We start from the raw sequence: 72,089 nt of genomic DNA on the forward strand, positions 1-72,089 counted from the left end.
CCTAAGATTAAAAAAGTAAGAAGTCAAATCCTTGAGTAGACCAAAAACAAGTTCTAAAATTGAGGCAGTAAGTAATAGACTACCAATCAAAAAAAAAGCCCAGGACCACAAAGATTCACATCCAAATTCTACCAGAGGTACAAAGAGGAGCTGGTACAATTCCTTCTAAAACTATTCCAAACAATTGAAATGGAGGGACTCCTCCCTAAATCATTCTATGAAGCCAGCATCATCCTGATACCAAAACCTGGCAGAGAAACCACAAAAAAAGAACACACTTCAGGCCAATATCCCTGATGAACATTGATGCAAAAATTATCAATAAAATATACTAGCAAAATGAATCCAGCGGCACATCAAAAAGCTTATCCACCACGATCGAGTTGGCTTCATCCCTGGGAGGCAAGGCTGGTTCAACATACTCAATAAATGTAATCTATCACATCAACAGAACAAATGACAAAAACCACATAACTATCATAATAGCTGCAGAAAAGGCCTTCGATAAAAATCAACATTTCTTCACGTTAAAAACTCTCAATAAAGTAGGTGCTGATGGAACATATCACAAAGTAATAAGAACTACTTATGACAAACCCATAGGCAATATCATAGTGAATGGGCAAAAGCTGGAAGCATTCCCATTGAAAACAGGCACAAGACAACGTTGCCGTCTCTCACCACTCCTACCCAACATAGTACTGGAAGTTCTGGCCATGGCAATCTGGCAAGATAAAGAAATAAAGGTATTCAAATACGAAGAGAGGAAGTCAAATTGTCTCTGTTTGGAGATGACATGATTCTATATTCAGAAAACCCCATCATCTCAGTCCCAAAACTCCTTTAGCTGATAAGCAACTTCAGCAATCTCTCAGGATACAAAAACAATGTGCAAAAATCACAAGCATTCCTACACACCAACAATAGACAGGCAGACAGCCAAATCATAAATGAACTCCCATTCACAATTAGTACAAAGAGAATAAAATACCTAAGAATAGAGCTAACAAGGGATGTGAAGGACCTCTTCACGGAGAACTACAAACCACTGCTCAAGGAAATAAGGACACAACCAAATGGAAAAACATTCCATGTTCATGGATAGGAAGAATCAATATAGTGAAAATGGCCATACCGCCCAAAGTAATTTATAGATTCAATGCTATTCCCATCAAATTGCCATTGACATTCTTCACAGAATTAGAAAAGAACTACTTTAAACTTCACATGGAACCAAAAAAGAGCCCAGATAGCCAAGACAATCCTAAGCAAAAAGAACAGAGCTGGAGGCATCATGCTGCCTGACTTCAAACTATACTTCAAGTCTACAGTAACCAAAACAGCATGGTACTGACACCAAAACAGACATATAGACCAATGGAACAGAACAGAGACCTCAGAAAAAACACCACACATCTAGAACCATCTGATCTTTGACAAACCTGACAAAAACAAGCAATGGGGAAAGGATTCCCTATTTTACAAATAGCGCTGGGAAAACTGGCTAACCATATGCAGAGAACTCAAACTGGACCTGTTCCTTATCCCTTATACAAAAATTAACTCAAGAGGGATTAAAGGCTTAAATGTAAAACCAAAACTATAAAAACCCTAGAAGAAAACCTAGGCAATACCACTCAGGACATAGGCATGGGCAAAGATTTTATGATGAAAACACTAAAAGCAACTACAACAAAAGCTAAAATTGACAAATGGGATCTAATTAAACTAAAAAGCTTCTGCACAACGAAAGAAACTATCATCAGAGTGAATAGGCAACCTACAGAATGGGAGAAAATTTTTACAATCAACCCATCTGCCAAAGGTCTAATGTCCGGAATCTACAAGAAACTTAAACAAATTTACAAGAATAAAATAACCCCATCAAAAAGTGGGCAAAGGATATGAACAGACACTTCTCAAAAGAAGATATTTATGTGGCCAACAAACATATGAAAAAAAGCGTAAAATCTCTGATTATTAGAGAAATGCAAATCAAAACCAAAATGAGATACCATCTCATGCCAGTCAGAATGGTGATTATTAAAAAATCAAGAAACAATAGATGCTGGCAAGGTTGTGGAGAAATAGGAAGGCTTTTATGCTGTTTGTGGGAATGTAAATTAGTTCAACCATTGTGGAAGACAGTGTGGCAATTCCTCAAGGATCTAGAATCAGAAATACCATTTGACCCAGAATCCCATTACTGAGTATATACCCAAAGGAATATAAATCATTCTATTATGAAGATACATGCGTACATATGTTTATTTCAGCACTATTCACAATAGCAAAGACTTGGAACCAACCCAAATGCCCATTCATGATAGACTGGATAAAGAAAATGTGATACATATACACCATGGAATACTATGTAACCATTAAAAGGAATGAGATCATGTCCTTTGCAGGGACATGGATGAAGCTGGAAGCCATCATCCTCAGCAAACTAACACAGGAACAGAAAATCAAGTACCACATGTTCTCACTAATAAGTGGAAGCTGAACAATGAGAACACATGGACACATGGAAGGGAACAACACATGCCAGGGCCAGACAGCAGGCTGGAGGGATGGAGAGCCTCAGGACAAATAGCTACTGCATGTGGGACTTAATACCTAGGAGATGGGTTGATAGGTGCAGCAAACCACCATGTCACACATTTAGCTATGTAACAAACCTGAATGTTCTGCATATGTATTCTGTAACCTAAAATAAAATAAAATTATAAAAAAATAGCAACTCATGGTGGATCAATGACTTAAATTTAAGACCTGAAACCATAAGGATTATAGTAGATAACATTGGAAAACCCTTTCTAGACATTGGCTTAGGCAAAGGCTTCATGACCAGAACCAAAAAGCAAATGCAACGAAGCAAAGATAAATAGATGGAACTTAATTAAACTAAAAATCATCTGCACAGTGAAAGAAATAATCAACAGAGTAAACAGACAATCCACAAAGGGGAAGAAAATCACCAAAATCTATACATCTGACAAATGACTAATATCCAGAATCTACAGGGAACTCAAACAAATCAGCAAGAAAAAAAAAATCTCATCAAAAAGTGGGCTAAGGAAAGGACATGAATTGACAGTTCTCAAAAGAAGATATACAAATGGCCAACAAACATATTTTTAAAAGCTCTCCATCACTAATTATCAAGGAAATGCAAATCAAAACCACAGTGTGATACCACCTTATTCCTGCAAGAATTGCCATGATAAAAAAAAATAGATGTCGGTGTGGATGTGGTGAAAAGGGAGCACTGTTGGTGGAAATGCAAGCTAGCACAACCACCATGGAAAACAGTTTGGAGATTCCTCAAAGAACTAAAAGTATGAAGGGCTGTTGAATTTTGTTGAAGGCATTTTCTGCATCAATTGAGATAATCATGTGGTTTTTGTCTTTGGTTCTATTTATATGATGGATTACGTTTATTGATTTGCATATACTGAACCAGCCTTTCATCCCAGGGATGAAGCCCACTTGATCGTGGTGGATAAGCTTTTTGATGTGCTGCTGGATTCGGTTTGCCAGTATTTTATTGAGGATTTCTGCATCCATGTTCATCAGGGATATTGGTCTAAAATTCTGTTTTTTTGTTGTGTCTCTGCCAGGCTTTGGTATCAGGATGATGCTGGCCTCATAAAATGAGTTAGGGAGGATTCCCTCTTTTTCTATTGATTGGAATAGTTTCAGAAGGAATGGTACCAGCTCCTCCTTGTACCTCTGGTAGAATTCGGCTGTGAATCCGTCTGGTCCTGGTCCTGGACTTTTTTTGGTTGGTAAGCTATTAATTATTGCCTCAATTTCAGAGCCTGTTATTGGTCTATTTAGGGATTCAACTTCTTCCTGGTTAAGTCTTGGGAGGGTGTATGTATCTAGGAATTTATCCATTTCTTCTAGATTTTCTAGTTTATCTGCATAGAGTTGTTCGTAGTATTCTCTGATGGTAGTTTGTATTTCTGTGGGATTGGTGGTGATATCTCTTTTATCATTTTTTAAAGTGTCTATTTGATTCTTCTCTCTTTTCTTCTTTATTAGTCTTGTTTTCTTCTTTATTAGTCTTGCTAGCGGTCTATCAATTTTGTTGATCTTTTCAAAAAACCAGCTCCTGGATTCATTGATTTTTTGAAGGTTTTTTATGTTTCTATCTCCTTCAGTTCTACTCTGATCTTAGTTATTTCTTGCCTTCTGCTAGCTTTTGAATGTGTTTACTCTTGCTTCTCTAGTTCTTTTTATTGTGATGTTAGGGTGTCCATTTTAGATCTTTCCTGCTTTCTCTTGTGGGCATTTAGTGCTATAAATTTCCGTCTACACACTGCTTTAAATGTGTCCCAGAGATTCTGGTCTTTGTTCTCATTGGTTTCAAAGAACATTTTTATTTCTGCCTTCATTTTGTTATGGACCCAGTAGTCATTCAGGAGTAGGTTGTTTGGTTTCCATGTAGTTGAGTGGTTTTGAGTGTGTTTCTTAATCCTGAGTTGTAGTTTGATCACACTGTGGTCTGAGAGACAGTTTGTTATAATTTCTATTCTTTTTACATTTGCTGAGGAGTGCTTTATTTCCAACTATGTGGTCAATTTTGGAATGAGTGTGATGTGGTTTTGAGAAAAACGTATACTCTGCTGATTTGGGGTGAAGAGTTCTGTAGATGTCTATTAGGCCTGCTTGGTGCAGAGCTGAGTTCAACTCCTGGATATCCTTGTTAACTTTCTGTCTCGTTGATCTGTCTAATATTGACAGTGGGGTGTTAAAGTCTCCCAATATTATTGTGCGGGAGTCTAAGTCTCTTTGTACATCTCTACGGACTTGCTTTATGAATCTGGGTGTTCCTGTGTTGGGTACATATATATTTAGGGTAGTTAGCTCTTCTTGTTGAATTGATCCCTTTACCATTATGTAATGGCCTTCTTTGTCTCTTTTGAACTTTGTTGGTTTAAAGTCTGTTTTATCAGAGGCTAGGATGGCAGCCCTGCTTTTTGTGTTTTCCATTTGCTTGGTAGATCTTCCTCCATCCCTTTATTTTGAGCCTATGTGTGTCTCTGCATGTTAGATGGGTCTCCTGAATACAGCACACTGATAGGACTTGACTGTTTGTCCAATTTGCCAGTCTGTGTCTTTTAATTGGAGCATTTAGCCCATTTACATTTAAGGTTAATATCGTTATGTGTGAATTTCATCCTGTCATTATGATGTTAGCTCGTCATTTTGCTCGTGAATTGATGCAGTTTCTTCCTAGCATCAACAGTCTTTACAATTTGGCATGTTTTTGCAGTGGCTGGTACCGGTTGTTCGTTTCCATGTTTAGTGCTTCCTTCAGGAGTTCCTGTAAGGCAGGCCCGGTGATGACAAAATCTCTCAGCATTTGCTTGTCTGTAAAGGATTTTATTTCTCCTTCACTTATGAAGCATAGTTTGGCTGGATATGAAATTCTGGTTTGAAAATTATTTTCTTTGAGAATGTTGAATATCGGCCTCCACTCTCTTCTGGCTTGTAGAGTTTCTGCCGAGAGATCCAGAAACTCTCTTATTAGTTAGTCTGATGGGCTTTCCTTTGTGGGTAACCTGACCTTTCTCTCTGGCTGCCCTTAACATTATTTCCTTCATTTCAACTTTGGTGAATCTGACAATTATGTATCTTGGTGTTGCTCTTCTCGAGGAGTATCTTTGTGTCGTTCTCTGTATTTCCTGAATTTGAATGTTGGCCTGCCTTGCTAGGTTAGGGAAGTTCTCCTGGATAATACCCTGAAGAGTGTTTTCAAACTTGGTTCCATTCTCCCCATCCCTTTCAGGCAGACCAATCGACATAGACTTGGTCTTTTCACATAGTCCCATATTTCTTGGAGGCTTTGTTCATTTCTTTTTAGTCTTTTTTCTCTAAACTTCTCTTCTCGCTTCATTTCATTCATTTGATCTTCAATCACTGATACCCTTTCTTCCAGTTGATCGAATTGGCTACTGAAGCTTGTGCATGCATCACATAGTTCTCGTGCCATGGTTTTCAGCTCGATCAGGTCATTTAAGGTCTTCTCTATGCTGTTTATTCTAGTTAGCCATTCGTCCAATCCTTTTTCAAGGTTTTTAGCTTCTTTGCGATGGGTTTGAACATCCTCCTTTAGCTCGGAGAAGTTTGTTATTACCAGTCGTCTGAAGCCTTCTTCTCTCAACTCGTCAAAGTCATTCTCCAGCCAGCTTCGTTCCATTGCTGGCGAGGAGCTGCATTCCTTTGGAAGAGAAGAGGCGCTCTGATTTTTAGAATTTTCAGCTTTTCTGCTCTGGTTCCTCCCCATCTTTGTGGTTTTATCTACCTTTGGTCTTTGATGATAGTGACATACAGATGGGGTTTTGGTGTGGATGTCTTTTCTGTTTGTTAGTTTTCCTTCTAACAGGTCCCTCAGCTGCAGGTCTGTTGGAGTTTGCTGGAGGTCCACTCCAGACCCTCTTTGCCTGGGTATCACCAGCAGAGGCTGCAGAATAGCAAATATTGCAGAATGGCAAATGTTGCTGCCTGATCCTTCCTCTGGAAGCTTCATCTCGGGCACCTGGCTGTATGAGGTGTCAGTCGGCCCCTACTGGGAGGTGCCTCTTAGGCTACTCAGGGATCAGGGACCCACTTGAGGAGGCAGTCTGTCTGTTCTCAGATCTCAACCTCCATGCTGGGAGAACAACTACTCTCTTCAAAGTTGTCAGACAGGGACATTTAAGTCTGCAGAAGTTTCTGCTGTCTTTTGTTCAGCTATGCCCTGCTCCCAGAGGTGGATTCTACAGAGGCAGGCAGGCCTCCTTGAGCTGCGGTGGGCTCCACCCAGTTGAGCTTTTCAGCCGCTTTGTTTGCCTACTCAAGTAAAACAGCCCTTCATGCTAAAAACTCTCAATAAACTAGGTATTGATGGGACATATCTCAAAATAATAAGAGCTATTTATGACAAACCCACAGCCAATATCATACTGAATGGGCAAAAACCGGAAGCATTCCCTTTGAAAACTGGCACAAGACAGGGATGCCCTCTCTCAACACTCCTTTTCAACATAGTGTTGGAAGTTCTGGCCAGGGCTATCAGGCAGGAGAAAGAAATAAAGCATATTTAAGTCGGAAGAGAGGAAGTCAAATTGTCCCTGTTCGCAGATGACATGGTTGTATATTTACAAAACCCCATCATCTCCGCCCAAAATCTGCTTAAGCTGATAAGCAACTTCAGCAAAGTCTCAGGATACAAAATCTATGTGCAAAAATCACAAACATTCCTATACACCAATAACAGACAAACAGAAAGTCAAATAATGAGTGAACTCCCATTCACAATTGCTTCAAAGAGAATAAAATACCTAGGAATCCAACTTACAAGGGATGTGAAGGATCTCTTCAAGGAGAACTACAAACCACTGCTCAATGAAATAAAAGAGGACACAAACAAATGGAAGATCATTCCATGTTCATGGATAGGAAGAATCAATATCATAAAAATGGCCATACTGCCCAAGGTAATTTATAGATTCAATGCCATCCCCATCAAGCTACCAATGACTTTCTTCACAGAATTGGAAAAAACTACTTTAAAGTTCATATGGAACCAAAAAAGACATTGCCAAGACAATCCTAAGCAAAAAGAACAAAGCAGGAGGCATCACGCTACCTGACTTCAAACTATACTACAAGGCTACAGTAACCAAAACAGCATGGTACTGGTAGCAAAACAGAGATATAGACCAATGGAACAGAACAGAGCCCTCAGAAATAATATCACACATCTACAGCCATCTGATCTTTGACAAACCTGACAAAAACAAGAAATGGGGAAACAAGTCCCTATTTAATAAGTGGTGCTGGGAAAACTGGCTAGCCATATGTAGAAAGCTGAAACTGGATCCCTTCCTTACACCTTATATGAAAATTAATTCAAGATGGATTAAAGACTTAAATGTTAGACCTAAACCCATAAAAACCCTAGAAGAAAACCTAGGCAATACCATTCAGGACATAGGTATGGGCAAGGACTTCATGATTAAAACACCAAAAGCAATGGCAACAGAAGCCAAAATTGACAAATGGGATCTAATTAAACTAAAGAGCTTCTGCACAGCAAAAGACAGTACCATTGGAGTGAACAGGCAACCAACAGAATGGGAGAAAATTTTTACAATCTACCCATCTGGCAAAGGGCTAATATCCAGAATCTACAAGAACTTAAACAAATTTACAAGAAAAAATCAAACAACCCCATCAAAATTGGGTGAAGGATATGAACAGACACTTGTCAAAAGAAGACATTTATGTAGCCAACAGACACATGAAAAACTGCTAATCTTCACTGGCCATCAGAGAAATACAAATCAAAACCACAATGAGATACCATCTCACACCAGTTAGAATGGCGATCCCTAAAAAGTCAGGAAAAAACAGGTGCTGGAGAGAACGTGGAGAAATAGGAACACTTTTACACTGTTGGTGGGACTGTAAACTAGTTCAACCATTGTGGAAGAGAGTGTGACGATTCCTCAAAGATCTAGAACTAGAAATACCATTTGATCCAGTCATCCTATCACTGGGTATATACCAAAAGGATTATAAATCATACTGCTTTAAAGACATATGCACAGGTATGTTTATTGTGGCACTATTCACAACAGCAAAGACTTGGAACCAACCCAAATGTCCGTCAATGATAGACTGGATTAAGCAAATGTGGCACATATGCACCATGGAATACTACGCAGCCATAAAAAAGGATGAGTTCGTGTCCTTTGTAGGGACATGGATGAAGCTGGAAACCATCATTCTGAGCAAACTATCGCAAGGACAGAAAACCAAACACTGCATGTTCTCACTCCTAGGTGGGAATTGAACAATGAGAACACTTGGACACAGGGTGGGGAACATCACACACTGGGCCCTATCACAGGGTGGGGGGAGGAGGGAGGGATAGCATTAGGAGATATACCTAATGTAAATGATGAGTTAATGGGTGCAGCACACCAACATGTCACATGTATACATATGTAACAAACCTGCACGTTGTGCACATGTACCCTAGAACTTAAAGTATAATAATAATTAAAAAAAAGAACTAAAAGTAAATCTGCTGTTTGATCCAGAAATTCCACTCCTGGGTATCTACCCAGAGGAAAATAATACATTATATGGAAAAGATACTTGCACATGCATGTTTAGAGCAGCACAATTTGCAATTGCAAAAATATGGAACCAGCTCACATGCTTATCAATCAACGAGTAGATAAAGAAAACATGGTATGCATATACCATACTACTCAGCCATAAAAAAGAATCAAATAATAGCATTCACCGCAACCTGGATGGAATTGGGGACCATTATTCTAAGTGAAGTAACTCAGGAATGGAGAACCAAACATTCTATGTTCTCACTCATAAGTGGGAGCTAATCTATGAGGATGCAAAGGCATAAGAGTGATACAATGGACTCTGGGGACTTGGGAGAAGGATGGGAGGAGTGTGATGGATAAAAGACTACACATTGGGTACAGTGTACACTACTCAGGTGATAGGTGGACCAAAATCTCATAAATCACCCCTAAAGAACTTATTCATGTAACCAAACACAACCTCTTTCTCAAAAACCTATGGAATTGAAAAAAAAAAGTGATGAACTAGGATATCTGGCCTAAGAAATATCTAAGCAACAAAGCATTCAGACATGGCATGGCAATTTTAATTGCATACTGTGAAATGTGACAGCAAACAGATGATTTAAAGATGAAATTTATAATTAAAAGGGAAGCAGAATGGCAAGATTTGGAAAATTCATAGCCTGGCCAGATAAAAGAGTAAAAAAGCATGTTCAGGAGAAAGTATTGAGGGTGTAGCAAAGTGACCATTTGCTAAACAGATTTTCATGGATAGAAGGGAGCCAGATGTTATTCATCAAAACAATGGGAGAAAGACCCCAAAGACACTTCAGAGACTTTTAAGGCTGCCCCTTCCATCACAGGCCCAGAGTTTTCGGAGGGCAGAGTGGTTTCAGGTGACAGGCCCAGGGCACTCTCCACAGGCTTGCTGCCGAGATCTCTCATTGGTCTGTAGTCTCTGCATCCCAGCACAGTGCTCTTTGGCCATACTAGCTGTGGCTCAAGCAACCACAACTGTGGCTCAAGCTGCAACTCTGAAAAATGCAAGAGGCAAATCTTAGGGCCATTCATGTGGTATTAAGGTCTGCAGGCAGACAGAATGTAAAAGCTGTAGGGGCATTGCTTTCCCTACCTGAATGTCAAAGGGTATAGAAGGCGACCTGGTAACCCAGGCAGAGACTGATTACAGGGGCAGAGCCACCTCAGAGATTCCCCAATAGTGCAATGCTGAATGAAACTGGGGAAGCAGGACTGCCATCAAGACCCCGGGACTGTAAAGCTACCACTGTAGCTCTACTGAGAGAGGTGAAGCATGGTCTGAGCTTAGCAAAGCCATGGGGGTGGGGCTGCCAGAGCCCGTAGTGGTCCAACCCCTGCACCAGTGAGCTTAGGACAGGGAGCCAAGGAGATTATTCTCCAGCTTTAAGACAATATTATTTTCTCTGTTGAGTTTTAGACTTATTTGGGGTGTGTTAATCCTTTCTTCTTGCCTACGTCTCCCATTTGTAATAGGAATGTCTGTCCAATGCCCGTCCCCTGGTGTATCTTGAAAATAGATAACTTGTTTAATCTGACATGCTTACAGCAAGAAGAAATTTGCCTCAAGGTGAATCATGCCATGAGTCTTACCCGCATCTGATTTAGATGAAACTTTAAACTTTGGACGTTTGAGTTGCTACTGAAATGAGTTAAGACTTTTGAGACTATTGGGATGGAATAACTGTATTTTGTATTGTGAGAAGGACATAAATTTGAGGAGTCAAGGTCAGAATGCTATGGCTTAAATATGGTCCTCAAAAGTTCATATGTCAGTTAATCCTCAATCCAACTTAATCCTCAATCCAACTTAATCCTCAATGCAACAGTGTTGGGAGGTGAAGCCCACCAAGATGGTTGGGTCATGAGAGAACTCTTCAGAATCGATTAATGTCATAATAGTGGAAGTGGATTAGTTATTTTCAGTGTGTGCTATAAAGTGAGTCCAGCCTCTGGTGCTTTACTTTCTGTCTCGTGTGCTTGCCTCTGCTTTTGACCTCTCACCATAGATGACCCCTGCCAGATGCAACAGCCATGCTGTTGAACTTCCCAGCCTCCAGAACTGTGAGAAATAAATTTCTTTTCTTTATAAATTACCCAGTCTCAGGTATTTTATTATAGACAATTAACTAGGACACCAGACATTTTAATTTTTGCAAATTTGACAAGTGAAAAACAAGTTACTTTGTTATTTCTTTATTTAATTATGAATAAAAGTGAACTTTTTTTCATACACTTAAAATAAATGTATTTTTATTTTATTTTTAGAGACAGGGTTTCACCATGTTGCCCAGGCTGGTCTCAAACTTCTGAGCTCAAGAGATTTGCTCACCTTGGCCTCCCAAAGTGCTAGGTGTGAGCCACTATGCCCAGTCAAAATAAATTTTTTTTTCATGTCAATTACCTTTTTGTGCCCCCTGTCAATTTTTAAATAAATTACTGGTTCTTATTCTTATGCTGAAGAAACTAGCATTTTCAATGTCATATGTCATACAAAATTATTATTCCAATTTATCACTCAATTATTTATTTTATTAAAGTTTTTTAGTGCAAAAGTTTTCCGTTTGTTAGGTATTAAAATTTACTAACTTTTCCTTTATGATTTCTAAGTTTTGTGACTTCTACACTCTGATTCAAAAATTACGCCATATGTGTTCTTCTATGGTTAATTTTTATGTTTAAATCTTTACTAGTCTGGAATTTAATTTACTGAAGATAAGAAATAACTTTCAGACTTCATTATTTCATCCAATATGTTTTAAGAACCTGCATTTAAAAAATACCTTTTTCTCAATGATGGGTTGGAGAAATATGACTCCTAAAAAATAGACATTATGCTGGTTATCGACTTGAAAGATACTCTTTTTGTCATATTTTAAAATTATCTAGGTATTTCTGTTTTATTAAGATATTCTTTTTAAATTAAGAAATTTTTATTTTTGACCAATTTTTTGTGTCTATGGAGAGAATCATATATGTTTCTCTTCTTCCCATTAATAAGGTGATTGATTAATATCAGCTACTAGTAGAAGCTTCCACTAGATAGAATATTCAGCCATGGCATCAACCCTATATCACTGAGGAATATTAATGTGCTGCTAAGTTCTATCTGTTTATATTTTACTTACTGTAACATTTTTACCCAAATCTAAGACAAGTTTAGTGTGGAATTCTCTTTAATCTATTTTTTAATTTAATAATAATATTGTATTTTATTAAAAGGCTTTATTTCATAAATAAATGAAGCTTGATTTCTCCCTCAGTGATCCAGAACTAATAGTTTTGGAGTTTTCTGCATATTAAAGGTTTTATAGAATTTACCTGGAAACCATATGAATTAGCTTCCACTAGATCAGCAGTTCTCACACTTTGGTATACCTCAGCATCACTCAAAAGGCTTGGTAAATGGAGTTTCTTTTTCAGGAAGTTGAAGGTAGCACCCAAGAATTTGCAGTTTTAACAAGCTGATGCTACTAGTCTTAGGACCACATATTAAGAACTATTGCCCTAGAATCTGTTGCAGTAACAACACAAAAGTATCAAAAACAGAGTTTTATTTCTTCATCACAATTCATACTGGCTATGTGTCAGCTAACAATCCCTGGAAGTCTTCTATGTGTCTTCTCATCCTTGGATCCAGACTGCCAAATTTTCATATTATGGGAAAAGAAGAAGGGCAATATTACGCTATAGCTCTTAAAGTTTCGACCAAAAAATGGTGTATTTCACTTCTGTTTTGATTTTATGGACTCAAGCAAGTCACATTGTCAACCTTTATGTCAATGGGATTGGAGAAGGAGAGAGAGAATTGATGACAATAATTCAAACTACCATAAAAGCCATATGAGAGGTTAACTCTTTGAGAGTTTTTTTATGTAATGTGATTGATAGGTTTGAGATTTTCATGTCTTCTATTACTGCAAAAATAATCCATTTAATCTTCTATATCAGTTTTGTTTGCACAAAATAGAAATTTTTTTCATTTATTGAATCAGTTAAAATTAAGTTGCGTTTTAGATGCAAAAGAATGCAAGATAGAGCATTGCAGATTAAAAGATTATTAACACACTCAAAGAAGGTGTTTTCTTTTTTTATTATTTTCTTAGTTTAATTTCAAAGGAATGTAGTCTGAAGTTCATGTAGTGACTCTACAATTATTCGATGGACCAGACTTAATTCCAGCACATAATTCTGCCATTCCTTGCTGTGGCTCTTGTCCTCACGGGCTAATATAGTGACTAAAGCTTCAGTTTCTGATCTGCACACCAGGCAGCAAGATGAAAAAAGAACAGTTGTGGAACAGACACCCACCAGCTGCTTTTGAGAATAGCTTTAATAGCAGCAACATGACATTTCTGATGCCAGTTGTAAGGAAGGCTGGACAATAAAACTTTGTGGGTAGCAATGTGTCTAGCTAAAAGTTTGGGATTCTATTACTAAGGAAGGAAATAAAATATACTGGGCATAGCAAATATTGATCTCTCTTACATACTTCCAATTTCCCAAGTATCAGAAGTTATTTTATACTCCCATCAACTTTCATTTACAATTTTTTCTTTCTTTTAAGTTATTAATTCTTGCGAAGCACTAACTTTGGAGCTATTCATTAATTACACTCTTGTTCTATTTTCTTTTCTTTTCTTTTTTTGAGACTGAGTCTCTCTCTGTCGCCCAGGCTGGAGTGCAGTGGCATGATCTCAGCTCATTGCAACCTCTGCCTCCCGGGTTCAAGCGATTCTCCTGCCTCAGCCTCCCGAGTAGCTGGGACTACAGGCGTGCACAGCCACACCCGGCTAATTTTTATGTTTTTAGTAGAGACGAGGTTTTGCCATGTTGGCCAGGCTGGTCTCCAAGTCCTGGGCTCAAGTGATCCACCTGCCTCAGCCTCCCAAAGTGTTGGGATTAGAGGCATGAGCCACTGAGCCTGGCCTTGTTCTATTTTCTAATTTATTTACTTCTGACTTTATTAATATTATTTTCTTCCTATGTTTCTTATTTTTAACTAGTTGAGAGTTTTTTCCTATTTTTGTGTTAAGTACCTAATTCTTTGTCATTCTTTTAAATTTAATAATACAAGAATTTGAGTTTATAAAATTTTTCTGTGATCACTGAATTAACTGTATGCCTGATAAAGATATGTAAAGATTTAATAATCATTATTTCCCAGATAAGAATTCTTAGATGCTTTCCCCCTTTAACCAGAAAAGTTTTTAAATTAATTTAAAAATTTTTATTAATTAAAAACAAATGTGTATGAGTTTTTAAAATGTGATTATTGTTTTATTTATGACCTAATATATCATCTTTTTAAAAAATGTTACACAAGTTGACAAGTTACAAGTTGAATAAATTTATCTCTTGGGGGGGCAATATTATAAGCATATCAATTGGAACCGACTTCTAACTTATGTTATTTGTACCTTATATATCCCTACTTATACATGTATCTTGCATATTCCTACTTATACATGTATCTTGTGTATCCCTACTTATTTATGATGTGATTAGTTGCTTTCAATTACTTTGTGTTTTTATTACTTTATTTATGAATTATACTAGTTCAATATTCTTCTCCATTTTACGTCTCACCATATTTCCTTTTAATCTCTCTGTCATTTATTTGTTCCAGATGGCATGTTTTCTTTTTCTTTTTGCTTCCAGAAGGCATGTTTTCTTTAGTTTGTTTTATTTCATATAGAAGCATTTGTCTTCAGTACTAACCTAGGCAATGACATAATTCTGGCTGTATTCTGCCTTTTGAATCCCATATTTTTGCCCTTCCTTCTCCTGCAATATCTTTGCTGGGAACCCAATCATTTTTTAATGAGGAAAGTTTTTTCTGGTATAGCTATTTTCAACATCAGGGTGTTGAATAGGGCTTGAGTGACTGAGCTGCACAAGAAGCTAACTTGAATAGCAGGCAGATTCAGTTTGTAGCCTTCAAAAATTTTAGGACAACATTGTGCCCAAGGTTACAAATTTATTTCACTGAGGAGAGAGCTATAGAACTCACAATAAGGCTGCTTTTTTTTTTTTTTTTTTTTTTTTTTGAGACGGAGTCTCGCTCTGTCGCCCAGGCTGGAGTGCAGTGGCGCGATCTCGGCTCACTGCAAGCTCCGCCTCCCGGGTTCACGCCATTCTCCTGCCTCAGCCTCCCGAGTAGCTGGGACTACAGGCGCCCGCTACCACGCCCGGCTAATTTTTTGTATTTTTAGTAGAGACGGGGTTTCACTGTGTTAGCCAGGATGGTCTCGATCTCCTGACCTCGTGATCCGCCCGCCTCGGCCTCCCAAAGTGCTGGGATTACAGGCGTGAGCCACCGCGCCCGGCCAAGGCTGCTTTTAATACAAAAGTGTGCATTGAGTTTGCATGTATATACGTTTGGGCATCTTGATTGAGCCATTACTTATCCTGCTAATGGATCAAGATCAGTAGCTTTGGGGCTGCTTTTCATCACTTTCTGTTCCTTCCAGCACCTGTAGTGGTTCTTTGCTCTATGGCACTTGTGTGCTATTTTTCTCAGCCCCAATTTCCTGATCATTCTGTCTTGTCCACCAGGGCTTAGGAAGCCTCCGAATTCTATTCCTTATATCTAAATATTATTATTCTAAGCATAGATTTGTAGGTTTGTCTTCATAGGATGTGTTTCTAAATTTGGAAAACTATTCCTTCTGTGGAAAATCTATAGAGAGAGCTATCCACTCAGTGCTGTCTATATCTAGTTCAATTACTAATGCATTTTCTTCCTATATTGTTGTATGGGGTTATAGGTGATTCCTACTTTCCTTAGAGATTGATTTACATGATCACATTTTGTTTCTCAATATCTTATAATTGAGATTGGCTTCAGAGGGAAGGGTGATTGAATTACAGATAACTTTACCAGTTATCTTAGACTGGAAGCCCTGAATATTCTTTTCCTAACTGGGAACTACTACACTGAGAGTAAAAATGGAGGATTCATGTTTCCCTGACAGTGGGCATATTATTCACATATAGATATATAGATAGATAGATAGATAGATAGATAGATAGATAGATAGATAGACAGATCACATAGTAAATTTTAAAAAGGGATGTGGCATGTTTGAGTTTGAAGACAAATCTTGGTCTAATTTGGCAACAAAATAGCAAATAGTTCAACAAGGAGAATAAACTTTTTCTTCATGCAAGGAATTTCAGTACAATTGAAAATATGGGCTATATTATGTATTATACTTGAATACCTCTAAATATCATTAGCAACTCAGCTATTCATATATAAAATCTCTTGTGGTCAAAATTTCACAGGTACTTAGTGCTTCAAATAAATTCAATTAAGGATAAGCAAATGCCTTAAACTACATATCCATTTCATTTAAATATATCTGATTCCTTAGACAAGTCACCTGATTTTGTTTTTACAGTGATATTATTTTTATGATTTGTGATAGCAGGTCTTGCCAGAGGTGAAAATAAATAACCATTTTTATCTGAGTATAGACAGAAAATATACAAGCTTTGCCCCATTATCATGATTGAGAATTAAAGATTTAAAAGTCATGACTACATTACAGTTTATATCCCTATGTTTCTGAACTTAATATGACCTACATAGATGGATATACATGATAACACATAATTATGATTAACAACATCATTACAAGAAAAGCTAATAGAAGTGCTGGCTATTTTATCTTTAGCAACTGTTTTCCAATTTTACATGAAAAAAGATCTTGCTTTGACTAAATTATTAATGTTGTGATAATCTGTCATTAGAATCAATAACTGCTTTATTATGCGTAGTGCATATAGTGCTAAAATGGACCCTCTCTCAAATAAATTTAGTGCCTTGTCACAATACAGTATGATTTTACAATATTGCTAATGTGCACAAAGCATTCAAATATAAAATATCGGCATGTCAGAGATTTATGACAAATGTGAGGAGAAGATGAATCTAGGTTAAGCTTTCATGTCACTTGACTGAGGTCAAGAAAATCAATACTATTCATAATGTATCTTTCACCCACAGTCATAAATGAAAAACCTTCTGTACCTAGAGGGACTTCTTATTTATCTTTTAGTCTCAGTGGTGGAAATATTCTAAAATGGGTGTTAGAAGAAAAAATAAAATTAATTGGCAATAAGGAGAATGAATCATATTTTTGGAATGTGCAGTGACTCAAGATCAGGTAACTGAATATGTTTCCCTATTTTGATCTTTGCTTTTTCTCTGCAGATGTGTTTAACATTTGTGAATTCTAAGAATTACTATGGTGTAGGTAATAGTCACAATTCTCCACTTTAGCTCTTATGAATTTTATAACATTGTGAAATGGCCAGTAACTACATTTCAATTTATTTCATTAACTTACTATTTCCTATTTCTTTTGATGCAACATGGTTTTTAATCATTAGAATCAATAACTGCTTACAGTGATATTAGTCATATACTGACCACAATATATGTGGTTGATTTCTCTAATCCTTTTCATCTCTAACAATTAATTGTAGACCCAATGCTGGTATCCTATTTCCCTTGCTAGTGAGTGGTTTAGGCATGAACAAGTCACCAGTGCTGACCAATGATATTCAATGGGAATACTTTAAGGGGCTTCTGGAAAAGGACCCTTCCTTCTTAAAAATAAAACTCAGAAGAAATGACATCATTTTATTCAGTGATTTAGGAACTGCTGCGGTCATCTATGCAGGCTTGAGGGAAGTCAGCCTAGTTGAGATGCAGAGCTGAGAAATGAAAAATCTGATTCCTTCAAAAAATTGTCTTCACAGAAGCCTGGAGATTACCTTACCTTTGAATAACTTTTATTTAAGATAGATACCCTTATTTCAAGCCAGCTTAAAATGCAGTTCTATGTTGCAGCCAAAAATTATCCTAACTGATGCTATCCATCATCAGTAGAAATGAATTGAAGATCAATCATTTTTCATATTTTCATATTCTTCTTTGATGTGAAGAGACCACAGTATGCAACTGTCTTATCAATAAAGATTAAAATGGCTAATGAGCCTGATCACAAATAACTGAATCTATTTTAGCTCAGATGAATGACAGTAGTCCTGATGTATGGATTCTACCTATAGTTAACTGTTTCTATTAAGCCTGTTTTTAGTCTCTGAAAGGTTTGCACATATTGAGATAATTTTAAATAATTATTTCTATGAATTGATTTGTTCTTGGCAATAATAGTTCTATTTAAGTATGTGCTTTTAACAAAAATTTACTAAGTGCAGAGTGTGTGAGAAAGGTGTATACATAAAATTGTGGCAAGTACAGTGAGAGAGATTTTGCTCAAAATATTCTGGAAACATGAAAGACATACTACCTAATCTGCCCTGGAGGAATTGGAAATACCAGAGAAGGTTTTCTGGAAGAAGCGATGACTGAGCTGAATGTTGAACAATTATTAGAGCTAGCCAAATACAATAAAAAGATAATGTAAGGATATACACAAAAGGAACAATAAAAATAGCAAGGCATATATGTTAGAATTGAGTCCAGGGAGTGGGACAAGAAGTGACAATAGAAGAGCCTGAAGGTAACAGCACAATATAATAGTGGCTAAGAACAAGGACTTTGGTGTCACAGGGTTCTGAAGGGTTCTAAATTTCAACCACTCATTGAATTAATAATTACCAAGTTCCAATTACGTCTCTGGCTCTGTGTTAGACATTAGTGATATGACAGCAATCTTTGTTTTCATGTTGCATACATTCTAGAGGACAAGAGTGACAAAAAAAAGTAAAACAGATGTGTAAAAAAGTAAGTTGTAATGTGAGTTATGAAGAAACGAAAGGGCTGAGATATAAATGTACCATAAATACCTATTTTAGATAGGGTGGTGAGAGTGGACCTCTCTGAGAAAGTGACAGGCTGAATGTAATTGTTGACAAGGACCAAGCTTTGAAAGGTGAGGAAAAAAGTTTTGCAGCCTCCTCCCCCAAAGAATACCCACCCAGTCATAACCACTTGTCTCACCACAAAACTATTAAATAAAATCATATTCTAATTATTTATAATTGTTTTCTTGCTGTTTAAAATAACTGTATCACCCAATATGCACTCCTAAACACTATAGTTTAATTTTGTCCATTTCTTCTTAATTATGTAACTTTGAACTTTCCTTTAATGTGTAGTCTCACTCTGAATTCATTGGTTTTTTTCTTACAATTTAGCTATTGGAGAATCTTGGCCATTAAATATATAAAGTTATCCACCAAATGAGAAAAAGAAATAATCTTCATCTGTCTCCTTTAAGATAACTCTTTGTACATACCACTCATTTGCTTTTATGTCCTTTTAGAACATTTAAAAATAATATATTTAGAGGGTCTAATCCTAATTTCCATAAGGAGAGACCTGCTCTCAGCACACTCCATTTTTAGGGGTGAAATGACTTATTCATTCATTCATTGGTGAATTGGGGGATAAAAACCTGGCATGGTGGGCTAAGCTTCCCTCTTTTCTCTTGACAATAATTTGTCAGAGCAGGTGTAAATTTTTGCTTTTTCTGGCAATGGGCTGTGGGTGTGGAGTGGGGGTGCCCGGGGTGCCTACCCCATTTTGCACAGCTGATCAATTCTGATGGGCAGTGCTCTTAATCCTAGGTGACTAACTTGAAGACACCTCCTGTATTTGAGCCTCTCCCCTTGATATAAGTATTTTGACTTAGTGTGGTGATCTTTTGCGTCATTCATTTTTTGAATTGTTCAAAGTCTAGAGGTATATAGTGTTACTCTGAGAGCCCAACAAATATGTGTTCACTTTATTTCATGGTTCACTTTATAAACATTGTTTAATAAGCACATTGCTCACAAATTTACTTGAAATACAGACTTTGTAATTTGAGTCATTCAATATTTAAAATATATTGGGGTAGTATATTATTTTTTAAAGTAATCGCCTGGGCGCGGTGGCTCACGCCTGTAATCCCAGCACTTTGGGAGGCCGAGGCGGGTGGATCACGAGGTCAGGAGATCGAGACCATCCTGGCTAACACAGTGAAACCCCGTCTCTACTAAAAATACAAAAAATTATCCGGGCGTGGTGGCGGGCGCCTGTAGTCCCAGCTACTCGGGAGGCTGAGGCAGGAGAATGGCGTGAACCCAGGAGGCAGAGCTTGCAGTGAGCCAAGATGGGGCCACTGCACTCTAGCCTGGGCAACAGAGTAAGACTCCATCTCAAAAAATATATAAATTAAATAAATAAATAAAGTAATCCTTTTGTGAAATTATTTATGTTAACGCATAAGCATATTTCATACCTTTGGTTTCCTTTTATGAGATTTACTTCCTGAAATCTCCACAGAGATTTTTATGAATACAAACTCAGATATTGAGAAATGAACTTTAAATGATGACATTGAATTCAGGAAACCAGCGTTGAATATGTGGTTTGAGTAAGAATTCCACAGGATGATGGAAACTTGAACTATAGAAACACTATGTGGATAGGATACACCATTTGGATCAGGTATCTCCAGTACCCTACCCTTCTAATTATGTGAAGAACTCCTCTATGAGGTAGCTATCACAGTTCAATGTTGCATTGTAGTAAATGGAAACATGTGGTCATTGTTATTTCTATTGTGTTTCCAATGTTACAGTCATACAATGAGACTTTAATCAAAATGTTTCATGCATACCAAAATGTGCTGAACTTTAACCAGAAAAATCTCTATAAATCTTATCAAATGAATTGTATATTTAGCTTCATAAAAGGCTATTTCCTGCATTTTTCTTTACTTATAGAGTTTTTAGAAATTTATGTGGAGTTGTATTTCTACAAACTCTTGTATTTAATTATATGAAAATAAAAAGATAAAAGTTTTTTAAACTGAAGATTATATATAATCTATCATGTCACCCCTTATATAACTGTGATAAAGATTGTTCTTTATCACCTCATAAATTTACAGGTAAGAAAAATTATTTTTGTTTTAACTGCATTTATTGAAAAATCTATGTTTCATAGTTACAATGTAGTCCTCTTGCTGATACTTACAATTTAGAAAGTTCAAGTCTAACTCCATAGATCATTACTTCTGCCAAAAGTGCTTTGGTAAATCTTTGTTCTTTTGACCTGAATATCTACAGTTAATCTTTGGAAGTCTTTAGCAGCCTTATAGGTTAAAATCATAATATCTCATCTTCAGTTATAGATCTTCTATTCAGCAAAACTTGTGTTGGTTTTCTGTTTTTGTTTTCATTTTGAGACAGAGTCTTGCTCTGTCACCCAGGCTGGAGTGCAGTGGCGTGATCTCAGCTCACTGCAACCTCTGCCTCCCAGGTTCAAGCAATTCTCCTGCTTCAGCCTCCCGAGTAGCTGGGATTACAGACACCCACCACAATGCCTGACCAATTTCTGTATTCTTAGTAGAGATGGGGTTTCACTATGTTGGCCAGGCTGATCTCGGACTCCTGACCTCAAGTGATCCACATACCTCCGCCTCCCAAAATGCTGGGGTTACAGGCGTGAGCCACTGTACCTGGCCCAAACTTGTGTTTTCAGTGAAAAAAGGGGGCCTTCTCTTTGTCGGTATCATAGTTAACATCTCAATAATTAGAGAGGTAATAGTATAAATGGTATATCTTAGTCTGTGACAAAAAGTCCCTATGGATTTCTTCTTTGTGGTTATTACTAGACAGAATGAGAAACAGGCAAATGTAAACATACTTGTGATTGTTCAGTGAAAAGAGCATTAGAAAGGTGAGTTTAAGAAGCTGTATTCATTGCAATTCTATTTTTAGATAATATGTCAATACCTAACAGAAATATTATCATGTCAACCAGCTTTAAAACTGTCCCTAGATTAGACAAAACAAATAGTTTGCATGGCAACTAGATTGCCAAGTGTAATTGATTTGGATTCTTAGGCTGCTGGGGGCAATTTTTTAGCCAGTTGAATTAGATGCATTTTTACCTCAGTGCAAAAATAGAAACTGATTAATTCTTTTGAAATATCATCTGGAAAACAATAAAGATAAAAGGTAAATACATATGTATATATTCATATATATAATACATATATGTATGTATAATATATGTGATATATAATATATTATACACATATAATACATATACATATAATGCATATATGTATAATAAATGCATACATATATATGAGATTGGATTTTGAAAGAAATAATTATGGATATTGCTTTTTATGTATTTCTGATGTCAACATGATGTTGCATGTCAATCTTTTCCTTCCACTAATAAGAATAAATTTTTCAATAAACAAATTCATGATTATACTGATATTGTAAATAATCCTCTCTCAATAACTGGGGAACAAGTAAACAGGAAATCAGTAAAAGTAGAGAAGGCACACAATTAATCAACTTGACCTCATTGACATTTACAAAAAACTCTATCCAATGACAACAGAATACACATTCTATTCAAATGCAGCATAACATTTACCAGGATAGATAATACTGTGGAACTGAAAGCAAGTCCTAATAAATTTAAAAGGAATAAAGTAATACAATCTATGTTCTTTAACTTCAATGGAATTAAATTAAAAATCAATAGCATAAAGATCTCTGGAAAATTCCCAAGTATTTGAAAATAAATTATAGGTTGAGCATCCCTAATTTGAAAATTCAATATCTGAATTGCTCAAAAATCTGAAATTTTTTTAATGCCAATGTGACACCACAAGTAGGAAATTTCACACCTGACCTCATGTGACAAGTCACGGTCAACAGTTTGTTTCATGCACAAAGTTATTGAAAATACTGTATAAAATTACACTCAGGTTGTGTGTATAAGGTATATATGAAACATAAATTAATTTTGAGTTTAGACTTGGGTCCTATTCCTAAGATACCTCATTATGTATAAGCAAATACAGTCATGTGCTGCCCAATGGTATGTTGGTCAATGATGGATCACATATACAACAATGGACGGATGAAACTACAATATTGTATTTTTACTGTACCTTAGCTATGGATACACAAATCCCACTGTGTTGCAATTGCCTACGGTACTCAGTATAGTAACATGACATATAGGTTTGTAGCCTAAGAACAATAGGCTACACCATATAGCCTAGGTATGTAGTAGTCTATGCCGTCTCAGTTTGTGTAAGTACATTCTGCGATTTTTGCACAACAATGAAATCACACTTAATGACTCATTCCTCAGACTGTATCTTCATCATTGAGCAACTCATGACTATATTCCAAAATTTTAAAAAATCTGAAATCTGAAACACTTCTGGCCTCAAGCATTTTTGGATAAGAAATACTCAACTGTAACACATTCATTAATAATCCAAGGGTAAAAGAAGAAATCAAAACATAAATTAAAAATTTTTTGGAACTGCATTAATATAAATGAATAATATAAATTAATATAAATAAATAACAAATGAATATAAATGAATAAAAACAGAAAATGTCGGGCTGGGCGTGGTGGCTCACGCCTGTAAGCCCAGCACTTTGGGAGGCCAAGGCAGGTGGATCACGAGGTCAAGAGATGGAGACCATCCTGGCCAACATGGTGAAACCCCATCTCTACTAAAAATACAAAAATTAGCTGGGTGTGGTGGCAGGCGCCTGTAGTCCCAGCTACTCGGGAGGCTGAGGCAGGTATGAATCCGGGAGGCGGAGGTTGCAGTGAGCCGAGATTGTGCCATTGCACTCCAGCCTGGGCAACAAGAGGGAAACTCCCTCTCAAAAAAAAAAAAAAAAAAAAAAAAAGTCAAAATTTGTAGGATGGTACTTTTTTTCTAAGGGAGGAATTTAAGCTGTATAGTTCATCCTGAAGCAGCAGTTAGGGGGAAATTTACAGCCCTAAATGTTCATGTTACCAAAAAAACTTTTCACATCAATAACCCCAATTTTCATCTTAAGAAACAAAAAGACTAAATTAATCCCAACATAAGCAGAATAAAGATTAGGATAGGAATCAATGAAATAGAAAATAGCAAATAATAAAGTCAAACCAGAAGCTGGTTAATTGAGAAAATCAACACAATTGATAAATTACTTGCCAGATTGGTCAAGGGGCAGGAAAAAGGAGAGAAGACACTACTTACCAATATCCAGAAAGAGAGACATGATATATCCTGTAACTATTTAAAAACTATTAATTATTTAATTTAATTTTTCTTACTTTTCTTTCTATTCTCCAAGCCTCTACATCTGTTCTCATATTTTATCTCCTTTGAGCTGTTTGCAAATTATTTTTCATTTCTGACATTTTAATTTTCATGTTAAAAATCTAATTTCAGTGAACTCAGATTTTTTTTCATTGTCTTTCCATTTTTCTCCTTGAGTTCTTGTTTCTGTGCATTGATCGTTTGTTTCATATAGAAAAATGTCTGTTTTTCTATCTCCTCTGCACTTCCTCATTTATAGTTTGCTTCCTGCAAATATAGCTTCGAGGGTGCTTCTTCCCTCAGAACCTCTCCTCTGCTTCTCGAGATTGTGTGACCAATCTAGTTGAAAAAAAAGTTCCACCGTCACCATCAGCCTACAAAAACATTTCCACTGATTTAAATAAATGAAGGTTGTTTTTGCACCATAAAGGGCCAATTACTTTCAACACTGCAGCTTGTGGCTTTGTCTAAATTCTACAGCCAGGGGCATCCTACTTCAACATGACCGCTAACCTGTATTTGACTTTCATTGTATTTAGTAATTTTTTCTCATATCTTATGATTTGAGGTTACTTGGATCTTATAACTTTACTGAAAATGGAGTTCAGGTTTTGTTTTTCCTTCTCCTTGTTACTTTTGGGTAATTTTCAAGAAAACTATTTCAAAATTGGATATTTATTATATTGTAAATTATGATAAAAAAACTTTATAGAGCATACCAATCTTATTAGAAAAGCATAGTTTGTTTATTTTGAAAGAATTAATCTGGTTTAATCACTAAGAATTTAGAGATATAAAAACCTTAAAAGCTAATTGGCATTTCAAAAAATTTTTGGTGACACATTGATATATCACATTAGTAAATACAATTAATATAAATAGTTCTGAGAGATAATTTTATTGTCATATCATTTATTTCAAATGTAATATTAAAGTGACATATTTACCATCCTATCAGAAAATCAACATATGGAAAAATACCTACAATACTGAATCAATTTTATTGTAAAGTTAGACTGTCTTGACTCTAAACAGAACCTAAAGAGAAGAAAAATAGAGTACTAATTAGAGAAATGTGAAATCTCACACATCAAGCTGCAGTCTAGAAAACAAATAAATATTTTATAACTAAAATATTTACCAGTTATAAGTTTGTTTGGCCATTCCCTGCTTGGGAATACTGGGGTAAATCCATGGGTTTCTGGCTTGGTGAAAGAAAGCAGAGAATGAATATCAGCCTTTAGAATTTTCTTTTATTTTTTCACTTCCATCTCAGCTAAAATCATCAAACCAAGCACATACACCTGTGAGCTCCAGGAAATCCATTATCACACTTCTTTTAATCATTTTAATGCACTGTCAGTCTTTTCTGTTTCAGTTCTAATTCAAAAAGTGCTTTAAACTTCAAGTAGTTTCCAAGATTATTTTTGAAATAAAGGAAATCTTTTTTTCATAAAATGTCAAAAGTTTTGTGGTGAAGAATAAGTTTCTAAAGTTTTACAAATATAATTTAGGAATATTAGAAAGTCATGTCAATGTACAATTATTATAATATAGCCCCTCTGGCAGCATGCTCAAGCAGACTTTCTGTATAAATCCTTAAGACTAATTTTTAAAATATTTTAGTTTTGAATAAATAATGCAGGCACAAGACACAAAATTCAAAAGAAAAAAAAGAGAACTAGTTCAACTCAGCCTCCCAGCCATTTTGGTTTCCTACTAGAAGACAACTCGCCATCTCCAAAGTCTCACAGAGCTTCCAGAGGTGAGCTATGTGTAGAAACCACACACACACTGGCATGCACATGCACACACACACACACACACACTCACACACTTCTATTTAAAGACAACAGTATTATTTTGGCTGTATACCCATACCCAGTAAAGAGATTGCTGGGTTGAATGGTAGTTCTAAGTTCTTTGAAAAATCTCCAAACTGCTTTCCACAATGACTGAACTAATTTACACTCCAACCAACAGTCTGTAAGCATTTCTCTGCAGCCTCACCAACATCTGTTTTTTTGTTTTGTTTCATTTTTTGTTTGTTTTTTTATTTTTATTAATAGCCATTCTGACTGGTTTTAACTTTTCTCTGATAATTAGTAATGATTAGCATTTATTTGTATGTTTGTTGGCTACTTGTATGTCTTCTTTTGAGAAGTACCTGTTCATGTATTTTGCCCAATTTTTATGGGGTTATTTGCTTTTTGTTTGTTCTGTTACTTAATTCCTTACAGATGTTGGTTATTAGACCTTTGTCAGGTGCAGAATTTGTGAATATTTTCTTCTCTTGTGAAGATGGTCTGCATTCTCTGTTGATAATTCTTTTTGCTGTATAGAAGTCCTTTAGTTTAATTAGGTCTCACTTGTCGGTTTTTGGTTTTCTTGCAATTGCCAAAAATTTTTTTGCCAAGGCCAATGATTTCCAAGGTTTTCTTCTGGCATTTTTATAGTTTGAGGTCTTACATTCAAATTTTTAATCAATTTTGAATTAATGTCTGTATAGATAAAAGGTAGGTGTCGAGTTTTATTCTTCTGCATATGGTTAACCAGCTATTCCAGCACTCTTTATTGAATAGGGAGTCCTTTCCCTGTTGCTTATTTTGTCAATTTTGTTAGAGATTAGATGGTTGTAGGCATGCAGCTTTATTTTTTGGCTGTTATATTCCATTGTTCTATGTGTCTGTTTTTGTACCAGTACCAAGCTGTTTTGATTATTGTAGCCTTATAGTATAGTTTGAAGTCAGGTAACATAATGCTTATGGCTTTATTCTTTTTGCTCAGAATTGCCTTGGATATTTGGGCTCTTTTTTGGTTCCATATGACTATTAGTATAGTTTTTTTTTCAAATTCTGGGGAAAATATCATTAGTAATTTGATAGGAATAGCGTTAAATCTGTAGATTTCTTCGGACATGATATGGTTTGACTGTGTCCCCACCCAAATCTCATCTTGTATTCCCACATGTTGTGGGAGGGACCTGGTGGGAGGTAATTGACTCATGGGGTCAAGTCTTTCCCATGCTGTGCTCGTGATAGTGAATAAGTCTCATGAGATCTGATGTTTTTAAAAAGAGGAGTTCTGCACAGGTCTCTTTATCTTTGCCTGCTGCCATTCGTGTAAGATGTGGCTTGCTCCTCCTCGCCTTCCACCATGATTGTGAGGCTTCCCCAGCCACGTGGAACTGTAAGTCCATTTAAATCTCTTTCTTTTGTAAATTGCCCAGTCTCATGTATGTCTTTATCAGCAGTGCAAAAATCGAATCATACAGTAAATTGGTACCAGTAGAGTTGGGCACTGTTGAAAAGATACCTGAAAATGTGGAAGTGACTTTGGAAATGGAAAACAGACAGAGGTCGGAACAGTTTGGAGGGCTCAGAAGCAGACAGGAAAATGTGGGAAAGTTTGGAACTTCCTAGAGATTTGTTGAATGGCTTTGACAAAATGCTGATAGTAATATGAACAATAAGTTCCAGATTGAGGTGGTCTCAGATGGAGATGAGAAACTTGTTGGGAACTGGAGTAAAGGTGACTCTTGTTATGTTTTAGCAAAGAGGCTGGAGGCATTATGCCCCTGCCCTAGAGATTTGTGGAACTTTAAACTTGAGAGAGATGATTTTGGGTATCTGGCAGGAGCTATTTCTAGGCAGCAAAGCATTCGAGAGGTGACTTGGGTGCTGTTAAAAGCATTCAGTTTTATAAGGGAAGCAGAGCATTAAAATTTGGGAAATGTGCAGACTGACAATGCGATAGAAAAGAAAATTCCATTTTCTGAGGAGAAATACAAGCTGGCTGCAGAAATTTGCATAAGTAACTAGGAGCCAAAGGTTACTCCACAAGACAATGGGGAAAATGTCTCCAGAGTATGTCAGAGGTCTTCACGGCAGCCCCTCCCATCACAGGCCCAGAGGCCTAGGAAAAAAGTGGTTTCATGGGCCAGGCCCAGGGTCCCTGTGCTGTGTGCAGTCTAGGGACTTGGTGCCCTGTGTCCCAACTGCTCTAGCCATGGCTGAAAGGGGCCAATGTAGAGCTCAGGCTGTGGCACCAGAGGGTGCAAGCCTCAAGCCTTGGCAGCTTCCACATGGTATTGAGCCTGCCAGTGCAGAGAAGTCAAGAACTGGGTTTTATGAACTTCCACCTAGATTCCAGAGGATGTATGGAAATGGCTGAATGTCCAGGCAAATGTTTGCTGCAGGGACAGAGCTCTTATGGAGAACTTCTGCCAGGGCAGTGCAGAAGGGAAATGCGGGGTCAGAGACTCCACACAGAATCCCTACTGAGCCCCACCTAGCTGAGCTGTGAGAAGAGGGCCACCATCCTCCAGACCCCAGAATGGTAGATCCACTGACAGCTTGCATTGTGCACCTGGAAAACTGCAGACACTCAACACCAGCCCATGAAGGCAGCTGGCAGGGAAGCTGTACCCTGCAAAGCCACAGGAGCAGAGTTGCCCAAGACTATGGGAACCTACCTCTTACATCAGTGTGACCTGGATGTGAGACATGGAGTCAAAGGAGATCATTTTAGAGCTTTGAGATTTGACCACCCTGCTGGATTTTGGACTTGCATGGTGCCTGTAGTCTCTTTGTTTTGGCCAATTTCTCCCATTTGGGATGGCTGTATTTACCCTACATCTGTACCCCCACTGTATCTAGGAAGTAACTCACCTGCTTTTGATTTTACAGGCTCATAAGTCGAAAGGATTTGCCTTATCTTGGATAAGACTTTGGACTGTGGACTTCTGAGTTAATGCTGAAATGAGTTAAGACTTTGGGGGACTGCTGGTAAGGCATAACTGATTTTGAAATGTGAGGATGAGGACATGAGATTTGGGAGGGACCAGGGGTGGAATGATATGGTTTGGCTGTGTCCCCACCCAAATCTCATCTTGAATTCCCATGTGTTGTGGGAGGGACCTGCTGGGAGGTAATTGAATGATGCAGGCAAGTCTTCCCGTGCTGTTCTTGTGATAGTGAATAAATATCACGAGAGCTGACGGTTTTAAAAAGAGGAGTTCCTCTGAACATGCTCTCTCTCTTTGCCTGCTGCCATCCATGTAAGCTGTAGCTTGTTCCTCCTTGCCTTCTACCATGATTGTGAAGCTTCCCCAGCCACGTGGAACTGTAAGTCCAATTAAATCTTTCTTTTGTAAATTGCCCAGTCTCTGGTATATCGTAATCATCAGCGTGAAAATGGACTAATACAGGACAGTATGGCCATTTTAACAACCTTGGTTCTTCTAATCCATAAGCACAAGAAAACAGATCATTCTACCAAAAAGACACATGCACTCATAGGTTCATCCCAGCACTATTCATAATGGCAAAGTCATGAAATCAACATAGTTACCCATTAAAAGTGGATTGGATAAAGAAAATGTGGTATACATACACCATGGAATAAAAAGAAATAAAACCATGCCCTCTGCAGCAACATAGATGCAGCTGTAGGCCATTATCCTAAGTGAATTAATGCAGTAACAGAAAACCAAATACCACATATTCTCAAGCATAAGTGTTAGCTAAACATTGAATATTCATGGATGTAAAGATGGCAACAATAGACACTATTAGACAAGGAAAAGAAGGAGTGGGGAAAGGTTTGAAAAAACAAACTATTGAGTACTATGCTGGCACCTGGGTGACAACATTATTTGTACCTCAAACCTAAGCATCATGCAATATAGTCAGGTAACAAACCTGCACATGTGCCCCCTGAATCTAAACCAAAAGTTGAAAATAAAATTAAATTAAATTAAAATAAACACAAACAGTGGCAATCTATACCTTCTGTGTCTTACCATTTTTATTTCTCAATATACTTTGACAATTACTCCAGAACAAATGGAGGTGCCTTATTCTGCCAAACAATTGCAATGTATTGTAGCCAACCGCCAGAGAGAAACTGAGGCTGTTGGTACATGTCATAAGAAATTGAATCTGCCAGAAACCACATGAGCATGGAAATGATTGCCCACCTAGTCAAGCCTCAAATGACACTGCAACATTGCAGAGGAGGCAGCTGAAACTGTGAGGTAATAAATCTTTGTGCTTCAAGCAAGTAAGTTTGTAGGAATATTGTTATGCAGCAAGAGATAACTTATACAATTATTAATTTATAGTTTGATTTCGCTGTGATTAACAGATGCTGCTTGCATTGTCTACTTATGGAAATTTACTAATGTTTTATTTGTGCCTTGGTAAATGCACAGAACAAAATTGCCATCTTTTTAATGTTCTATGAACATTTGAAAAGAATTCTTTTAGGATGCAAAGTTCCAAAGTACCAATTAGATCTACTATGTTTATTATATTATTCAGGTTTTCTTTATATTTACATATCTTTTTGTCATTTTAGTTTATTGGATTGCAGGGGGTAAATTAAATTCTGCTACTTGTTATGGATTTCTATTCCTTGTTGGTTTTGATTTATAAAGTTTCATGAATTTTTATTAGACATACAGATATTTGTAATGGAAAAGCCTTACTTTGTCTTACTTTTATCATTATAAAGTTTCCTTTTTCCACTTTAATGTTATTTGCTCTCACTTTTCAAATTTATTGTCTGTTTTGAATGCTATCCCTGCATTTTTATATTAAATATTTCTAGAATGTCTTTGCATATATTTTTATTTTTGTGTTTCTGAGTTACTTTCTTTGAGATGAGTAACTTATGTGTGTGCATTTGTGTGTATACATATCTGTATATTTTATGTGTGTATATATATGTGTGTGTGTGTGTGTCTGTGTGTGTGTTTCAACCAACATTTCTTTTCATAGAGCCATTTAGGTCATTTATACTGAATTGGTATAAAAAGCAGGCTTGATCTGTCAACATATTGTATTATATTCCTCCCTCTATATTGTATTCAAAACCGGTCTATTGCTATGTGACTTTCATCATATATGGTTTCTTTGAATATGTTCTTTAAAGGTCAAACTTAGAATCAATGTTTTCTAATAATTCTTTGTTTCTGTTATTTTATATTTTTATTTTTATTGACATATACTAGTACATTTTTATGGGGCACACAGTGATTTTTGATACATAAAATGTATAATGATTGAATCAGAGTAATTAGCATATCCATCACCTCAAATATTTATAATTTGTGTTGGGAACATTCACAATGCTGTCTTCTAGCTGTCTTAAAGTATATAATAAATTATTATTAACTATGGTCACTCTACAGTGCTATGAAAACCTAGAACTTATTTCTCCTGTCTTGCTGCAATTTTGTCTCCTTCTACCAATCCCTCCCTCACTACCCTTTCTCCATCCCTTTCTCTCTCTACCCTTTCCAGTCTCTAGTAACCATTATTCTACTCTATCCTTTCATGAGACAAACTTTTTTATGTTCTGCACTTGAGTGAGAACATGCAGATAAGGATATTTATCTTGCTATTCCTGGCTATTTTCACGTAACGTAATGTCCTCCAGGCTCTTTCATTTGTTGTGAATAACAGTAGTTCATTCCTTTTTTATGACTGAAGAATATTCCACTGTGTATATATATCACATGATTTTAATCCATTCATCTGTCAATAAACAGTTAAGTTGATTGAATATCTTGGCTATTGTGAATAGTACTGCAATAAACATGAGAGTACAGATATCTCCTTGATACACAGATCTCCTTTCCTTTGGGTGTATACCCAGTAGAGGGATTGCTAGAACATGTGGTAGTTCTATTTGTATTTTGAGGAACCTCTGTACTGTTCTCTGTATGGCTGTGCTAGTTTACATTCCCACCAACAGTGCATAAGAGTTCACCTTTCTCTGCATCCTCACCAGCATTTATTTCTTTTGTGTTTTAGATAATATTCATTCTAACTAGGGTGAGATGATATCTAACTCTGGTTTTGATGTGCACTTTCCTGCTTATTATTGATGTTAAGTATTTTTTCCATATATTTGTTGGCCATTTGTATGTTTCTTTTGTAAAGTGTCTAGTCAGATCATTTTTCCATTTTAAAAAATTGGGTTGTTTTCTTGCTGTTGAGTTCCTTTTGTATTCTGGCTATTAATCTTCTGTCAGATGAGTAGTTTGAAAACTTTTTCCCCAATTCTGTAGGTTGTCTTTTCCCTCTGTTGTTTACTTTGCTGTACAAAAGCTTTTTAGTTTGATATAATCCCATTTGCCTATTTTTGCTTTTTTTCTTATGCTTTAGAGGTGTTAGTGATAAGGTCTTTTTCTGGACCAATGTTCTTAAGCATATCCGCTCTGTTTTCTTCTAGTAGTTTCATAGTTTCTGGTCTTATGTTAAAATATTTCATCTATTTTGTGTCAATATTTGTATAAAGTGAAAGATAGGAGACTAGTTTCATTCTTCTACATATGGATATCCAGTTTTCCAAGCACAATTTATTGAAGAGACTGTCCTTTACTCAATGAATGTTCTTTGCACCTTTGTTGAAAATCAGTTGGCTATAAATAGGTGGATTTAATTTTGTATTTTCTATACTGTTCCACTGGTCTATGTGTGTGTATCTGTTATTAAGCAAGCACCATGATGTTTTGGTTACCATAGCTTCAGAGTATATTTTGAAATCTGGTAGTGTGATGCTCCACCTTTGTTCTTTTTGCTTAGGATTACTTTGGCTATTTGGGATCTTTTGTGGTTTTATAATAATTTTAGGATTTTTTTTCTATTTCTGTGAAGATGGTCATTGCTAATTTGATAGCGATTGCATAGAATCTGTAGATTGCTTTGGGTACTATGGTCATTTTAGCAACATTGTTTCTTCTAGTCCATAAACATTATATCTTTCCATGTTTTGTATATGTGTCTTTAATTTGTTTCATCAGTGTTTTATAGCTTTCCATGTAAAGATATGTCAGTTCCTTCACTAAATTTATTCTTAGATATTATGTGTAGCTATTGTAAATGAGATTGCTTTCTTGATTTCTTTTGCAGCTACTTTGTTGTTAGTTCTTAGGAATGCTACTGATATTTGTATGTTGATTTTGTGCCCTGCAAATTTACTAAATTCATTTATCTCTTCTAAGAGACTTTTTTTTTGGTGGAATCTTTAGTCTTCTCTACAGAAAGGATCTTGTCATCTGCAAAGAGGGATCAATTGATTTCCTCCTTTCCAATTTGAATGTCCTTTATTTCCTTTTCTTACCTAATTGTTCTGGTTAGGACTTCTAGCACTATGTTAAATAAGGAATGGTCAGAGTTGTTTTCCTTGATTGTTTCCCAGATCTTAGAGGAAAGACTCAGACTTTCAGCTTTTCCTCATTTAATATGACGTCAGCTATGGGTTTGTCATATGTTACCTTTATTGTGTTGAGGTACATCCCTTCTATACCTAATTTGTTGAGAGTTTTCTTTCACAAAGGAATATTAAATTTTATCAAATAATTTTTTGTGTTTCTATTGAGATGATCACATGATTTTTGTCCTTCATAATATTGATGTGATGTATCATGTTTATTGATTTGTGTATTCTACACCATCCTTGCATGCTTGGCATATATCCCACTAGATCATAGTGTATAGTCTTTTGGATGTGCTGTTGGTTTCAATTTGCTAGTGTTTGGTTGAGGAGTTTTGCGTCTATGTTTATCATAAATGTTGGCCTGTAGTTTTCTTTTTTGGTTGTGTCCTTATCTGGTTTTGATATCAGCATTATGCTGGCAATGTAGAATGAGCTGGGAAGATTACCCCGTCTTTCACTTTTTTTTTTTTTTTGAATATTTAGAAGTATTAGTATTAGTTCTTTAAAAGTTTGGTAGAAATCAGCAGTGAAAACATCTGGCCCTAGGCATTTCTTTGTTAGGAGACTTTTTATTACAGATTCCTTACTATTATTCATCTGTTCAGGTTTTCTGTATTGTCTTAGTATAATCTTGGTAGTTTGTATGCATCCAAAAATTTATCCATTTTCTCTAGGTTTTCCAATTTCTATAACTATAGTTCCTCATAATAGTCTCTAACAGTCCTTTGTATTTCTGTGGTTTCGATTGTGATGTCTTAAGTTTCTGATTTTGTTTGAGTCTTCTTTTTTCCTTAATCTAGCTAATATTTTCTTTTTTGATTTTGTTTATCTTTTCAACAAATTAAGGTTTTATTTTGTTGATTCTTTGTATTTCTTAATTTCAATTTTATTTATTTCTGCTCTGATCTTCACTATTTATTTCTACTAATTTTAAGTTTGGTTTGTTCTTGTTTTTCTAGTTCCTTAAATTGTGTTATTATTTTATTTGAAATCTTTCTGCTTTTATGATGTCAGCATTTATTGCTATAAACTTGTTTCAATACTGCTTTTGCTGTTCCCTGTTGGTTTTGGTATGTTGTGTCTCTGTTTTTATTTGTTAAAAGGAATTTTTAACATTTCCTCCTTAATTTCTTTCTTGACCCATAGATTATTCAGGAGAATTTTGTTTAATTTCCATGTATTTGTACAATTTCAAATGTTCCTCTTAGTATTAAATTCCAGTTTTATTCCATTGAGTCATGAAAGATACTTGATATAATTTCAATTTGTTAAAATTTTTGAGACTTGTTTTCTTACTTAAAATATAGTCAATCCTGGAGAATGCTCCATGTGCAAATGATAAGAATGTGTATCTATAGGTTTTGGTTGAAATGTTCTGTAAATGTTAGGTCCATTTGGTCTATGGTACAGTTCTAATTTGATGTCTGTTGATTTTCTGTCTAAGTAATCTGTTCAGTGCTGAGAGTGGGATATCAAAGTCACCAATTATTATTACACTGGAGTCTATGTCTTTCTTTGGATCTAATAATATTTGCTCTATGTATCTGGATGCTCCACAGTTGGGTGCATAAATTTTTATAACTGTTATATTCTCTTGCTTAATTGATCCCTTTATTATTAATTAATAAAATTAATTAATGGTTTTTTTGGTCTCTTTTTACAGTTTTTACTTAAAGTCTATTTTATCTAAGTATACCTAGTCCTGCTTGCTTATGGTTTTGGCTTGTACAACATTTCTTTTTCCTTTTCTTCACTCTCAGTCTATATGTGTATTTACATGTGAATTGAGTTTCTTGTAGGCAGCATATAGTTGAGTTTCTTAAAAATCCATTTGTCCAGTCTGTATTTTTTAACTGGGAAATTTCATCTGTTTACATTCAAAGTTATTATTGATAGGTGAGGACTTACTGTTTTTATTTTATTAATTGTTTTCTGGTTGTTTTGCATGTCATTTGTTCTTTTTTTCTTCTCTTATTTTTTATCTTTGCAGTTTGGTGATTTTTTTGTAGAGATAAGATTTTGTTTTTTTCTGTTCCTGCTTTGTGTATGTGTTCTACTAATGAGTCATAATTTTGTGAGTTTTCAGGATGGTAGTTAACTTTGTTTCCAGATGTAAAACTCCCATAAGCATTTCTTGTAGTGCTGCTGTAATGGTGATGAATTTCCTCAGTTTTTGCTCATCTGGGAAACAATTTATTTCTCCTTTTTTTCTGAAGGGTAGCTTTACCAGGTATAGCATTTTTCATAGAAGTATTTTTCTTTCAGCATTTTGAATATATCATCTCATTCTTTCCTGGCCTGTAAGATTTCTGCTAAGAAATCTGTTAGTCTAATATGGATTTCCTTATATATGACTTGATACACTTTTCATGCTGTTTTTAAAATTCTGTGTTTTTGACTTTTGACAGTTTCACTGTAATGTGCCTTGGAGAGGATCTGTTTGGGTGTTGAGAATCTCTGAAATTCCTAGATCTGGATGTTCATCTCTTTCCAAAGACTTGGGAAGTTTTCAGCTCTTTTTCATTAAATATGCTTTCCACACTTTTGGCCTTCCATTCTTCTTCTGCTACCTTCATAATGTGGATATCTGTTCACTTAATTGTGTCCCATAAGTCCTGTAAACTTTCTTCATACTTTTATCTTCTTTTTGCTGCCTGGGTTATTTCAGAAAAACTTGTCTTCAAGTTCAGAAATTTGTTCCTGTGCTTGGTCTAGTCTGTTGTTGAATCTCTTGGTGGTATTTTTAAAATTTTATTCATTACATTCTTTAGGTCTAAGATTTCTGGGTTTTTTTGTTTTTTAAATGATATCTGTCTCTTTGTTGAATGCCTTATTCAGATCATAAACTTTTTTCCTGATTTCATTGTATTCTCTAGCTGAATTCCATTTTGCTGAGCTTTCATAAGATTATTATTTTGAATTCGTTTTCTGGCCTTTCATATTTTTCTGGGATTTTTTTTTTTTTTTTGGTCTGTTACTGAAGATTTATTGTATTCCTTTGTAAATGTATTTTTTTTTTTTGCTTTTTTATATTTATTGTGTCACTATATTGATATCTGCACATTTGGTGGAACAACTGTCTCTTCCAGTTGCATGGAGTAGGTTTTACAGGAAAAGACTAATTCCTGTTGTTGGGTTCTGTGGTATCAGTTAGATATGATGTGTTGGCTTTGATTCTGGGTGGACACAGTAGTGGATTCTCTGTTTATTTCTTCCATTATAATCAGTGTTAGTGAGGTTAGCAAGTGCCTCAGTGGCCTATGCTGTGGGAGTTAGTGGTAGTAGTGGTGTAGTTTTGCCAGAGTTGGGCTTCCTAGGTTCTGTCTCAGGACAGGGGAAAGTATGTGCCCATAGTGGGTCAGCTAGCTTGGGACTGGCTTGCTGGGATAGGGGCTGCTGGGCTGTTACTCCAGTAGACTCATGGGACATTGCTTCCCAGCCAGCTCAGGAGATGGTCTACCTGGGGTGGGTCTACCAGGCCATTTCTCCAGCTAGGGATACAGGCACACAGTGGTTCAGCTGGTCCAGTGTTGGTTTCTCCACTATGCAGGACCACAGTTATAGTCATACCTCATCCCATGCTCTGAGCAACCAGGGTTTTATCATCGTAGCTAAGCCCACATGAATCCATGTGGGCTTGATGGGCTTGGTGGAATGATGGCAGAGCTCCAGGGCTGGAGAGGTGGTGACTACTGGCCCCCAGGGCAGGTCACACTTCAGTAGTGGCTCTGGTTTCAAGATGGCTTCATACTGCAGCAGATTGGGTCATGGGCAGGATTAGGAGTATATAACTCTTAGTCCAGAGCAATGCAGCCATATGAATTCCAGGCAGCTCCCAAGACTTGGCTCAGGGCTTGTGAGAATTGTAGGATTAGCCTGTAATAAGAACTGCCAGTGTCTGCAGTGGCAATGAGAACTGGTGGGGATCTTTTGCTTACCTTTTCTTTACAAGGGGTAAAGACTTGACTCTCCTGACTGACCAGATCTTGGGTGGGGAAATAGGGCAGCAGAGACAGGGTGCTTAATTCCCCTCTCTATGTTGCTATCTTGGGCTTCTGAGCACCACAGGGACCTAGGTACCTCCTTGCTGCATTCCAGCACTCTCTCTCTAACACTCCACTTGAATTTTCATTGTTTATTCTTTGCCTTGATCTTTTCTTGTCAGGGGAATGAATGCCAGGTGTCTCTAGTCAGCCATCTTTCTGACATCATTCTCTTGCTCTAATTTCTGATATCCATCCCTAGCCTAATCAAATATAATTCCTTTTTTGGTGGGGAAAAAAGGATTACATAGTTCAAGTAGATTCTAAAATTCTTTTTTACAATAGAAACCACTGATGATAATATAAACCCAGGAACATATAAACATAAATATAAGTGCTTTTGATGACATGTAGATATTTCCATCCATGAAACACAGATCATTGCCATTCCAGAAAACAAATCATCTGCTCTAAATAGCTTTTTCTTCAGTGTACGGTGAACATATGTTTTCCTTTTTGACTTTTCTGAATTTAGTCACTTTATTTCCATGCCTTTTCTAATCTTCTATGCAAATTTAAATTGTTCCAAATTTTCAAAGTCAAGGTCATATCTCTTTATCTCTGGAAACTTTTTCATTACTGCTCTAGATAGGGCTCAAAGTAGTCTTGATTTCTTAATCTATATTGGTATATGTAGCATGAGGTTAGAAAAGTTGCATAGTTACTGACTTCGAAGAGTTCATATCAAGTAGACTATCTTAAATAATTTTCATTCCACTGAAAATATTCCATTTTGAAAACCCTCTCAAATTAAAGGCAATTAAAACATCTTAACAATGATCGTTTTCTTAGCACAACTAAAAGCATTGTTTTTGCTACATGTTACATTAGAGAAAAATATTGGGGAAAAACTCTTAAATTCTTTGAAATAAAAAAATCTATATTTCTCGTGCTATTTTGAACAAAGGCAATGATATTCATATTCATTATTCTTATTATGCTGAACATAATTTAAAGTTTTTATGTGTTCACTGAAGCTCTGTTGTGATGGGGTTTTTACCTACTGAATTCAGAATACAGAAGTAGCTGGCCCTTTTCTCACTTCTCTCAAAAGCTGGTTGAGTGGGTAGAAGGTAAGGGAGACAGAGGCAGGACCTATATACATAACAGATGATTGAAAGAAAAGGGGCAATGTCACTGGTGAAATCTTCCTTTTTAAAATTTTCTCCAGGAAGTAGACAGCAAGAAAGCAGTGATGAATATGATAGTTCAATTCTTTCATACACTAGATGACCATATATCTAAGTTTGCCCTAAACATTTTCAGCTTATGTTTGTCGTCCCAGGATAATTATTAGCAATATACTATTTTGTTCTCAAAAGTGTCCTTATTTAGACAGTAAACTATATAGTCATCCCATTGATGTAGGGGTATGTTAAGCTGATTAATAAGACTAGATAGATTTTGACATTTATTCAGTTTACTGCCTAAAGATTTTAAATAGCTTTTCAAAGAAATAATTTCTCAATCAAAATGAGAAATTGTAAAGATTAAATATGTATTCCAAACCCTACCAGTCATTTAATAAAGCAGCAAACAAAAGTCATGAAAATGCCAGCCCAATTATATACAAGTTCCATTTTATCTTAATGGTAAAATGCTAGTCCCACACAATCCACAGTGACATCCCAGATAAGAGGTGGTTGATGACTGAAGGTAAGTGTTACATAGGAAAGTTCAAGTCATAGGATCTATTTATTTACATTAATTCTGGCCATAATCAAAAATATTTGAGAGTGCTCACATTTGATCACTGTTAGAAAAAAAAGGCTCCTGTCAACACTGCTGTCACAATGGAACCAACATTTCATTTTTTTAATTTCAGACTGACAACCAAGTTCATGTTCTACAGATTAAAACTCAAGTCTTGAAATTAAGGTCTTCATTGTTTTATTTAACTTTAGAATCCAGTAGAAACCGTCTTCTCATCAGGATGGCTTATAGGATTTCCTCCAATGCCATTATATTTGTCAGCTTTCACTAGGTTTTGCTGCATAAGGAAGAACCTCAAAATCTTATTGGCTTAAAACAACACATGTTTATTTTTTGCTTAAGTTTCATATAAACTGAAATTTGATGGTGGCTATGCTCCAGGCCAGAGGTCAGGCATGTGATGCACCTGTTCTTTTCACAGAAGAGCCAGAGGTCAAACTAACTACAAAATCACATGTAAAACATTTTCTCAGGCAGGAGATATTATATTTGTGATTTTCCATTAGCCAAAATAAGTCACACAGACAAACCTACCGTCAGTGAGGCAGAAAAATATAACCCTACCTAGCACAAGAGGAAGAAAGAGGAATATTTCCCAGTAATCATAAATATGTCACAGCTATCCTCAATCATTATTTCAGTGCTTTTAAATGACGTCCCAGTTCCCTGGAATGGTTTCCCTCTAATCCTTTTACAGCCAAACTCTCTCACCTTTCAAAGTTAAACTCAAATCAAACGACTCTATAAGGCCTTCTCTAATGGTTCCTCTCCACCATGTTTTCACTTTGTCTGCTCTACTGTGCATTTGTATTTATCACTTGTTTTGACACAAACTATAGCTGGTATCATAATGTATTTGTTTGTTTCATGTCCTTACGCCTTGTTTGAAGGGCAAGGACCATAACCTCTTCTCGTTAATATAGGTACTATGCAAATGTAAAAAACACCATAAATACTTGTTGAATGAATTATTCAATAATGTTTTGCCCACTTTCTTGGGTAAAAGTTCTGAAGAATAAAAGACTATGTATTGAAGATATATTTATGCTACTATTTTAATATTGATGTCCATTATTTATCCAGCAAATTCTTATTTAAACATGTACTTGTAGCATGTACAATGCTCATATGAAGATGCTGCTGCTGACTCAACAGGATTACTCTATGAACACTGAGATATTTACAGTTTGGTTTAATAGAAAAACCATAGGAGTTGAGGCTTGTCTATTAAATACAGGTTTGCCATTGGAAAAGTAACTTCTCTGAGTCTTATATATAAAATATGAGTAATGTCTAATTAGAAAAATGCTATGCTATACATAATGTGTCTAGGAACCTTACCCATAATAGATGCTCAAAACATAGTAGCTATCATTTCCAATACTGATAGTGATTTTTATGAACCATTGTGCATTCTCCATTTGATGATTTGTAAAATACCAATTGAGGTTAGTTTTAGTCTACAGCTCTGAAATAGAATCAGCTCATTTGCCACCAAATAAAACTTGGGGTGACAGCCTCAAATGACAGGGCTCAAACCAACCAAGAAAGTTTCTGTTTACAGAAAAGCCTAGAAAAGTCATTTGTAAAAGTGATCTGGGGAGGTAAGAATCAGGGTGAGTAATAATAGCTTAGATAAGGGCAAGAATTCACAGAATTGTATGTAGAAACATGAAAATTATTATCAAATCTTTTAAAGTAAATATTTCATATACGTACAAAGATGCAACATAAAACATATATCCTCTTGAGGAATTTTAGGCCGCGAAAAGAAGAAATAATTTATTTCCAAACTGAGAGATCAAAAAGCCTAATCTAGAAGTAACTGTGGACAATATAAAGAAAGCAAGTACACACTCATACACTCTTTGAGCTGTGTGCTTCAGTTACGGTTGTCCACTGGGACCAATCTCTTCCTCTGGAAGGTTAAGTGTCCCTGAAACTGACATCAGAACATTTTTAAATTAACAAGTACATTGTTCTCATCTACAAATGGCAATTTGCCATGTTCAACTTATATTTAGATCTGTAAGTCCACATGTAATTTGTCTCACTGTGTGGGTATAAATAATCACGATATAATTGGAGAAGAAATGTAAATCAATTGATTAACGATGTTATCACGATTTTAAAAATTCTTCTTTTCTATCCTTGCCTTATCTCTGCATTTCCTTTGTCTTGCCTTCTCTGGTAATGCTGGAAAAGTTTGAAAGTAGTTTAAAAACGTGCTCTGTGTGTGAGTGTGTGTGTGTGTGTGTGTTTGTGTGTGTGATGGTATTTACAGGCTATCAGAGACTCTTGGACAAAAATTTATTCCCCTCAATAAAGGCTAAGACAGTGTTCCATCTGCAAAACATTTACTTTAAGTCTCTTTTCCTTTATAAATCATGCTCATATGCTTTTTATATTTTATAAAAGACCAGAACTCCCTGTCTCTAAGTTAGTAAAATAGTTTTGATTTAATATCACCATGATCTCACAATTTCTGCCTTCAGCTAAGAAGTCAAAGTAAGATGACTTTTTAAAAAGGTTTCAAAATTTAATTATTGCCTAAATTTTCATCTATAGTAAGTTACTACAACCATCCAGCAACTTTAGAAAAGTACCATGACCCAAAATGCTTATATAAAATATTGAACAGTCTTCAATATGTATGTTCCTCAATGTGTAAGACTTTTGTAGTCATCAAATTCGGAAGACTGTTACCATGACAGAATTGTGGCTGTTCTTCATTTCATTATTAATGAGACATTCACATCAAAACCAATTAATTAAAAGTCATCAATTCTGAGTGTAAGAGAAAAAATAAAAGCAAAAATAACATGATTAAAAGTTTATAACAGGTTTATACAATAACAAGTATAACAGAAGTATTTGCCATCCCTTAGTGAGTAAAACTTTTCCTAGCTTCTTAAAGATATCTGTGTAGGCATAGTGGTGAATATTTCTAAATTATATACACAAAAATAAGATTTAAACAAAGCTACAAGTCATTGTAGAAAAGTTGGAAATAGCCTCATTTCTCCAGCATAATGGTAGGAGCCAATGTGGTTTGTTACCCTGTTGCTCCTAGGAATATACCTAAGAAAAACTATTCCTTTCATGTTGCTTTCATTCCTTATGAAAGCTTCTTTATTATTCAGTCTATATTAATGAGCTTGAAGAAAACAAGAAGAAAGGCTAGGCTAAGTTTTGATGTTGGGTAGGTTAGGTGTATTAAATGCATTTTTGACGTAATAAAAAATTTAACTTACAATGGAGTTATAAGATATAATCCCATTATAAGTCAAGCGGCATCTGTATTCTCTTACAGTTCTGCAGATCAGAAGTCCAAAATGGGTCTTAAAAAGCAAAAATCAGGAAGTCAGCAGCTGGTTTCTGTAGATGGCTTCAAGGGAGAACCTGTTCCTTGCCTTTTCCACTTACAGAGACTAATTTGCATTATTTGGCTCCTGGCTTTATCACTGCCATCTGTGCTTCCTTAGTCACCTTGCCTCCTCCTTTTCCAGAGCATTTCTGCCTCAATCTTGTATGAATAGTTGTGATTACATTTAGAGCTTCTGAAGAGATGGGACAAACTAAAGTGTTTTCTTTTTCTATTCTCACATACTCAACACAGAATATTTCACCTCCGGTCACCAAAATGTGTGGGAATTTCTCCCCAGCAGAAATTAATCGGTTCTCCAGCAGACACCAACTGGGTGTCCTACAATTTAATTCAATTCTGATACTCTACCTGGAGGTAGTATCAGGTCCTATAGGTTAAGGGCTCAATCCCACAAGGCTATTCTTCTCTTGAGATGCCAATTGCAAGCCCTAGGTTGTGACGTGTGCTTCTGACCAATCTGCTATAAACCAGGCTTCCCATGATCCCCCCCTCTTCAGGTTTGATTAATTTGCGAACACAGCTCACAGAACTCAAGGAAACACTTTACTTATGTTTACCCATTTATTATAAGGGAAGTGATGGATAAAAGGGGCATGGAGCATTTATGCTCTCTCTAGGCATGCCACCCTCAAGGAACCTCCACATGTTGAGCTATCCCAAAGCTCCTCAACTGACATCCTTTTGGGTTCCTATGGAGGCTTAATTGCATAGGCATGGTTAATTACATCATTGACAACTGGTGATCAACTCAACCCATCTCCCCTCCCCAGGGGTCAGGAGATAGATAGAGCTGAAAGTCCCAAACTGTAGTCAGCCTTTGGTCATTCTGGTGGCCTGCCTATATCCCGAAGCTATCCAGGGGCTGCCAGACACCAGTCATCTCATTAGCAAACAAAAGACACTCATCACTTCAGAGATTCCAGGAGTTGTAGGAGCTATGTGCCAGGAACTGGAACAGATTCTCTCTCTGTTTCCTATTATATTGCAATATCACAGGGCCTATTCAGATAATCCAGGAAAATCTCCCCATCTCAAGATCCTTAACCACATATATGAAGTCTCTTTGCCATATAAGGTAACATATTCACAGGTTTCACGGATTACAACGTGGGCATATTTAGTGGTCATTGTTCTGCCTACCACACTAAGTATTATTTTAGTTGCTTATAAAGAGCTAAGAGCAAGATGACCCCTGCCCTCAATTAATTTTCATTCTAATATTTTTACTTTTAAACAGTTACCTCTTGAGGTCACTCAGGCAAAAAGAGTGCCAAGAGTGGGTGAGGATGAGCCTGGGAGAAAAAGTAAGGAAGTCAAACAAACCCCAGAAGCGTGCAAAGGAGGCAAAGGCAGATTGGTGTGAGGATCTGCGTCAGTAATCAGGACCCTAAAATAGCAAGGAGCCTAAGGCACGAGCAGGAAAAGGAGACAGAAGTTCAGGCACAAGAGACCAGGAAAAAGGCCGTGAAAGAGAAGGTACTGCTGTATCAGGCAGCCAATCTTCTCATTCCTTTCCCACTGGGACTGACGTAAATCCTAAGGAACAATGGAGGCAACTATTGGGTCAACATAGTTGAAATAGAGATCGCAAAAACTGAGAAATTTAAAACAAAAAAAAAAACCCTACATTGATTCATGCATAGATAACTCCTAGAATACCCAAGGTCTATCAACTTTCCTTTTGAAAATTCTTTAAATTGATTCATATTGATCTCATTCTTCTTGACTCAATGATAACACAAGTCTATTACTTTCCATACACCAGTAGGAAGTACTACTCACTTGATTTAAAAGTCTCTAAATAAGAATCTGTTTATAACTTGATAAAAATGTATAATCCCCTTGGCTCCTCTATCTTTTTGCCTTCTGAGAACTTTTGATCCTTGCATTACATCTCATTGATTCCTCTTTGACATGAATTCTTAGTATTTTACGAATATTCCATCTTGGCTTTCCATATATGAATACACATAGGCCACATTGCTTCTCAGAAGAGATATTTACTCTCTTTATGTGAGCATTTAGCCTCTGTCTAGTAATGAGAGTACAATCTTTATGTATGGGCCATAAAAACTTCAGACTGATGAAAAGTATCTGTCTGTTTAAAACATACATTTTGCTGCCTTCTCCCGAATCCCAAAACATGTACCTAAATAGTTTTGTGGACAACGATATTCTACATCCATATAAGCAAACTTGTAGAATTTGGTACATTATTTTATCCATTCTTTATTGTAATATAATGTCGTGACTCCATCAGAATTAGCCAATATAGAGCCATTCTTCAAGTTAATAGATTATTCTCATTATTCAGCACAGCTATCAATTACCACTGAATACCATAATAAGTGAATTTCTTCTAATCCTGCTCTTGGGAGAGTATGAACATTTGAGGTCACCAGAGAACAAGAGCAAAAGATAAGATTCAGTGGGGAGGAAAACGTGAGCATAGGTGTATGTGAATATACCTCTATGTATGTTTATAAAAGTCAAGTCTGGAGGAATTCACTTCTAGCATAAAAGAAACTGATTTCAAGTTATAAAATATAAAGTATCCCCTAAAGAAAATGATTACTAAATAACCTCAGAAAATACATCCAAAGTACTACCTTCTTGCTTTCCAGTTACACTTTGGTTATTTCACCCTATATCAACACCCTCAAAACACAGGCAAAGTTAAAAAGCTAGGGCACTGGAAAGGAACAATTTCTCTCCCCTCCTTTCCTTTTTTCTCCTGCACCACCATCAGCTGAATAATACATATAACCTTCCTCTTTTATCAAAAGCAACAGCTGGCAAATTGTTAAACTGTTTGGAAAATTCTGACAAAGTAATGTTAGTTTAAGACAATGCTATCTGACATAAACTTGTCGCATTAGACAGATTAAAAAGACTAATGGAACTATAAGAAAAGAAATAAAAAAGGTCATTGTGCCACAGTAAGATCTTGCCCTGGGCTTGGTCTATAGACAATAGATCTGAAATTGCAGCTGACTGATGCCATTTAAAAGGGAAAGAAGAATCCAACTAAAGGGACCTACACTAATGCCTCACCCGACCTGTCATTCTTTGGAACACCAGCATGTATAGTTGTAAAAGACGGAATGTAATTATTCTCTATTTTCTCTAGTCACAATTTGAAATGTCAATCTGCATAGCTTGCAAAGCAAACATAGTTTAAAGCATATTTTTCATTGTATTTTTATTATTTCCCCTTTGAATTTTCCCCATCAGTAATATACCAAACTGCCTTTTTCCCCTTATTTGAGTGTTTGTGTGTATGTAATAGATGATAACCAGAAAACATTAATGAATATCATTGGTGTTTTTATACATATAAGGAAAACAGGTTTGTGAGATTTTCTTCATGCATAATATAAACATACTGACTTTACACTAAAATGTAAACAAATCAGAATTTAATGAATTTATAAATCAATAGTTTTCAGGTAACCAGGAATTTCATAAAAAAATAATTCCTTTGAAAACACAGATAATTTTTTTATTTACCCAGATAAAATGGACATATTCTTTTGAATAAAATCAAGCAGAAACTGCAAAAAAGCACCCAGTAAAATTAATATCAAACTGTAAATATCAAACTCTCAAATCTATGTTTACAGTAAATAAACCTAAATTGCTATTGTTAAGTGGTCATTTGACGAAATGCTCATGCAAAAGTTATTTTTTGCCATCCTCCAGAGCCTCTGTTTGTCTCTCTTTCTCCCTGACCCTCCCTTAAGCTATTTGAGTGCACACACACACACACACACACACACACACACACACTAGTACTTCTTCTCAAACACTTCCTGATTTAAATGTGTTTAATTTTGTATTTAAACTGAGTCAATTCCATTTTATCTGCTTTCCCTGCCCCTTTATCCTTCCTACTTGGAGTTGATCTAAGATTTTAAGGGCTTGGCATTATTATTATTTTAAGAGAAGAGATTCAGTTCATCCTAGTTTCCCTCCCCTCTGACAACATACTTCATCCCACCTGAGCCTCTGTGATAAGCCGGAAATAATGACAGGTGTCCACAGTCCTGTCTGACTCTACAGTAGATAGTGTCACTATCCATCCTCTTTGTCCTACTCCAAGCAACTTGCAATCCACTGTTCCTCTCAGTACTTTCACATTCCTTCTGGGGGATTTGGGGACACAGAACTGTCTCCGACACCTTCTCTAGTTCTTTGGGCTTTATGAGGCTGGTTTGGGCCCCTGTTGAATCCGTTTTTCACTCTCAACTGCCTGCGGTTGAAAATAATGGTATTCAAAACTATTTTATAGTTCTAAACTTACAAGCTATGTACTAATTGTAGGGAAAAAACTTGGTATGCTCAAAATTATGTGTGTATATGCATGCACATATATGTATGCAGAATTTTGATTGAGTTACAGAAATAATATGTTCATATTAACAACTAAAGAGTACTGAGGGTTCTACAATAAAATTAGTCTCTCATACATTACTGAAAAATTCTCTTTCCCATAGATCCAATTACGTATAGTTTTTAGATTATTTTCCATATTTTCCTTTATTATTAAAAAATGTAAAATGTGCACATATTTTTGAAAGATGTAGAAAGAGGACATACTCTTGTATTACTATATTATACTCAAATAATAAAAAATTGGTTCTTTAAATTAATATCACATACATCCTCAAAATCAGTATGGATCTGCTTATGATTTTTAAATGACTGTAACTGTTCCAGCCTTTCTCCCTTTCTGCAAGTGACAATTTGTTTCTTTCAGTAATCTTCAGTTCTTCTATTTCTCTCCTATTTCATATGCTATCCATCACTAAATCTTTGGCGTTCAACCTTCTCAATGTGAAGCGATTCCATCTACCTCTCCCCGCTGTCACCCTTGTTCAAGCTGCCATTGCAATAGTCTCCTACTGGTTCCTCCTGCCTCCATCTTTGTACTGCAGTAGTCGTTATTCCACACACACACACACACACACACACACACAAAACCATAGTGATATTTTCAAAATATCACCAGCCGTAAATTTATTTATACACTTGAATATATCAAATTATTTAAAATGGCAAAACTAAACTATGGTACTTATAGGTACATCCTTGCAAGCTAAAACCATGGAAAATGCTAAAAAGTAGTGACTATACAGTTTAAGATAATGGTTACTTTTGGGCAATGGGATGGACATATTGGGGGAGGCTTTACAGTGGTTAACAAAGTTCCACTTCTAAATCTGGGTGGTGGTTTCAAGGATATTTCCCTTGCAGTTTATGACATGTATATTTGTCTGTGTGCTTATCTGTTTCAGTGTTGAGGGTTTTTTTAATTAACAGACTTTATTTTTTAGAGCAGTTTTAGGTTTATAGAAAATTAAAAGTACAGAGAGTTCTACATAGCCCCTCTCTTACAAGACAAAGTTTCTCCTGTTATTAACAACTTGCATCAGTGTCCTATATTTGAAGCAATATTGATACATTATTATTAACAGAAGTTAATAGTTTACATTAGGGTTCACTCTGTGTTGTAGATTGTTACAGGTTTTCACAAGTCATAATGTCACCTATCCACCATTATGAGTCATATGTCATGCTCTAAAAATCCCCTGTGCTTCATCTTTTCATCACCCACCCTTTGCCCACAAAATCCTGGCAACTATTGCTTTTTTTTTACTTTCTCTAAAACTTTGCTTTTTAAAAAATGTCATAAAGTTAGGATCACACAATATGTAGGCTTTTCAAATTGGCTTCTTTCACTTACCAATATGCTATCCAGTTTCTTCCATGTCTTTTTGTGGCTTGATACCTCATTCTTTGAATTGCTGAATAATAATCCATTGTATAGATGCACCATTTTTTCCATTCACGTTTTCAAAATTTTATTGTTAATTGACATAGAATAATTCTACGTACTATGGAGTACATAATGAGGTTTCAACACATATAATGTATAGTGATCAGATCAGGGTAATTGGCATGTCCATTATTTCAAACATTTATCATTTCTTTGTTTTGGGAACACTCAGTATCTTCTTACCTGTTTGAAACTATATATTATTATTAGCAATGGTCATCCTACAGTGACATAGAACAGAACTTATTTCTACTAACTATAATTTTGTATAGTTACTAGATTAATAAATCTCTCCCATTAATCTTTTGAAAAGCATATTTATAATTGCCCAAATTATAAATTGGCAATTATAAATAAAGCTGCTATAAACATTAGCATACAGGTGTTTTGAAGACATAAGTTTTCAACTTATTTGATTAAGTACTAAAAAAGTGACTGAATGGTAAGACCATTTCGTTTTGTAAAAAACCATGAAAAACTTTCAAAATGACTGTACCATTTTGGATTTCCAGCAGAAATAAACGAGAGTTCCTGTTACTCTATATCCTCATCAGCACTTGGTATTGTCAGCCTTTTTTGTTTGTTTGTTTTAAACTTCAGCCATTCTAATAGGTATGCAGTAGCAACTTGTTATTTTAATTTGCAATTTCCTAATGACTATGATGTTGAGCATCTTTTCACATGCTTACTAGTTTTCTGTGTATCTTTTTTAGTGAGGTGTTTGCTCAGAGTTTTGCCCATTTTTAATAGAGTTGTTTGTTTTTATATTGTTGAGTTTTTTAAAGACTTATTTGTGTATTTTGCATACAAGTCCTTTATCTGACATGTATTTTACAAGTATTTTCTCCCACTCTGTGCTTTGTCTTTTCATTCTCCTAGCAGTGTCTGTCACAGAGCAAAAGCTTTTTATTTTAATGAAGTCCAACTTACCAATGTTTTATTTCATGGATAACACTGTTGGTATTGTATCTAAGAAGTCATCATCAATCGTCAACATAAGGTCACATAGATTTTCTCCTATGGAATGTTCCGTAAGTTTTACAGTTTCGCATTTTACATTTAGGTCTATGGTCCACTTGAGTTTATTTTTGTGAAAGAAGTAAAGTCAGCATCTACGTACATTTTTTTTTTTTTGCATGTGAATGTCCAGTTGTTCCTGAACTATCTGTTGAAGATTATCCTTTTTCTTCTTATGGATGAGCAAGAAAAGTGGTTTCTTGAGATGGAGTCTACTCCTGGTTAAAATGCTGTGAACATCATTGAAATGACAGTAAAGATTTCAGGAGAGTACATAAACCTAATTGATAAAACAGGGGTAGGGTTAGAGCGGATTGATTCCAATTTTGAAAGATGTTCTACTGTTGATAAAATGCTATCAAAAAGCAACATACGCTACAGAGGAATCTTTCATAAAAGGAAGAGTCAATCAATGGGACAAACTTCATTGTTGTCTTCTTTTCAGAAATTGTCACAGTCACTCTAGCCTTCAGCAACCATCACCCTGATCAGTCAGCAGCCATCCATATCAAGGCAAGAGCCCCCACCAGCAAAAAGGTTACGACTTGCTGAAGGTTCAGATGATTGGTGGCATGTTTTAGCAATAAAGTATTTTGAAATTACACTATGCACATTGTTTTTTAGACATAATGCTATTACACACTTAATATAGTACAGTTTATTGTAAACATAATTTTTTATGCACTGGGAAACCAAAAATTTTGTATGACTTGCTTTGTTGTGATAGTCACTTTATTGTAGTGATCTGTAACTGTACCTGCAATATCTCCAAGGTATATCTGTATGTAAACTCAGTGCTATAAATTTGCCTCTAAGAAATGCTTTTACTGCATTTCACAAATTCTGTTAAGGTGTATCTAATATTTATTTAGTTAAGAATATTTTTAGTTTCTCTTTAGACTATTTCTTAGATCCATGTGATTTTAGAAGTGTGCTGTTTAATCTCCAAATACTTTGAGATTTTCCAGCCTTTTTTGTTATTCATTTCTAGTTTAATTCCATTGTGATCTGAGAACATACTTTATATGATTCTTATTCTTTTATGTTTGTTGAGGTATATTTTATAAACCAGAGTTTGTTCCTTGGTGTGTATTCCATGTGAGCTTAGGAAAAATTTGTATTTTGATGTTGCTGGTTGAAGTATTCGGTAAATGTTAATTAGATTCAGTTGATTAATGATGCTCTTCAGGGTAACTATACTCTTACTTGTTTTCTGCCTGTTGGATCTGTTCATTAATGATAGAGGTGTGTTGAAATCTTCAATTATAAGAGTGGATTTGCTTTTTTCTGCTTGCAGTTTAATCATTTTTTGCCTCACATATTTTGATAATCTGTTATTAGGCACATATACAATAAAACTATTCTGGCTTCTTGAAGTACTGATTACTTTTCATTATTTAATGACCCCTTTTATCCTTTATAATTTCCTTTCTTCTGGTGTCTGCTTTGTCTGAAATTAATTCACCTATTCCAATCTTCTTTTGGTTAGTGTTAGGATGGTGTGTATTTACTCTATATCTTCATATATAGAAGGAGTTTCTTGTATACACTATGTGGTTGGGTCTTGGTTTGTTTTTTGTTTGTTTTCTCCACTCAGTCTTTTATTTGGTGTTGGACAATTCACATTAAAGTGATTATTGATATAGTTGGGTAAATATCTACCATTTTTGTAACTATTTTTTATTTATACACTGGTTCTTTCTTTTTTTATTCTTTTTCTGCTCTCTCTGGTTTTAATTATTTTATATGATTCTGTTTTCTCCCTTCTCTATTATGTCCATAATACCTCTTTTAAAATTGTTCATGATTGTTTCTAATTGTTCTAGACTTTGCAATATACATTTGCAACTAATGAAAGACCACTTTCAAACAAGACTGTAGTGTTTCACAAGTAATGCAGGTACCTTAACAAAGTATTCTCAATTCCTCCTCCCATCTTTTATAGCATTGTTGTCACTCATTCTACTTATCCATAAACTATAACCACCCAATATATTGTTTTGTTATTATTTTGAATAGTTACCCATTACATCGATTAATAAAAATAAACAAATTGTGGTATTTAACCTTTATTTATTCTTTCTCTACTACTCTTCCTTTCCTTATGTAGGTCTGAGTTTCTGACCTATATTGTTTTCTTCTCTCCGAAGTAATTTTTTGCAAGGCAGGTGTACTGATGACAAGTTACCTTGGTTTTTGTTTTTTTCAGAAAGTATTTGTCCTTCACTTTTGAAGGATATTTACTACATACAGAATTCTGGGTTTTTTTTTCTTTCAGACTGTTAAATATTTCACTCTACTCTTTTCTTACTTGCCTGCTTGCTGAGGAGACACTCAATGCAATTCTTGTTCTTTTATAGGTAAAATCTCCCTTTCTCTTTCTCTCTCTCTCTCTCTCTTTCTCTCTCTCTCTACCTGTCTCTCCCCAGCCCCTCTGTCTTCTTTTAAGAGTTTCTGTTTGTCTTTCATGCCTGCAATTTGAATATGATGTGTCAAGATGCATATGTTTTAGTATTCACCTTGATTTATGTCTTGGAGCTTCCTGGATCCACGATTTGGTGTTTGTCATCAATTCTGGAAAATTCCAAGTCATATTACTCAAATATTTCTTCTGTTTCTCTCTTTTTTTCCTGTTATTCCCACTATACATATGTTATACCTTTTGTAATTATCTCTCAGTTCTTGAATATTCTGTCCCATTTTATCATTCTTTTCTATTTTTGGTGTCTAGCATTTCATTTTGTATCTTTCTTAGAGTTTCAACTATCTATTTACATGGTCCAATTGTTCTTCTATGTTGTTTACTTCTTCCATTAGAGCCCTTAGCATATTAATCATAGTTATTTTTACTTCTCCATCTGATAATCCCAAAATCTCTATCCTATAGGAGTCTAGTTCTGTTGCTTGCTTTGTCCCTTCGAACTGTGTTTTCACTTGTATTTTTTATGCCTTGTAGATTTTTCTGAAAGCTGAACATAATACATTAGGTTATAGAAAGCAAATAGGGTTTTAGCATTAAGTTTTATGTTTATATGTCTAGGAGTTACAAGGTGTTTACAATTGTCTGTGGCTGTTGGGTATGAGGTTTCAAATTCCTCTATCATCCTTGTTTGTTTCTCTCTTGTTTTGGGTTTGACACTCCTCCTTAAATAGGGTCTGAGCACTTCGTAGTTCTTTCAACCATAATCCTCTGTTATGATACAGCAGCCCTGTGATGTGGCATAAGATTGAAGGAGTAGTGTATCCTACGATCAGATATCAGTCTTTTAATGAGACTGTACCCCTAGGCTGTGACCTCCCCAAGTGCTTCTGAGTCCCCTCATCCCCTCCCACCACCACTTAGGTGAGTCAGGGAGACTACTAGGGGCTAGAGTTGGGTATTTCCTTCCTCCTTGCTATTCAAGCTCTGGTGAAGTAGTTTCCTTTAAAGTAAAGAATAGAATGCTATGGATGTATTTAGAATGGTTATACTTCTCCTCCCCCTGAAGAGAATGTGAAGGTGTTTACTCTGGTCTTCACTGGGAGAACCTATCAGAGCTCTTGCAGGTAAAACTCACAAAAGTGTGAGGGCTTTTTTAAGACTGGGCACCCTGGAGTTTTTCACTCTCATGCCAATCCTCACTTAGTATCTAGCCATTCATCAATTACAGTTTAAGTTTTCTTACCACTTCCAGTGGCTCCAGTGGTTTCTGCTTCCAGAGTGCTATGGTTCTTTGTATTTGCATGTCTGTCTCTTTCCAGTTTCAGGGCATTGTTGTGTGCTCAATTATGTGATGGATTTAAGAAAGCATGTATAATGTTTAATATTTTCTGCTTTTTTCTTGTTGTTAGTATGGGAGTGACAACTTTCAGGGTGTTTAAGTTTGTAATAAAAAGTGTAATTGATTTAAAAAGAGAGACTAGGAAAACACACACACACGTTGGTCTGGTCATGTCATTTGTTTGTTCGAAACCTTCCAATAATTTCTCTTCGCACTCAAAATAAACCCCAAGATCTTTTTTGTTACACAGAAGTACCTAACTCATGCGGCTCCCTGCTACCCCTCTGATAATATCTCTTACTTATCTTGCCCCTACTCAACATACTCCAGCCTTGCGGGCCTCTTTGCTCTGCCTTGAACATATCAAGAACATGCCTAAGGACCTTTGCATTTTCTCTTCCTCTGCCTAGAAAGTTCTTCTCAGATATAAATAGGTTATTCCTTTACTCCATTGTTACCTTTCCCAGTATCCATACACAGCCACGCCACATAAAATACCATCATTTATTGCATCATTTCCTGTTTGTTTTATTCATCTTATTGAAATCACCCTTGCAAAAATTATAACAGTGAGAAAATTATGACAGTAATAGAAATCTGATCTAACCAACCCCCATCTTGCCTTTAACCTCCAAACTGTCCTTAATCATTCCTAGGCTTATGCTAAGCTAACTATGGGAGACATTTAGTTTATAGTTTAAATGATAACAGCCCTTACCCTAAACTAATCTGCCTTTGTAAAGATAATGAAAGGCCAGCAGGATAGGAGGATGAGAGGAGCCTGAATTCTGTGAATGTACCAGTCATGACATAATATGTAACAGGTACCAGTCATTATTCCAGAGTTCACAAGATTTGCAACTTTAATTACTCCTGCAGATGATATCACTATTGTAGAACCTAAAATTTGTCTTCTGAGATGTCTTTTCAGGTTTTTGCATTTCTGATGACTGCATTTCCACCTGAAGCCATGAAACGGTCTCATGGCCCTACTCAGAAATGGACTTAGCACACAAAAGAACCATTTTCTATACTCTTATGATTGTATTCCCAACCAATCCATGGCATCCATTCCCTGGCCCACCAAACTATCTTTGAAAAACCCTACGCTCATAATTTTTGGAGTAATAACTCGGTAATAACTCGGTCTCCCATGTGGCGTGGCCAGCCTCGTATCAATTAAACTGTTTCTTTATTGCAATGCCATGGTCTTAGTGAACTGGTTTTCTCTGTGGAATGGACAGGAAGAACCATTGGGTGGTTACCTTATTAGCACTTATTGATATCTAAAATATGTACTTCTTTTTTTTATTGGTTTAGTGTCTATCTTCTCTCAATAAAATCAAATTCCATCAGAGCTGGAAATTAATTTGTTTTGAGCCTAGTACCTAATAAGAACTCAAAAAATATTTGTCAATAAGTAAGTACATTAATAAATCAGAAGTATTTGCTATCATACACTATAATGTATTTAATCCTTCCTTTATTAAGAGACATTAAGGTTATATCGAATTTTTCACCGATATAATAAATATAGAAATTCATGTTTGAATGGGTACTCAATATTATTCACCGATTCACAGTTCAGTTGTGTAAGGAAGAAAAGCTAAGTTGGACAAAAGTTTCACTAATAAAACAATCACTTCTAAGAGTAGTCCTCTCTCCAATTTTCCTCTCTGCGGTACTGTGTAGTACTGGTGTCTGTCTCCCACCACCACATCTTTATTGTCTGTCGCCTGTTCATTATTATCAACAGATGTTGTATTTGAATTTGTTCGTTTTGGAATAATATGCAATATTAATGCAAATTGATTTTTACATGTTACCATACATTTCACGAGAGGAAATTTGTTTCATGCAGTGAGATTAAAGAAATGTGAAAATCACAAAAATGATTACAATAGCAAAATGGCATAGGTAAACCGCTTGTCATGGACAGAAGAGAAGACTGACAACTATGATGTTGTGATATATATTTCTACTTATCATTAAAGGACTTTTGGTCTTTTGGAATAAATAAGATTCTTTTAATAATTTTGTTGCTAAAGTCATAAATGGGGGATTTAATATCATGCTACCATAAAGTGTTTTTGGAAATACTGCATCCAAAATGCCAAGATTTAATCCATCCATAACTTGTGAAGAAATAGCCCACAGAAGCAATTATAATCTAATTTTATCACATACCAAGTACATTTATTTTTATAATATTTATATGAATTTCTGAAAAAAATTTCCTCATTATATAACATTTCACCACTTTTAATAAAATTCAGTACCCATTTAAAATGGATTCAGTTAAAGTGGATATTTATTAACTAGTTCTTCTCAGATAACTGTGATCCTCTGGGATTAATCCAGAGGTGGGCTTTTAGGAAGCTGAGTTCCTATCTAGGACATAGTATCAATTGTCCCTCCTGGTATTTTATAGTTAAGCTGAATTACTATTACCTGACTGCACTGACCACTAATAAATAAACAGTAATGTTTATAGTATAAATTAATAAAAGTGTAATCACTGAACTCAATGGGAACATTTTAAGTTTTGACAGATATTAACAAATATCTCACCAAAACATCTTTACAAAATTACACTTTTATCAACAATTTATGAGACTATCTTTTCTTTCTTTTTTGCCAATATATTGTAAATTTTTGAATCTTTTGTTAATGTCTTAGACAAAAAAGGGTATCTTATTTTGATTTGTATTTTCCTAATCACCAGTGAGGTTGAAAATATTTTCATATCTTTTTTATTCTTGTAAATCACCTCTTATAACCTTTGCTCTTTTTTCCAAATGAGTTATCATTTCAAAATAGATGTATATGTATTTTTTAAAACTTAACCTTTGCCTCATGTAGACAATGCAAAGATGTCATACTTATCTCTCGTTACTTTTTTAATTTCTCTGATGTTAATTTTGTTTTTCACCCTGTAGAAGATTAAAATTTCTCTGTAGTCAAATGTATCAGTATTTTTAACTATTGGAGTTAGATATAAAATTTCATCCTATATACACACATAAACACATACACATTTTAGGTCAAGATTACAAACATTAAGATTATTAAATTGCTGCCTTATATTTTCTTCTATAATCTTTATAAATTTATTTGCTTATTTCATTCCTAAAATAATCTGAAGTTTGTCTGAGAGAGTGTGTGTGGTCAGGGGTGGGTGTCTGTACATAGGATGAAATGTATATCTAAACTATTTTTCTCCTACTTCATTTTCAATTGTCCCAATACCATTTGTTTAAGCAGTATATCATTTTCATTGATTGGAAATTCCATCTTTATTGCAAACAAAATTGCTACATATTTATGGCACTGATTTCTGGGGTCTTATGTTTCAATGAAATAGTTCTGTACCAGTATCACATTTGCTATAGATTATATGTTTGTGTCTCTCCAAAATTCATATGTTGAAACCTAATCTCCAATGTGATGGTGTTTTGTGGTGAGGCCATTGGGAGGTGATTAGGTCATGAGGATGGAACCCTCATGAATGGTATTAAAGTTCTTAAAAAGAGGCCCCAGAGAGCTCCCTTCTCCTTCAGCCATGTGAGGACACAGTGGCCAGACAATGTCTATGAATTAGAAAGTGGACCCTCATCACACACCAAATCTGCCAGCACCTTGATCTTGTACTTCTTAGTCTCTAGAACTGTGAGAAATAAATTTTTGTTTCTTATGAGCCCTATAGTTTATGGTATTTTGTTACAGCAATCTGAATGGATTAAGACAATACTTTTTAAGCAGGGGAGTTTTGTAGTTTATTTTATATCTGGTATATCAAGACCTGCCAAATATTTTCTTCCTTTTTTTCTTCTTTAATTGATTATTCTTCTTCTTTAATTGATTATTCTTTATGTTTTTCTTTTCAGATGCCAACTTTCATAATATCCCATTGGGATTTTCATTGGGTGTTATTAAATTTATAACTTAAAATTTAGATAACTGGCATCTTTACAATATATTTTCCTAATTAAAAATATCATATGTATTCTGGGGTAAGCAGGTATATGCCAATCTAAAACCCCCAAATCTATATCAAAGTCCAAGGGAGCTGAGAGACAAAAGAAAGAGGTTGACAAATCCAGTTTCTCAGAAAGAAAATAGTTAATAGGGACTTACAAACAGAATCAATATCTTAAGCTGCTGCAAGACAGTCGATCCCCACAACCATCTTCTAGAAAGCATTCTTTAAATAGCAAGTGTTTAAGTTAAAATACGTGTATCTGATCATGTCTCAGACTTCTTGCCGAAACTGGTGACCACTGCGGATGTTAGAGAAGTATCTTTATGAGGGCTTACTTATGATACAGGACTTGTTTTCAGACCTTGCTGCAGGAATGCCTTGGTGTGCAGGAACCAAACATCAATCATCGTGCCAGTTTTGCTTCAAAAGGGCATCACCCTTGCCATGCAACAGGCTATTTTCATACATTCCATGCCTCAAAACTGGCCCTTACATTCTCATGCTCCCACCCCTTTCATGATAGTCCCTGGGCCTAGAGGGAGGGTTCTTGATATCGTACAGCTTTAGCAACAACATATTGGCTCCATTGGAAACAAATGCTGCAGCAATGCTAAAGACAAAAACAGGACAGTAAACAACATATGAGTGTAATACCTAATAGGAGAAGCAGCTTCTGGCAACAGGTGCCCCAGGACCCAAACCAGCTATGAAGCTATTCATTCAAAGTGGGCATTCAATCTGAAAGACTGGATTTTGGGGTTTTCATATCAGTCACTGTCAGTCTGATTTATCAGGAATACAAACACAACATTCAATTTTTATGATCACACAAGTCCCCCATTGGGGATTAATGGGTATGTCTGAAGATATGCAATTTTGGAGGACAGGCTTTCTCATGAGAGTAACTTTCATGTTTAAAAAAGATGTTCCCATGTGGCTATCATTCAAGGCTTTATTTGTATAAATTGTTAGAGCTTCCACATGCCAAATAACATATTTGATGCCCAACTGAAAAATAAAAATAGAGGCCATATGATTATACCAATGGAAAACAGATTAGGCCCAGTGGGACTTCAAATGAAAGAGATTTTTAGGCTTTGTAAGAATAGCAACTATTTGGCCTTATGCCCATGTATAAACAAAGAATATCTTCCTGACCATCCAGGGAGTAACCAAGGCCATAACTTGGTGCCACATATCCAAGAAGTTTTGTTTGAGGCCAACCAATATGTTTCTGGATGCATTGCTCATTCTGTACCATGCCAGTCAATACTTGGTAATATTTTCCCATATAAACATCAGTCTCTTGATATCCATTTCATATTCCTTGTGCTATTTGGCCAAGTATATTTAGAATGATTCTTTTGTTCCCAACATGGTGGTGGGTGGGGGGACAACTTTACTAAGCTGGCCAAAAGACGGAGTTAGCCAAATAAACCCATCCTATAATTGGGTCCTGACACCACAGTAATGGGTCGTTTTGTCCTTCAGTTGGGTTGTTGCCAGTTGGAGAGCAAGTTAAATAGTTTCATTGACAGAAAAATGCTTCCCATGTCCCTTTTCATAAAGGGTATTATTAATGGGCCATCGAGCTGTTTTATCTCTGGTCATATTTGTAATAGCATCATGTAATTTTGAGAAGCAGTGACATATTCCTGATATTCTATCCAACCTCATCCTTGGAAGGGAGATATCCACCACAGCAAGCTAGAAACACCAGTGAATGGCATGAGGCCACATATCTGACAGATGATTGACAAGACTAGCCATCAGCATAGTCTTGGACCCATTATAGGAAAAGGTTTGCTTCATAGGTGTTGGCTGATGATAATAGCCACAGAAAATAACTAAGGACAAAAAGCAAGAAACTTAAGTATTTCCAAGGGAAGATCTCCTCCATCTGTTAGGAATATACTAGTTGTTTATTAAGGGTAGTTATCAAAGAAGTAGCTCTTGGCTTTTGCAACATACCATATATGTTGCCCAGGGGATGACCTGTCAGCAGTGGTTGTCAAAGTAATTTGGTCAAGAGTACACCATATTAGAGAACCCACCACCATGCCACAGGGTATATATATTTCTGCTGACCATTTAAAGTGGATGATCGTGGGTCTATTATTCAGTAAGCTCAATAAGGTCTATTATCCATAGGCTCAATAGCTCTTACTATCCAGCATGTTCTCCACTCTCTGGAAGGAAATAGCCTACACAGCCTGGGGGTATTTGTCATCCCAAGCCCCAGTGGAGTGTCCCCTTCCCTGGTAGTATGTTCACTGGTGTCTTCATGTGTAAAACATGTTGGTTGTCAATCAGGTCTGGGGGAAGAACAGTTGCCTCAGTCACCCATAGAGAACAGTGATAGGCTGGGGGCGGGGGAAGCAGTTGTCCCAACAGGTCATATGGGGCAGGTGCCCCCTCCTTTGGCTAAATTTTAAAATTAAAGGCTGCAGATAACATATACATCTACCTGGGCAGGAAGGTTTCCCCAGTAAGGTCCACATTTGTGCTTTCAACAGACCATTTTTCCTTCAATTACCCCTGCTGCTTAGGGGTTATGTGGTAAATGAAAGTGCCATGCTATACTGTGTTCCCTTGCCCATTCATGCATATTACATCTAGCAAAAGGGGTCCCTTGGTCACTGTCAGTGTGCTGGGGATATCAATACATAGTACTGAAAGCCTCTAAACCTTTAGTAGTACTGGCTTGATTAGCTTACAAGAAAAACCTTGTAGCACTCCCAATAGCAGTGTTTGCACAGTTTAACACATATTTCTTTCCTTGGAGGTCCTATGTAATCTACTTTCCAATTGGTTACAGGGTGGATAGCCCTACAAATGTTTCCTGCTTGTTATGCCATGGATACAATCAAGAACATGGTAAACAGTTTGTAACAGCTGCTAGGGGGTCACTATATTTTAAGGCCACTCCTGCCCCTCCTTGGCTATCTCTCAGCCTACTCTTGCATTTCTATGATCACTTTTGTTATGTACCCAGGTCACTACATTAGCAGCCTGAGTCAGCATAATGCTTCTGATTTTTGTTAGAATGTCAGCTTCATATCTCTTGGATTTGAGTCTTTTTTTTTTTTTTCCTGCAGCCACATGAAATACAATTAAATCAACTGCAGGGTGTTGCAGCTTCTCCCATATATCTTGCCACATGTTCATGCTCCATCCAGGCTTGCGCATAATCATCCCATCCACTTTTCTTGTTACATTTGGGCTAACTACATAGTTAGAACTTTGAATATAGCTAAGCTACCAGTGCAAAGAACCAGGTGCCAGGGCTCATGTGTGATTACTAACCAAGCAGCTCTCAACTCTGCCCACTGACTACTCTGATGAGTATCTGCATCAAGCCAGATTTTATCAGTTTGTGGTTGTATAGCAATAGCAGTCCAAGTAACGTGGCTTCCTCTACTGGAGCCATCCATATACCAAGCATTGTCCAGATGGGTAACAATTTTTTCTTACTATATCAGGCATTAGAGTAGGAGGAGCTAAAGGGGAGCCCTTTGTTTGCTCAAATGTAACAGGGCCTAATGCAGAATGAGAGTCTGAGCTTAAGGAACTCGTTGCCAAAACTCTTCACTGTGGCAAATAGGCATGCCATTTATTCAAGATTGGTGTTTGGGCTACAGTGGAGGTTAATTGTTTAAACAGTCCTTCTGTCTATCCCTTGATTGGTAGACCTGTTCTCACAATCACAGGAAAGGTCTTTGTCAATGGCTCCACTTGCTGTAAAGCACTATATACTACTGGCACTTAATGTTCAATGGGAGAGCATTTGGTTTTGGCTGCTTTCCATAATTGTGACCAAAATCCTAAAGGAACTGACCTACCATTCTGTGATTACCATAGGCCCAGCTCACACCTCAGGAGTAGCAGTCACATCCAAAGTCCTAGCTATTCCCTCCAAAGTGGCACCTAAGGCTTATGCCTGCCATACTAGCACTTTAGCTTGTTCAAAGCTTCTTGCTGAGGTGTGCCACAAGCTCAATATTTCCCTTTTATCATAAGTCTATATAATGGTCTCAAACACTAGGCTAAATGTGAGATGAATGCTTTCCAATAACCCAAAAATGCCACAAATATTTGGATTTCTTTTACTGCTTTTAGAGTTGGAAATTGCTGGACTTTGTCAATTAATATACCCCATGTAAAATGAATCTTACCCAACCACGCAACCCCTAAAAATTTCAGTCTGGGCCCTGGATCTTCCAAGGGTTGATTGGTTACCCTTGTTCCCACAAAAGAGTACACAATGCTGTAAGATTTTCCTGTAACACATTAAAATTTTCTAAGGTTAACATAATGTCATCAATATAATGAAACTAAGAAAGAGAAGACAGGAATGAGAACAAAGAAAATTCTCTAGCCATCATTCCATGACAAATAGTAGGCCTGTGAAGATATCCCTGGGAAAACACTTGAAAACTCTACTGCAGACCTTACCAGGTAAAAGCAAATTAATCTTGTGATTGTTCAGAGAAAGAAATGCTGAAAAATGCATTAGCCAAATCTAAGAGAGCATAAAGTCTCCAGCACAGACACTGTGTGTTTGACTAACTAAGTAATATTAGGAACTACAGCACATATGGCCAGGGTTACCTTATTCAGTTCCATTAATTCACAGTCATCTACCAGGTACTTTCTGGTTTGCACCTGGTTTGTGTACAGGCCAGACGAGGCTGTTAAGCAGGCTTTGAGCTGCAAGGATAATATGCACCTTTGCCAATTCCTCAATAGTTGCACTTATTTCAGCATGCCCCCCCCCCCCAACACACACCCAGTCAATTTGCGTTGTTTGACATTGACAACCTGCCTAGGGACAGGGAGTTGTACAGGTAACCATTTTGCCTCTCCACTGAGAGTAGCCTTTACTACATGCACCTTCAATCTGAATTAACCCACTGAAGTTTGCAAAGTCTTTCATAATAGAATATCCATGACTATAGTGTTTTCTGGAATAGAGGAAATAAACACCATATATAGGGCAAGAGAAGCCTTTTCAATAACTAAATGTATTAAAGTTCTTTTTACTTAGATCATTTCCCCTCACCCCCATAACCATCAATGGTAGACCATTGACTAGGGTGTCCTTGTGGATTTCCATGTATTAAAGTACATTCTGCCCCAGTGTCTACTAAGGCAATAGTCTTCTCTGTATGTAGGGGTACAAGTAAATGGTGAGCTCAGTATGGGGCTTCTGATTGCCCCTCTGTTGCCTGCATGTGGGTTTGACCTTAGCCTCACTCCTAATCGCTGGGCCAGATGGGGGCCACCTCTGAAAGGCCAGGACCTTAGAACTAGGAGTGGAGTTGTCTTTCCCTTCTACCAGAAGGGCAAAAGGGAAAGAACAAAACTACTGTTCATGCTGTAGTTCCCTCCATAAAGCTACTAATATAACATTAGATTGTCTATTTCTCCTCAGAGTGTTGTTCCTGCTTCCAATAAATCATACTACATTTGCTTACATGAGACCTTTATTGGTGCCTTTCCCCGTTTTTCTCCTTCTTTCTGTGGAGTTTTCTTCTTACCATATGTTAGCCTTTGTCAGATTACTAGGAATACTCTGTCTCTGACTTTCTTGGTTTCTCCCAAATCTATGATGGCTTCTCCCACATCATTTACATCTTGCTCCACTATAAGATTCAACAAAGACAGCAAATGGCCATACCATTCTCTTGGTGCACCCTGTAGCAATTAGTTTTTAATACTGGCAGTAACAACTTCCTTATCAGATCCTGCAAAAACCTGAGCATAGATGGCTTGTCTCATTCTTAATCCTTTGAGAGGCCCCTGGGCCTTTTTGATTAACTGCCAAGAGGTTGTCCCTCCTGGTAAACCTCCTTCATTAGGCAAGCCTCTCTCACAGCTACAATGATCCAGTCCATAAGTTTATAATTCCCTTGCATTATGAAGGTGTTGCCACAGAGCTGGGCAGGTGGTGATTTTACTCATTATTTTTCTGCTTAATTCTTGGCTAAGGAAACATCATCACCTCCTGTGTCCCACAGTCAGACCATCCAAGCTGTCAGGGGTTCCCTGAGTAGTTGTTTAAAGGTCTTTTCATTCTCCAAGAGAGTCTCCTATATCACTTGTCCCCCTTTTGCTGCAGTTGTTGAGCTTTTGCTTTCCTCTGCATTAGAGAGTGAGCTTGCCAATGATTCTTGTCCCCCTTCTATGTCATCAGTCTTCCTCTCCAAAACATTCTCAGGGATTCCAAGTTTTCATGTTTCAATCTGGCTCAGGTATGATAGCTCTGAATTTTGGTCATTTCCATTTATTTTCTCCTAGGTGGGCAAATCTACATGCTAACATTTCAATTTTTGTCTCCTGGTCTTCAATTTTGTCCACTAAGTTGGATGCAAGGAGAGAAGTGGAAATGCACATGCCTTTCTAGCGGCAATTCTTCCTTTAGCTGTTTAATTTTTGTTTCTGCTACTAGGTAGGCCTCTGTTACCAAATGAATGGCCTACAGAAGTGGCCAACCCACTGCAGTGGCTACCGGCCACCCTTCCTTACTGCAGTGTGATATATAGCTTTGAAGTAATAACTGCTCTTCGCCAACTAGCATTTTCAGGGTACTAATGTGGAGGTCCCCAAGTGTCTAACAGACATGCCACACCACCCCACAGAGACATGGCTAGCCATACTGATATTTTCCCTACAGATTCTTTAGTCAATTTACTTATTTCTTGGTTTCTCAGTTCCTGGCTAGCTTGCAAAGAATTCAGGGTGAGCAAGTATATGAAAGCCTACCTCAAAAGGCCAAAGGAGATGAGATGTCAAAGAAGGAGCCTGACAGATCCAGGTTCTCAGACAGAAAATATTTAGTAGGGAATTACAAATGAAGTGATATCTGGGGTGGCCACAAGATGGTGGATTCCTTCACATGCCCTCCAGAAAAGATCCTTTATATAGCAAGCTTTCGGGGTAAAACATGTGCAGCTGGTCACATCTGAGACTTTCTTGCTAAAACTCATGACCACTAGGGAGGTTAGATAAGCATCTTTATGAGGGATTATCTATGTTACAAGCATCGTTTTAGGGCCTTGCTGCAGAACACCTTGATATGTAGAGGTCAAACATTGGTTATCTTGATGGTTTTTCTTCAGGATGGTGTCACTCTTGCCAGGCAACAGGCTGATTTTTATTTTGTTTTATTTTATTTTTTTTTTATTTTTGTCTTGAGACGGAGTCACGTTCTGTCGCCCAGGCTGGAGTGCAGTGGTGCGATCTCGGCTCACTGCAAGCTCCGCCTCCCGGGTTCACACCATTCTACTGCCTCAGCCTCCCGAGTAGCTGGGACTACAGTCGCCCGCCACCACGCCTGGCTAATTTTTTGTATTTTTAGTAGAGACGGGGTTTCACCATGTTAACCAGGATGATCTCGATCTCCTGACCTCATGATCTGCCCGCCTTGGCCTGCCAAAGTGCTGGGATTACAGGCGTGAGCCACGGCGCCTGGCCCTGATTTTTTAAAGTATTAATTTTCACTTACCCAGGTCTTCTTTTACGTTTTTCTCTTTCTAATATTCAATGGAAATGTGTTCAATGTTATACAATTAGTTGTGATGTTTTCCACAGACTTCGAGAGTATCCCTTTCAGATAAAATTCTTCAGAAGTTAATGAAATTTTTTCTATATTTAGTAGGAGTCAGTGAAACCATAGATATTACTTACATTTTGTTTTGTTTTAAATAGAATAAAGGAGCTGAAGTCATGTCATTTATTTATTAACTGTTTTTCCCACCAGACTATAAGCTCCATAAGAAGAATAATACTCTGTAATTTTTTTTTGCAATTCAGCACCAAGGACAGAGCCTCTCACTACCTGATGAAAAATGAATGAAACATTTAGGGATTTACCCAATGCTTCATAAGCCAGAATATGATTTTCTGTTTCAGTGGAAAATCTTGGATCTTTTCCACCAATGATGTCCACTGAGTTTTAATTCTGACACTTCCTCTCAATGTCAAGGTGATTTGGGGTGAGTTATTAACCTTTTTGAGTTTCCTTAAGAAAAATTGTAGGGAATGATACATAAACCATCATTTTGTGTAATTCTCACAGTGGCTTTATGTATCATCTCCACAGATCTGACTCCAAATAGGATATATTTAAGTCTTAAAATCTTGAGGAAACAAATCACAAAAAAATGTTTTAGAGGTTTCGCTCTTATTTCTGAGGGATGAGATTTATCAGAGCTCTCCAGGTCAACATTAAACTTAAGTTGGTATGTAAGAGTTTGAAGCTTCTGAGAAGCAGATACTAAGAGGTGTGCATTAGGAGAAATGCCTGTGAAGGGGAAGCAAATAGGAGTAGCCATCAAGAGTGGGTTCAATGCAGGCTTAAGGAATAACAGCTGGAGGGATAGGGTCAGAAGAGACCCAGATAGCAAAGCAGTTCTGAGGTAATCTTGATCAGGTCCATGGGAGTCTCTAAGCAAAATCTGCCTGGTAAATAGTGTTAAGTAAGAATGGTCTGCAAGTACCCTCACTGGGAACAGCCCAGGGAACACTGGCTTCAGTGCAGTGGTGGATCTAGAGAGGAAGCAGCTGGGGCTGCCAATCTGCTCCTCAAAGTAGTTGTCTTGAAGGAGATTTGAGTAGCACATTTCCATGGCTGCCACAATATATATACACATAGTACTTGATGACTCAGAAAAAAAATTGCTCAATCAAGCAAATTTCCTTCCTCGCCATTACTTTGTCATCCTGAGGTACGTTCTGAAGAGAAACAACATCCATGGGAATATCTTATTTTATAGATAAGGTAGAAAAACCAGGAGAATAAAAATACCACTTCTACTTTTAGCTTGTTATCATCTTTCAGGAGATAAGGAGAAATCACCCTGGCCTTCTCCCATCCCTCACATGACCCTTTTGCTCCCTCCTCTAGTTCCTCTCCTTGCCCTGCAAATCCCAAGGGTCAGGTTCTGGCCTCCTGCTTTTCTCTTTCCCTGCCTCTCATGAATGAAGTCTCATTACATCCACAATTGTGCCATGCAATCCTTGCATATTTCTTTTCTACAGCTCCAGTCCTAAGTTACAAACCCAACTACCTCATGGAGACCCTGACTTAGATATTTCAATACAACTTTAACTGGCCATGTAAAAAAGTCTTAAAAAGCTCATTTTCCTCTTCCATTTGGCTCCTCCTTTGACTTCCTTATTGTTGCCAGTTATGTTTTATTCCCAAAGAAGCCATGCTTGAAAGGTTTAAGTCCTCCCCTCCCTGCATTGAGGATTATAAGGGTTTGTCAATCCCTTTTCATAAAAAAGCCTTTAAACATTCCCTTCATTTCTGCTGACAGTACTGTAGTCAAAGTCCTTGTCATCTTAATATCAACGTTATTATAATAGAATCCTGCCATTAATCTCACTGCCTGAAATAAGAACAAATAAAAGTGTCATAGCATCAGCCAGGGTCAGTGTTCTAGACAGGGTTAAAAAAACAAATGGAAGGCCAAGAGTCTAGGCAACATTTAGGGACCTAGGAGCTACCTGTCAGGCAGAAGGGAATTCAGTTTTCATGTTTGTAATAACATCCTCCTAATAGTGATAGGGAAGGGGAGCAATGGAGAGAAGCAGCTTAAACCTTTTATGGGAAAGGAGTTTTGGCTTTTTTAATCTGTGACAACTTTTATACAAAGTAGTTTTGTTATTGTTATTTTGTGACCATGGCTTTAAAATATAGCATAGAATTTTAAAATTACCTCAGAGGGTTCAGCTTGAAATGAAGCCTAAATTTTTATGGATGAAATGTGGTCTCTTTCTTCCATTTAATGGAAACAAAACAAAAATCAAACCATGAATTCCAAGAGTTGACAGAGAACTGTTAAAAATATTTGAACCCACCTTCTAGGTCACACACAGATGAGAACACTGGAACCTTTCATGTTATTTGGGAACTTCATAAAGCAATGTTTCGCACTGCCAGCAGCCAGTATGCGCCAGCCAGGCTAGAATCATAGTCTTAGGGCTGCAGCCAAAAGTAACGGGTTCCAGAGTTAAATCAAAGGGAAACAAAGAGATCCCCTCCCAGTTATTTTCTTTTCCTGTCCTCTGAGACTGCCTTTGCTTCTCTGTTAGAAGCAAATATAAGCCAGGCACAATGCACACATGCCTTTCCACACAGCACAAGGAAGGAGATCAGAATGCCTCTGAGGGACAAATGTATAATCACGAGAAGAGAGTGTAAACCATCCATTTGGTATCTGCCTGCCATCTATATCACACATTCTCCTTTGCTGAGAACAATGTCTGCCTTCTTAGCGATTTGTTGTATAAACCATACCTTCCACCCAAACACTGTCATGTGGACCTTATGCCAGAAAAATTGAGCAGTGGAAATGAATGCCTCCAAAAAGATTGCCTGTCTTGGTATTGACAATTTTCCCTTCATTCTTCCTTCTAAAATTGTGAATCAAAGTCAATACACATCAATTTTTGTTGAACATTTAGATGTTAGCTGTTCTAGAAATGCAAATAGTAAAGTGCAGAAAAAACATAATGTCACCATACATTTTCATGTCTAACTGTACAAGGCTGCTTAATTCTAGCTCCCCCGGAGAAATGCAATGTATGCCTTTAATTTCTTTTTGTTTGTTTGTTTGTTTTTTGTAATTTAGAAACACTTAAAAAAAAAAACACACAGGACTGTGCTTTGGAAAGTTTTGCCTTAAGCCCTTTATTTACTATGACACTTTGCCTACTGCTGTGACCAGGATCAGAACATGTGTTCATTACAAAACTCACCTCTACCACAGAATTCCTAACCACCTTTAGCCATACTTATCACTCCTTTAAGTAATAATATCATGCATTCTTTTTTCTCATAAATTCAACCATATGTTTTCTGCTTTCTAAACCACTGCTTTTAAATAGTCATCTTGGCTGGGCATGGTGGCTCAAGCCTGTAATCCCAGCACTTTGGGAGGCCAAGGCAGGGGGATTGCTTGAGGTCAGGAGTTTGAAATCAACCCGGCCAATATAGTGAGACCCTGTCTCTACAAAAAGAAAATAAATAAATAGTAAAATAGATATCTCAGTGATTTTTGTTTTCACTTTTTTTGTGTGTGGGGTGAATATTTTGTGGTCTGTCCCTCTTTAAGTAAAGGTTTTTAGAAAGATGTTTTCTTTCTTTTGAGTAACTTCTGATGTGGAGTAATGGGCCCCATTTACAGTAAATATAATCTTCTATCAGCACATTAGAAAAAACATGAACAAACTCTTTTTCTGATACAAAGCAAGTAAAAAATGCTTAATGATAATTACAGTGACATATTCTTAGTTACAATGAAAATAGATAAATCAACTCTATTTTCAGGTAGGTTTTCTATAAAATAAATAGCATTTTGCTCAGGAATTCTTTTTATTTTTCTTTTATTGTACAAGACAAAAGTTTTGACTAATAATTAAATTTTAAAATATCTTAAGATGTTTTTGTCTTGTATCTGAAAGAATAGTAAAAACTAATTTTAAATGCAAATGTATATACAAAATTATGTATTTTAAATGAAAAATGATAAATGGTCTGATTTTATTACCCTTGAAACCAAATGTATCACTTGAAAGCAGTTGAGAAATATTCGACCAAATTAAATGGGCTGCTATACTGTGAGCTGGTGTTAATTTTACCTCATTTATATTAATGTAAAGTAAATTATCAAAGTAGAAGTGAAAGCGTAGCAGCATTTGTTAGTAAATTCCACTTAATTCTCTGGCAGTGTTATAGACATATTATTAATTACACTGTGTGCTAGACGCAGCACTAAATCACTTATTGAAAAATCTTCTCCTTAATGTAGCCCTTAATTTTGACCACCATCAAAAGAATGCTTCATCTCAAAAAGCTATCAAAATATTGATCTGAAACTCTAAGTCTAATTGGCTATTTCACAATTATATTGTCAAGAAAAAAAATGGTTGGCAACGTTTGTCATTTCTGGACAATTATTCTCATAAGAACAAAGAATATAAAGCTGCAGATCAATTACCTGTTGGAGGTCCTGAGTTTTGAGTGATTACCTGTTTTATCAACAATTTATTTTCCTCTCAGTAACGGTGTAAAGTTAATTCTTATGCCATACACATGTGATTGTAATTGATATGGAACTTATGATGTTAATCATAAATCAATTTTTGTACTCACCCTCTAAAATACATAGTAAAGTAGAAAACATCATTTGTAATATATCTTCACTTATATTACAAGTGTAATATACATTGCCATGTGTATTAAGTGTAGGCACACTGCCATGTTTTATTATCAAATTTGGTGTATTAAAATAAGCTGTGATTTGGGAAAGCCACTATGCTTTTGTTTTTTCTGTCATTCTATAAAGGCGGAAGTTTTGTTTTAAAATAAATTCATAGTTTTTTTGAAAGTTCAAATTAACTTAATTAAAATGAACACTTAATTAAAAGTGTTCAGTTTGAAATAAATATTAAGACTTTTCCTTATATATAATTTTCTTATAAAGAAATAGAGATTACGTCTGAACAGAGTAGTACCTGAGATGAAAAAACCAAGCCAAAGTACTTATATGGCAAATTTATAAATTCAACCAATTTAGATTAGCTGATAAAGGCACAGGTAGGATAAGGTATATAGAGCACATAATTGAATTATTGAAGCTAGGTGATCAATTTCTAGCCTTGGGCTAAGAGGGGTCTATCTTCAGCTGATGGGGAGAGATTTGTGAAGAGCATTTTGCTTTCTTTTCTCATGTGTATACTGGGATTTACTGCCCTTGGGGCACATCACTACTCCCCTTTCCCTCAGCGCATTAACATGTAAGTTTATCACCTCACAAATAACTTGCTTCTCTGAGTATATTGGGAGACAGAATAATGCAACCTTTTTCCACTGCCTGTGAATTTTCTAATTGGAGAAGTAATTTCCTGCTCCTGGTTCTTCACTTGTATAACAAAAATCTGAGAGTAATGTTAATCTTGGGCATGTCCTCTTAACAAGTGCAAGGACAATCCCTTAGCCAAGATTTACTTGACTCAGAAAAGGTCTTGAGACAATTGCTGATTCTCTGGTTTGCTGTTTGGGAGGATGTTACACATAGGTTTGGCTACCTAATACATATGGGAGAGAAATATATTCCTATTTGGTTTCAGATATATATAGTTACAGTAAATATAATCTTCTGTCAGCATGTGAGAAAAAAATGAACAAACCCTATTTTTCTGAAATAAAGCAAGTAAAAAAATGCTTAATAATAAATACAGTGACATCGTCTTACTTAAAATGGAAATGGTGTGAATCGGTGAGTCAACTTTTTATTTCCAGGTAGATTTTCTAGAAAATAAATGGCATCTTCATCAGGACTTCTTTTTTTTTTTTTTTTTTTTTTCGTTTTATGATATGTATCTTGAACCAAGCAGGAATTTATTTCTGTCTCATGAAAATGAAATCTGATGTTCGTGATCCTGGGTATCTATGGGAACCCCATGATATCATCATGCACCTTGGTGCCTTCCAGCTCACTTCCAATCCACCATGGGAGTACTGCCCTTACCGACATAGTTCAGAATGGCTGCTCCAGCTCCAGCTTCTACACCTGCACTCCAGGAAGCAGGAGAAAGGAAAAGGTGGAGAAATGTGTAAGTTCCTCTCTTTCAGATATCTTACAAGTCCCACAGGCAGCTCTTATTGTTTCCCATTGTCCAGAACTGAGTCTCATGGCCATATCTAGCTGAAAGATGGGCTAGGAAATGTAGTTTTAAAATGGTATGGTAATGCACTGAGCAAAACATTTAAGTTCTCGGCAGGGGTGGTGGGGTGGGAATAAATAATGAAAGACAAAAAGTTCACTGTGCCACAATACCCATTTTTCCTGTATTTTTTTAAATCCCAACAGGATGGGAAAAAGAAAATAGGTGAGACTGAAATTTAACATTGCTTCCTAGACAGCACATTAGAACTTAATGTTTGCCACTAAATAGCTATATGGTTATAAGGCATGTATCAGTCAGACAGTTCATTCCTTCCTAGGTACTACTTGCTTTGCAAATCAGGAATAGAGACTGAAAGCTCCTTAAGGACAGGGACTGGACCATGCTGACTTCAATTCTCAGTGCTTACCCATTATAAATGCAAACAATCCATACTGAAATTAAATGAGTAAATGAAATAGTTAAGATAGTTTCAGATCCAAATAATGGAAAGTAAAAATATCATACTTACTAAATACATACCTGGACGTTAGAGAACTAAGATTGAGATGTAACATACCATTTAGTAATTAGGGATGTTATGCAAGTCCTTTGAATTCTCTAAGTCTGAATGTCCTTCTTTCTAGAATGGAGGTAATAAGCCAATCTATGGCAACATGGAATTGTGCAATTTATCTAATTATACTTAATGGTTCCAAACTTAGTGAATTGCCTCACCATTCTTCTAGTTGCCTTGGTCAGGAACCTAGGTGCCATGATTGCCTGCTTTTTCTTTGTTCAACTCTCCCACATGTAATGAATTATTAAATCCTCTGGAGTCTTATCTTCTATTTCCTGAATGTGTCCAAATAGTTTCACCCATGTTGCTACTACCCCAATCTGAGACACCATCATATCATCATACCTGACTTGAATTACAGCAAGAGCTTGTTCACTGCTCTTATTTCCTGCAGTCTTGTTTCTCCCCAGCACATTTTCCATGTAGCAGTCACAGTGATCTTTCTGAAACATAAACATAGTAATGACAGTACTCTAAATAAAGTAAGTTCCCTTAGGATCAAGTTTAAATACCCTAGGATGATCATGAACCCCTTTATTACCTGGCCTTGTGTAGCTTCTACTTTTGCTACTGTTCTTTCCTGCCTCACACCCTCTTGTCCA

Source organism: Pan troglodytes, chromosome 4, assembly GCF_028858775.2.
Source record: "Pan troglodytes isolate AG18354 chromosome 4, NHGRI_mPanTro3-v2.0_pri, whole genome shotgun sequence".
NCBI lineage: Eukaryota > Metazoa > Chordata > Mammalia > Primates > Hominidae > Pan > Pan troglodytes.